Source organism: Triturus cristatus, chromosome 1_2 (assembly GCF_964204655.1).
Source record: "Triturus cristatus chromosome 1_2, aTriCri1.1, whole genome shotgun sequence".
Lineage (NCBI taxonomy): Eukaryota > Metazoa > Chordata > Amphibia > Caudata > Salamandridae > Triturus > Triturus cristatus.
In genome coordinates this window covers 246,587,001-246,657,423 of record NC_140580.1, presented here as the reverse complement: position 1 = coordinate 246,657,423, position 70,423 = coordinate 246,587,001, and positions in this window count along the sequence as shown.

Below are 70,423 nucleotides of genomic sequence, written 5' to 3'. Positions count from 1 at the left end.
GAGTTAAGACCGTAACCAGTAGGCCAGAGTAAGAGTTAAGACCTTAACCTGTAGGCCAGAGTACGAGTCTAAGACCTTAGCTATTAGGTCAGAGTAAGGGTTAAGACCTTAACCAGTAAGCCACTGTAAGAATTAAGACCATAAACATTAGGCCAGAGTACGAGTTAAGACCTTAGCTATTAGGCCAGAGCACGAGTCTAAGACCTTAGCTATTAGGCCAGAGTAGGAGTTAAGACCTTAACCAGTAGGCCAGAGTAAGAGTTAAGACCTTAGCTATTAGGCCAGAGTAAGAGTTAAGACCTTAACCAGAAGGCCAGAGTACAAATCTAAGACCTTAGCTATTAGGCCAGAGTACGAGTCTAAGACCTTAGCTATTAGGCCAGAATAAGAGTTAAGACCTTAACCAGTAGGCCAGAGTAAGAGTTAAGACCTTAACTATTTGGCCAGAGTACGAGTCTAAGACCTTAACTATTAGGCCAGAGTAAGAGTTAAGACCTCAACCTGTAGGCCAGAGAACGAGTCTAAGACCTTAGCTATTAGGCCAGAGTATGATTCTAAGACCTTAGCTATTAGGCCAGAGTAAGAGTTAAGACCTTAACCAGTAGGTCAGAGTAAGAGTTAAGACCTTAACCATTAGGCCAGAGTACGAGTCTAAGACCTTAGATATTAGGCCAGAGTGCGAGTCTAAGACCTTAGCTATGAGGCCAGAGTAAAAGTTAAGACCTTAACCATTAGGCCAGAGTACGAGTCTAAGACCTTAGCTATTAGGCCAGAGTAAGAGTTAAGACCTTAACTAGTAGGCCAGAGTAAGAGTTAAGACCTTAACCATTAGGCCATAGTACGAGTCTAAGACCTTAGCTATAAGGCCAGAATAAGAGTTAAGACCTTAACCATTAGGCCAGAGTACGAGTCTAAGACCTTAGCTATTAGGCCAGAGTAAGAGTTAAGACCTTAGCTATTAGGCCAGAGCACGAGTCTAAGACCTTAGCTATTAGGCCAGAGTAAGAGTTAATACCTAAACCAGTAGGCCAGAGTAAGAGTTAAGACCTTAGCTATTAGGCCAGAGTAAGAGTTAAGACCTTAACCAGTAGGCCAGAGTAAGAGTTAAGACCTTAACTATTTGGCCAGAGTACGAGTCTAAGACCTTAACTATTAGGCCAGAGTAAGAGTTAAGACCTTAGCTATTAGGCCAGAGTAAGAGTTAAGACCTTAACCAGTAGGCCAGAGTATATGTCTAAGACCTTAGCTATTAGGCCAGAGTAAGAGTTAAGACCTTAACCAGTAGGCCAGAGTAAGAGTTAAGACCTTAACCTGTAGGCCAGAGTACGAGTCTAAGACCTTAGCTATTAGGCCAGAGTAAGGGTTAAGACCTTAACCAGTAGGCCAGTGTAAGAGTTAAGACCATAAACATTAGGCCAGAGTGCGAGTCTAAGACCTTAGCTATTAGGCCAGAGTAAGAAATAAGACCTTAGCTGTTAGGTCAGAGTAAGAGTTAAGACCTTAACCAGTAGGCCAGAGTACGAGTCTAAGACCTTAGCTATTAGGCCAGAGTACGAGTCTAAGACCTTAGCTATTAGGCCAGAGTAAGAGTTAATACCTTAACCAGTAGACCAGAGAAAAAGTTAAGACCTTAACCATTAGGCCAGAGTACGAGTCTAAGACCTTAGCTATTAGGCCAGAGTGCGAGTCTAAGACCTTAGCTATTAGGCCAGAGTAAGAGTTAATACCTTAACCATTAGGCCAGAGTACGAGTCTAAGACTGTAGCTATTAGGCCAGAGTGCGAGTCTAAGACCTTAGCTATTAGGTCAGAGTAAGAGTTAAGACCTTAACCAGTAGGCCAGAGCAAGAGTTAAGACCTTAACCATTAGGCCATAGTACGAGTCTAAGACTTTAACTATTAGGCCAGAGTAAGAGTTAAGACCTTAACCATTAGGCCAGAGTACGAGTCTAAGACCGTAGCTATTAGGCCAGAGTAAGAGTTAAGACCTTAGCTATTAGGCCAGAGTAAGAGTTAAGACGTTATCCAGTAGGCCAGAGTAAGAGTTAAGACCTTAACCAGTAGGCTAGAGTACGAGTCTAAGACCTTAGCTATTAGGCCAGAGCAAGAGTTAAGACCTTAACCATTAGGCCAGAGTACAAGTCTAAGACCTTAGCTATTAGGCCAGAGTATGAGTCTAAAACCTTAGCTGTTAGGCCAGAGCAAGAGTTAAGACCTTAGCTATTAGGCCAGAGTAAGAGTTAAGACCTTAACCATTAGGCCAGAGTATGAGTCTAAGACCTTAGCTATTAGGCCAGAGTAAGAGTTAAGACCTTAGCTATTAGGCCAGAGTAAGAGTTAAGACCTTAACCAGTGGGCCAGAGTAAGAGTTAAGACCTTAACCAGTAGGCCAGTGTAAGCGTTAAGACCTTAACCATTAGGCCAGAGTACGAGTCTAAGACCTTAGCTATTAGGCCAGAGTAAGAGTTAAGACCTTAGCTATTAGGCCAGAGTAAAAGTTAAGACTTCAACCATTAGGCCAGAGTATGAGTCTAAGACCTTAGCTTTTAGGCCAGAGTAAGAGTTAAGACCTTAACCATTAGGCCATAGTACAAGTCTAAGACCTTAGCTATTAGGCCAGAGTAAGAGTTAAGACCTTAGCTATTAGGCCAGAGTAGGAGTCTTAGACCTTAGCTATTAGGCCAGAGTAAGAGTTAAGACCTTAAGCAGTAGGCCAGAGTACGAGTCTAAGACCTTAGCTATTAGGCCAGAGTAAGAGTTAAGACTTTAGCTATTAGGCCAGAGTAAGAGTTAAGACCTTAACCAGTAGGCCAGAGCACGAGTCGAAGACCTTAGCTATTAGGCCAGAGTACAAGTTTAAGACCTTAGCTATTAGGCCAGAGTAAGAGTTAAGACCTTAACCAGTAGGCCAGAGTACGAGTCTAAGACCTTAGCTATTAGGCCAGAGTAAGAGTTAAGACCTTAGGTATTAGGCCAGAGTAAGAGTTAAGACCTTAACCTGTAGGCCAGAGTACGAGTCTAAGACCTTAGCTATTAGGCCAGAGTAAGAGTTAAGACCTTAACCATTAGGCCAGAGTACTTGTCTAAGACCTTAGCTATTAGGCCAGATTACGAGTCTAAGACCTTTGCTTTTAGGCCAGAGTAGGAGTTAAGACCTTAACCATTAGGCCATAGTACAAGTCTAAGACCTTAGCTATTAGGCCAGAGTAAGAGTTAAGACCTTAGCTATTAGGCCAGAGTAAGAGTTAAGACCTTAACCAGTAGGCCAGAGTACGAATCTAAGACCTTAGATATTAGGCCAGAGTAAGAGTTAAGACCTTAACCTGTAGGCCATAGTACGAGTCTAAGACCTTAGCTATTAGGCCAGAGTAAGAGTTAAGACGTTAGCTATTAGGCCAGAGTAAGAGTTAAGACCTTAAACATTGGGCCAGAGTACAAGTCTAAGACCTTAGCTATTAGGCCAGAGTAAGTGTTAAGACCTTAACCAGTAGGACAGAGTAAGAGTTAAGACCTTAGCTATTAGGCCAGAGTAAGAGTTAAGACCTTAACCAGTAGGCCAGAGTACGAGTCTAAGACCTTAGCTATTAGGCCAGAGTAAGAGTTAAGACCTTAGCCAGTAGGCCAGAGTAAGTGTTAAGACCTTAACCATTAGGCCAGAGTACGTGTCTAAGACCTTAGCTATTAGGCCAGAGTAAGAAATAAGACCTTAGCTGTTAGGCCAGAGTCAGAGTTAAGACCTTAACCAGTAGGCCAGAGTACGAGTCTAAGACCTTAGCTATTAGGCCAGAGTAAGAGTTAAGACCTTAGCTATTAGGCCAGAGTAAAAGTTAAGACCTTAACCAGTAGGCTAGAGTATGAGTCTAAGACCTTAGCTATTAGGCCAGAGTAAGAGTTAAGACCTTAACCAGTAGGCCAGAGTAAGTGTTAAGACCTTAACCATTAGGCCAGAGTACGTGTCTAAGACCTTAGCTATTAGGCCAGAGTAAGAAATAAGACCTTAGCTGTTAGGCCAGAGTAAGAGTTAAGACCTTAACCAGTAGGCCAGAGTATGAGTCTAAGACCTTAGCTATTAGGCCAGAGTAAGTGTTAAGACCTTAGCTATTAGGCCAGAGTAAAAGTTAAGACCTTAACCAGTAGGCTAGAGTATGAGTCTAAGACCTTAGCTATTAGGCAGGAGTAAGAGTTAAGACCTTAGCTATTAGGCCAGAGTAAGAGTTAAGACCTTAACCAGTAGGCCATAGTACGAGTCTAAGACCTTAGCTATTAGGCCAGAGTAAGAGTTAAGACCTTAGCTATTAGGCCAAATTACGAGTCTAAGACCTTTGCTATTAGGCCAGAGTAAGAGTTAAGACCTTAGCTATTAGGCCAGAGTAAGAGTTAAGACCTTAACCAGTAGGCCAGTGTAAGCGTTAAGACCTTAACCATTAGGCCAGAGTACGAGTCTAAGACCTTAGCTATTAGGCCAGAGTAAGAGTTAAGACCTTAACCAGTAGCCCAGAGAAAAAGTTAAGACCTTAACCATTAGGCCAGAGTACGAGTCTAAGACCTTAGCTATTAGGCCAGAGTGCGAGTCTAAGACCTTAGCTATTAGGCCAGAGTAAGAGTTAAGACCTTAACCATTAGGCCAGAGTACGTGTCTAAGACCGTAGCTATTAGGCCAGAGTGCGAGTCTAAGACCTTAGCTATTAGGTCAGAGTAAGAGTTAAGACCTTAACCAGTAGGCCAGAGCAAGAGTTAAGACCTTAACCATTAGGCCATAGTACGAGTCTAAGACTTTAACTATTAGGCCAGAGTAAGAGTTAAGACCTTAACCATTAGGCCAGAGTACGAGTCTAAGACCGTAGCTATTAGGCCAGAGTAAGAGTTAAGACCTTAGCTATTAGGCCAGAGTAAGAGTTAAGACCTTAACCAGTAGGCCAGAGTAAGAGTTAAGACCTTAACCAGTAGGCTAGAGTACGAGTCTAAGACCTTAGCTATTAGGCCAGAGTAAGAGTTAAGACCTTAGCTATTAGGCCAGAGTACGAGTCTAAGACCTTAGCTATTAGGCCAGAGTAAGAGTTAAGACCTTAACCAGTAGGCCAGAGTAAGAGTTAAGACCTTAGCTATTAGGCTAGAGTAAGAGTTAAGACCTTAACTATTAGACCAGAGTACGAGTCTAAGACCTTAGCTATTAGGCCAGAGTATGAGTCTTAGACCTTAGCTATTAGGCCAGAGTAAGAGTTAAGACCTTAACCAGTAGGCCAGAGTAAGAGTTAAGACTTTAACCAATAATCCAGAGTAGGAGTCTAAGACCTTAGCTATTAGGCCAGAGTAAGAGTTAAGACCTTAGCTATTAGGCCAGAGTAAAAGTGAAGACCTTAACCATTAGGCCAGAGTACGAGTCTAAGACCTTAGCTATTAGGCCAGAGTAAGAGTTAAGACCTTAACCATTAGGCCAGAGTATGAGTCTAAGACCTTAGCTATTAGGCCAGAGTACGAGTCTAAGACCTTAGCTATTAGGCCAGAGTAAGAGTTAAGACCTTAACCATTAGGCCAGAGTACGAGACTAAGACCTTAGCTATTAGGCCAGAGTAAGAAATAAGACCTTAGCTGTTAGGCCAGAGTCAGAGTTAAGACCTTAACCAGTAGGCCAGAGTACGAGTCTAAGACCTTAGCTATTAGGCCAGAGTAAGAGTTAAAACCTTAGCTATTAGGCCAGAGTAAAAGTGAAGACCTTAACCATTAGGCCAGAGTACGAGTCTAAGACCTTAGCTATTAGGCCAGAGTAAGAGTTAAGACCTTAACCATTAGGCCAGAGTATGAGTCTAAGACCTTAGCTATTAGGCCAGAGTACGAGTCTAAGACCTTAGCTATTAGGCCAGAGTAAGAGTTAAGACCTTAACCATTAGGCCAGAGTACGTATCTAAGACCTTAGCTATTAGGCCAGAGTAAGAAATAAGACCTTAGCTGTTAGGCCAGAGTCAGAGTTAAGACCTTAACCAGTAGGCCAGAGTACGAGTCTAAGACCTTAGCTATTAGGCCAGAGTAAGAGTTAAGACCTTAGCTATTAGGCCAGAGTAAAAGTTAAGACCTTAACCAGTAGGCTAGAGTATGAGTCTAAGACCTTAGCTATTAGGCCAGAGTAAGAGTTAAGACCTTAACCAGTAGGCCAGAGTAAGTGTTAAGACCTTAACCATTAGGCCAGAGTACGTGTCTAAGACCTTAGCTATTAGGCCAGAGTAAGAAATAAGACCTTAGCTGTTAGGCCAGAGTAAGAGTTAAGACCTTAACCAGTAGGCCAGAGTATGAGTCTAAGACCTTAGCTATTAGGCCAGAGTAAGTGTTAAGACCTTAGCTATTAGGCCAGAGTAAAAGTTAAGACCTTAACCAGTAGGCTAGAGTATGAGTCTAAGACCTTAGCTATTAGGCAGGAGTAAGAGTTAAGACCTTAGCTATTAGGCCAGAGTAAGAGTTAAGACCTTAACCAGTAGGCCATAGTACGAGTCTAAGACCTTAGCTATTAGGCCAGAGTAAGAGTTAAGACCTTAGCTATTAGGCCAAATTACGAGTCTAAGACCTTTGCTATTAGGCCAGAGTAAGAGTTAAGACCTTAGCTATTAGGCCAGAGTAAGAGTTAAGACCTTAACCAGTAGGCCAGTGTAAGCGTTAAGACCTTAACCATTAGGCCAGAGTACGAGTCTAAGACCTTAGCTATTAGGCCAGAGTAAGAGTTAAGACCTTAACCAGTAGCCCAGAGAAAAAGTTAAGACCTTAACCATTAGGCCAGAGTACGAGTCTAAGACCTTAGCTATTAGTCCAGAGTGCGAGTCTAAGACCTTAGCTATTAGGCCAGAGTAAGAGTTAAGACCTTAACCATTAGGCCAGAGTACGTGTCTAAGACCGTAGCTATTAGGCCAGAGTGCGAGTCTAAGACCTTAGCTATTAGGTCAGAGTAAGAGTTAAGACCTTAACCAGTAGGCCAGAGCAAGAGTTAAGACCTTAACCATTAGGCCATAGTACGAGTCTAAGACTTTAACTATTAGGCCAGAGTAAGAGTTAAGACCTTAACCATTAGGCCAGAGTACGAGTCTAAGACCGTAGCTATTAGGCCAGAGTAAGAGTTAAGACCTTAGCTATTAGGCCAGAGTAAGAGTTAAGACCTTAACCAGTAGGCCAGAGTAAGAGTTAAGACCTTAACCAGTAGGCTAGAGTACGAGTCTAAGACCTTAGCTATTAGGCCAGAGTAAGAGTTAAGACCTTAGCTATTAGGCCAGAGTACGAGTCTAAGACCTTAGCTATTAGGCCAGAGTAAGAGTTAAGACCTTAACCAGTAGGCCAGAGTAAGAGTTAAGACCTTAGCTATTAGGCTAGAGTAAGAGTTAAGACCTTAACTATTAGACCAGAGTACGAGTCTAAGACCTTAGCTATTAGGCCAGAGTATGAGTCTAAGACCTTAGCTATTAGGCCAGAGTAAGAGTTAAGACCTTAACCAGTAGGCCAGAGTAAGAGTTAAGACTTTAACCAATAATCCAGAGTAGGAGTCTAAGACCTTAGCTATTAGGCCAGAGTAAGAGTTAAGACCTTAGCTATTAGGCCAGAGTAAAAGTGAAGACCTTAACCATTAGGCCAGAGTACGAGTCTAAGACCTTAGCTATTAGGCCAGAGTAAGAGTTAAGACCTTAACCATTAGGCCAGAGTATGAGTCTAAGACCTTAGCTATCAGGCCAGAGTACGAGTCTAAGACCTTAGCTATTAGGCCAGAGTAAGAGTTAAGACCTTAACCATTAGGCCAGAGTACGAGACTAAGACCTTAGCTATTAGGCAGGAGTAAGAGTTAAGACCTTAGCTATTAGGCCAGAGTAATAGTTACGACCTTAACCAGTAGGCCATAGTACGAGTCTAAGACCTTAGCTATTAGGCCAGAGTAATAGTTAAAACCTTAGCTATTAGGCCAGATTACGAGTCTAAGACCTTTGCTATTAGGCCAGAGTAAGAGTTAAGACCTTAACCATTAGGCCATAGTACAAGTCTAAGACCTTAGCTATTAGGCCAGAGTAAGAGTTAAGACCTTAGCTATTAGGCCAGAGTAAGAGTTAAGACCTTAAACATTGGGCCAGAGTACGAGTCTAAGACCTTAGCTATTAGGCCAGAGTAAGAGTTAAGACCTTAACCAGTAGGCCAGAGTAAGAGTTAAGACCTTAACCATTAGGCCAGAGTACGAGTCTAAGACCTTAGCTATTAGGCCAGAGTAAGAGTTCAGACTTTAACCAGTAGGCCAGAGTGAGAGTTAAGATCTTAACCACTAGGCCATAGTACGAGTCTAAGACCTTAGCTATTAGGCCAGAGTAAGAGTTAAGACCTTAACCATTAGGCCAGAGTATGAGTCTAAGACCTTAGCCATTAGGCCAGAGTAAGAGTTAAGACCTTAGCTATTAGGCCAGAGTAAGAGTTAAGACCCTAACCAGTGAGCCAGAGTATGAGTCTAAGACCTTAGCTATTAAGCCAGGGTAAGAGTTAGGACCTTAACCAGTAGGCCAGAGTAAGAGTTAAGACCTTAACCTGTAGGCCATAGTACGAGTCTAAGACCTTAGCTCTTAGGCCAGAGTAAGAGTTAAGACCTTAGCTATGAAGCCAGAGTAAGACTTAAGACCTTAACCATTAGGCCAGAGTACGAGTCTAAGACCTTTGCTATTAGGCCAGAGTAAGAGTTAAGACCTTAGCTATTAGGCCAGAGTAAGAGTTAAGACCTTAACCAGTAGGCCAGTGTAAGCGTTAAGACCTTAACCATTAGGCCAGAGTACGAGTCTAAGACCTTAGCTATTAGGCCAGAGTAAGAGTTAAGACCTTAGCTATTAGGCCAGAGTAAAAGTTAAGACTTCAACCATTAGGCCAGAGTATGAGTCTAAGACCTTAGCTATTAGGCCAGAGTAAGAGTTAAGACCTTAACCATTAGGCCAGAGCACTAGTCAAAGACCTTAGCTATTAGGCCAGTGTAAGAGTTAAGACCTTAACCAGTAGGCCAGAGTAAGAGTTAAGACCTTAACCAGTAGGCTAGAGTATGAGTCTAAGACCTTAGCTATTAGGCAGGAGTAAGAGTTAAGACCTTAGCTATTAGGCCAGAGTAAGAGTTAAGACCTTAACCAGTAGGCCATAGTACGAGTCTAAGACCTTTGCTATTAGGCCAGAGTAAGAGTTAAGACCTTAGCTATTAGGCCAGAGTAAGAGTTAAGACCTTAACCAGTAGGCCAGTGTAAGCGTTAAGACCTTAACCATTAGGCCAGAGTACGAGTCTAAGACCTTAGCTATTAGGCCAGAGTAAGAGTTAAGACCTTAGCTATTAGGCCAGAGTAAAAGTTAAGACTTCAACCATTAGGCCAGAGTATGAGTCTAAGACCTTAGCTATTAGGCCAGAGTAAGAGTTAAGACCTTAACCAGTAGGCCAGTGTAAGCGTTAAGACCTTAACCATTAGGCCAGAGTACGAGTCTAAGACCTTAGCTATTAGGTCAGAGTAAGAGTTAAGACCTTAACCAGTAGGCCAGAGCAAGAGTTAAGACCTTAACCATTAGGCCATAGTACGAGTCTAAGACTTTAACTATTAGGCCAGAGTAAGAGTTAAGACCTTAACCATTAGGCCAGAGTACGAGTCTAAGACCGTAGCTATTAGGCCAGAGTAAGAGTTAAGACCTTAGCTATTAGGCCAGAGTAAGAGTTAAGACCTTAACCAGTAGGCCAGAGTAAGAGTTAAGACCTTAACCAGTAGGCTAGAGTACGAGTCTAAGACCTTAGCTATTAGGCCAGAGTAAGAGTTTAGGACCTTCACCATTAGGCCAGAGTACGAGTCTAAGACCTTAGCTATTGGGCCAGAGTAAGAGTTAAGAACTTAGCTATTAGGCCAGAGCAAGAGTTAAGACCTTAGCTATTAGGCCAGAGTAAGAGTTAAGACCTTAACCAGTAGGCCAGAGTAAGAGTTAAGACCTTAACCAGTAGGCTAGAGTACGAGTCTAAGACCTTAGCTATTAGGCCAGAGTAAGAGTTAAGACCTTAGCTATTAGGCCAGAGTACGAGTCTAAGACCTTAGCTATTAGGCCAGAGTAAGAGTTAAGACCTTAACCAGTAGGCCAGAGTAAGAGTTAAGACCTTAGCTATTAGGCTAGAGTAAGAGTTAAGACCTTAACTATTAGACCAGAGTACGAGTCTAAGACCTTAGCTATTAGGCCAGAGTATGAGTCTAAGACCTTAGCTATTAGGCCAGAGTAAGAGTTAAGACCTTAACCAGTAGGCCAGAGTAAGAGTTAAGACTTTAACCAATAATCCAGAGTAGGAGTCTAAGACCTTAGCTATTAGGCCAGAGTAAGAGTTAAGACCTTAGCTATTAGGCCAGAGTAAAAGTGAAGACCTTAACCATTAGGCCAGAGTACGAGTCTAAGACCTTAGCTATTAGGCCAGAGTAAGAGTTAAGACCTTAACCATTAGGCCAGAGTATGAGTCTAAGACCTTAGATATTAGGCCAGAGTACAAGTCTAAGACCTTAGCTATTAGGCCAGAGTAAGAGTTAAGACCTTAACCATTAGGCCAGAGTACGAGACTAAGACCTTAGCTATTAGGCAGGAGTAAGAGTTAAGACCTTAGCTATTAGGCCAGAGTAATAGTTACGACCTTAACCAGTAGGCCATAGTACGAGTCTAAGACCTTAGCTATTAGGCCAGAGTAATAGTTAAAACCTTAGCTATTAGGCCAGATTACGAGTCTAAGACCTTTGCTATTAGGCCAGAGTAAGAGTTAAGACCTTAACCATTAGGCCATAGTACAAGTCTAAGACCTTAGCTATTAGGCCAGAGAAAGAGTTAAGACCTTAGCTATTAGGCCAGAGTAAGAGTTAAGACCTTAAACATTGGGCCAGAGTACGAGTCTAAGACCTTAGCTATTAGGCCAGAGTAAGAGTTAAGACCTTAACCAGTAGGCCAGAGTAAGAGTTAAGACCTTAACCATTAGGCCAGAGTACGAGTCTAAGACCTTAGCTATTAGGCCAGAGTAAGAGTTCAGACTTTAACCAGTAGGCCAGAGTAAGAGTTAAGATCTTAACCACTAGGCCATAGTACGAGTCTAAGACCTTAGCTATTAGGCCAGAGTAAGAGTTAAGACCTTAACCATTAGGCCAGAGTATGAGTCTAAGACCTTAGCCATTAGGCCAGAGTAAGAGTTAAGACCTTAGCTATTAGGCCAGAGTAAGAGTTAAGACCCTAACCAGTGAGCCAGAGTATGAGTCTAAGACCTTAGCTATTAAGCCAGGGTAAGAGTTAGGACCTTAACCAGTAGGCCAGAGTAAGAGTTAAGACCTTAACCTGTAGGCCATAGTACGAGTCTAAGACCTTAGCTCTTAGGCCAGAGTAAGAGTTAAGACCTTAGCTATGAAGCCAGAGTAAGACTTAAGACCTTAACCATTAGGCCAGAGTACGAGTCTAAGACCTTAGCTGTTAGGCCAGAGTAAGATTTAAGACCTTAGCTATTAGGCCAGAGTAAGAGTTAAGACCTTAACCAGTAGGCCAGAGTAAGAGTTAAGACCTTAACCAGTAGGCTAGAGTATGAGTCTAAGACCTTAGCTATTAGGCAGGAGTAAGAGTTAAGACCTTAGCTATTAGGCCAGAGTAAGAGTTAAGACCTTAACCAGTAGGCCATAGTACGAGTCTAAGACCTTTGCTATTAGGCCAGAGTAAGAGTTAAGACCTTAGCTATTAGGCCAGAGTAAGAGTTAAGACCTTAACCAGTAGGCCAGTGTAAGCGTTAAGACCTTAACCATTAGGCCAGAGTACGAGTCTAAGACCTTAGCTATTAGGCCAGAGTAAGAGTTAAGACCTTAGCTATTAGGCCAGAGTAAAAGTTAAGACTTCAACCATTAGGCCAGAGTATGAGTCTAAGACCTTAGCTATTAGGCCAGAGTAAGAGTTAAGACCTTAACCATTAGGCCAGAGCACTAGTCAAAGACCTTAGCTATTAGGCCAGTGTAAGAGTTAAGACCTTAACCAGTAGGCCAGAGTAAGAGTTAAGACCTTAACCAGTAGGCTAGAGTATGAGTCTAAGACCTTAGCTATTAGGCAGGAGTAAGAGTTAAGACCTTAGCTATTAGGCCAGAGTAAGAGTTAAGACCTTAACCAGTAGGCCATAGTACGAGTCTAAGACCTTTGCTATTAGGCCAGAGTAAGAGTTAAGACCTTAGCTATTAGGCCAGAGTAAGAGTTAAGACCTTAACCAGTAGGCCAGTGTAAGCGTTAAGACCTTAACCATTAGGCCAGAGTACGAGTCTAAGACCTTAGCTATTAGGCCAGAGTAAGAGTTAAGACCTTAGCTATTAGGCCAGAGTAAAAGTTAAGACTTCAACCATTAGGCCAGAGTATGAGTCTAAGACCTTAGCTATTAGGCCAGAGTAAGAGTTAAGACCTTAACCATTAGGCCAGAGCACTAGTCAAAGACCTTAGCTATTAGGCCAGTGTAAGAGTTAAGACCTTAACCAGTAGGCCAGAGTAAGAGTTAAGACCTTAACCAGTAGGCTAGAGTATGAGTCTAAGACCTTAGCTATTAGGCAGGAGTAAGAGTTAAGACCTTAGCTATTAGGCCAGAGTAAGAGTTAAGACCTTAACCAGTAGGCCATAGTACGAGTCTAAGACCTTTGCTATTAGGCCAGAGTAAGAGTTAAGACCTTAGCTATTAGGCCAGAGTAAGAGTTAAGACCTTAACCAGTAGGCCAGTGTAAGCGTTAAGACCTAAACCATTAGGCCAGAGTACGAGTCTAAGACCTTAGCTATTAGGCCAGAGTAAGAGTTAAGACCTTAGCTATTAGGCCAGAGTAAAAGTTAAGACTTCAACCATTAGGCCAGAGTATGAGTCTAAGACCTTAGCTATTAGGCCAGAGTAAGAGTTAAGACCTTAACCATTAGGCCAGAGCACTAGTCAAAGACCTTAGCTATTAGGCCAGTGTAAGAGTTAAGACCTTAACCAGTAGGCCAGAGTAAGAGTTAAGACCTTAACCAGTAGGCTAGAGTATGAGTCTAAGACCTTAGCTATTAGGCAGGAGTAAGAGTTAAGACCTTAGCTATTAGGCCAGAGTAAGAGTTAAGACCTTAACCAGTAGGCCATAGTACGAGTCTAAGACCTTTGCTATTAGGCCAGAGTAAGAGTTAAGACCTTAGCTATTAGGCCAGAGTAAGAGTTAAGACCTTAACCAGTAGGCCAGTGTAAGCGTTAAGACCTTAACCATTAGGCCAGAGTACGAGTCTAAGACCTTAGCTATTAGGCCAGAGTAAGAGTTAAGACCTTAGCTATTAGGCCAGAGTAAAAGTTAAGACTTCAACCATTAGGCCAGAGTATGAGTCTAAGACCTTAGCTATTAGGCCAGAGTAAGAGTTAAGACCTTAACCAGTAGGCCAGTGTAAGCGTTAAGACCTTAACCATTAGGCCAGAGTACGAGTCTAAGACCTTAGCTATTAGGCCAGAGTAAGAGTTAAGACCTTAGCTATTAGGCCAGAGTAAAAGTTAAGACTTCAACCATTAGGCCAGAGTATGAGTCTAAGACCTTAGCTTTTAGGCCAGAGTAAGAGTTAAGACCTTAACCATTAGGCCATAGTACGAGTCTAAGACCTTAGCTATTAGGCCAGAGTAAGTGTTAAGACCTTAGCTATTAGGCCAGAGTAGGAGTCTTAGACCTTAGCTATTAGGCCAGAGTAAGAGTTAAGACCTTAAGCAGTAGGCCAGAGTACGAGTCTAAGACCTTAGCTATTAGGCCAGAGTAAGAGTTAAGACTTTAGCTATTAGGCCAGAGTAAGAGTTAAGACCTTAACCAGTAGGCCAGAGCACGAGTCGAAGACCTTAGCTATTAGGCCAGAGTACAAGTTTAAGACCTTAGCTATTAGGCCAGAGTAAGAGTTAAGACCTTAACCAGTAGGCCAGAGTACGAGTCTAAGACCTTAGCTATTAGGCCAGAGTAAGAGTTAAGACCTTAGGTATTAGGCCAGAGTAAGAGTTAAGACCTTAACCTGTAGGCCAGAGTACGAGTCTAAGACCTTAGCTATTAGGCCAGAGTAAGAGTTAAGACCTTAACCATTAGGCCAGAGTACTTGTCTAAGACCTTAGCTATTAGGCCAGATTACGAGTCTAAGACCTTTGCTTTTAGGCCAGAGTAGGAGTTAAGACCTTAACCATTAGGCCATAGTACAAGTCTAAGACCTTAGCTATTAGGCCAGAGTAAGAGTTAAGACCTTAGCTATTAGGCCAGAGTAAGAGTTAAGACCTTAACCAGTAGGCCAGAGTACGAATCTAAGACCTTAGATATTAGGCCAGAGTAAGAGTTAAGACCTTAACCTGTAGGCCATAGTACGAGTCTAAGACCTTAGCTATTAGGCCAGAGTAAGAGTTAAGACGTTAGCTATTAGGCCAGAGTAAGAGTTAAGACCTTAAACATTGGGCCAGAGTACAAGTCTAAGACCTTAGCTATTAGGCCAGAGTAAGTGTTAAGACCTTAACCAGTAGGACAGAGTAAGAGTTAAGACCTTAGCTATTAGGCCAGAGTAAGAGTTAAGACCTTAACCAGTAGGCCAGAGTACGAGTCTAAGACCTTAGCTATTAGGCCAGAGTAAGAGTTAAGACCTTAACCAGTAGGCCAGAGTAAGTGTTAAGACCTTAACCATTAGGCCAGAGTACGTGTCTAAGACCTTAGCTATTAGGCCAGAGTAAGAAATAAGACCTTAGCTGTTAGGCCAGGGTCAGAGTTAAGACCTTAACCAGTAGGCCAGAGTACGAGTCTAAGACCTTAGCTATTAGGCCAGAGTAAGAGTTAAGACCTTAGCTATTAGGCCAGAGTAAAAGTTAAGACCTTAACCAGTAGGCTAGAGTATGAGTCTAAGACCTTAGCTATTAGGCCAGAGTAAGAGTTAAGACCTTAACCAGTAGGCCAGAGTAAGTGTTAAGACCTTAACCATTAGGCCAGAGTACGTGTCTAAGACCTTAGCTATTAGGCCAGAGTAAGAAATAAGACCTTAGCTGTTAGGCCAGAGTAAGAGTTAAGACCTTAACCAGTAGGCCAGAGTATGAGTCTAAGACCTTAGCTATTAGGCCAGAGTAAGTGTTAAGACCTTAGCTATTAGGCCAGAGTAAAAGTTAAGACCTTAACCAGTAGGCTAGAGTATGAGTCTAAGACCTTAGCTATTAGGCAGGAGTAAGAGTTAAGACCTTAGCTATTAGGCCAGAGTAAGAGTTAAGACCTTAACCAGTAGGCCATAGTACGAGTCTAAGACCTTAGCTATTAGGCCAGAGTAAGAGTTAAGACCTTAGCTATTAGGCCAAATTACGAGTCTAAGACCTTTGCTATTAGGCCAGAGTAAGAGTTAAGACCTTAGCTATTAGGCCAGAGTAAGAGTTAAGACCTTAACCAGTAGGCCAGTGTAAGCGTTAAGACCTTAACCATTAGGCCAGAGTACGAGTCTAAGACCTTAGCTATTAGGCCAGAGTAAGAGTTAAGACCTTAACCAGTAGCCCAGAGAAAAAGTTAAGACCTTAACCATTAGGCCAGAGTACGAGTCTAAGACCTTAGCTATTAGGCCAGAGTGCGAGTCTAAGACCTTAGCTATTAGGCCAGAGTAAGAGTTAAGACCTTAACCATTAGGCCAGAGTACGTGTCTAAGACCGTAGCTATTAGGCCAGAGTGCGAGTCTAAGACCTTAGCTATTAGGTCAGAGTAAGAGTTAAGACCTTAACCAGTAGGCCAGAGCAAGAGTTAAGACCTTAACCATTAGGCCATAGTACGAGTCTAAGACTTTAACTATTAGGCCAGAGTAAGAGTTAAGACCTTAACCATTAGGCCAGAGTACGAGTCTAAGACCGTAGCTATTAGGCCAGAGTAAGAGTTAAGACCTTAGCTATTAGGCCAGAGTAAGAGTTAAGACCTTAACCAGTAGGCCAGAGTAAGAGTTAAGACCTTAACCAGTAGGCTAGAGTACGAGTCTAAGACCTTAGCTATTAGGCCAGAGTAAGAGTTAAGACCTTAGCTATTAGGCCAGAGTACGAGTCTAAGACCTTAGCTATTAGGCCAGAGTAAGAGTTAAGACCTTAACCAGTAGGCCAGAGTAAGAGTTAAGACCTTAGCTATTAGGCTAGAGTAAGAGTTAAGACCTTAACTATTAGACCAGAGTACGAGTCTAAGACCTTAGCTATTAGGCCAGAGTATGAGTCTAAGACCTTAGCTATTAGGCCAGAGTAAGAGTTAAGACCTTAACCAGTAGGCCAGAGTAAGAGTTAAGACTTTAACCAATAATCCAGAGTAGGAGTCTAAGACCTTAGCTATTAGGCCAGAGTAAGAGTTAAGACCTTAGCTATTAGGCCAGAGTAAGAGTTAAGACCTTAGCTATTAGGCCAGAGTAAAAGTGAAGACCTTAACCATTAGGCCAGAGTACGAGTCTAAGACCTTAGCTATTAGGCCAGAGTAAGAGTTAAGACCTTAACCATTAGGCCAGAGTATGAGTCTAAGACCTTAGCTATTAGGCCAGAGTACGAGTCTAAGACCTTAGCTATTAGGCCAGAGTAAGAGTTAAGACCTTAACCATTAGCCCAGAGTACGAGACTAAGACCTTAGCTATTAGGCAGGAGTAAGAGTTAAGACCTTAGCTATTAGGCCAGAGTAATAGTTACGACCTTAACCAGTAGGCCATAGTACGAGTCTAAGACCTTAGCTATTAGGCCAGAGTAATAGTTAAAACCTTAGCTATTAGGCCAGATTACGAGTCTAAGACCTTTGCTATTAGGCCAGAGTAAGAGTTAAGACCTTAACCATTAGGCCATAGTACAAGTCTAAGACCTTAGCTATTAGGCCAGAGTAAGAGTTAAGACCTTAGCTATTAGGCCAGAGTAAGAGTTAAGACCTTAAACATTGGGCCAGAGTACGAGTCTAAGACCTTAGCTATTAGGCCAGAGTAAGAGTTAAGACCTTAACCAGTAGGCCAGAGTAAGAGTTAAGACCTTAACCATTAGGCCAGAGTACGAGTCTAAGACCTTAGCTATTAGGCCAGAGTAAGAGTTCAGACTTTAACCAGTAGGCCAGAGTAAGAGTTAAGATCTTAACCACTAGGCCATAGTACGAGTCTAAGACCTTAGCTATTAGGCCAGAGTAAGAGTTAAGACCTTAACCATTAGGCCAGAGTATGAGTCTAAGACCTTAGCCATTAGGCCAGAGTAAGAGTTAAGACCTTAGCTATTAGGCCAGAGTAAGAGTTAAGACCCTAACCAGTGAGCCAGAGTATGAGTCTAAGACCTTAGCTATTAAGCCAGGGTAAGAGTTAGGACCTTAACCAGTAGGCCAGAGTAAGAGTTAAGACCTTAACCTGTAGGCCATAGTACGAGTCTAAGACCTTAGCTCTTAGGCCAGAGTAAGAGTTAAGACCTTAGCTATGAAGCCAGAGTAAGACTTAAGACCTTAACCATTAGGCCAGAGTACGAGTCTAAGACCTTAGCTGTTAGGCCAGAGTAAGATTTAAGACCTTAGCTATTAGGCCAGAGTAAGAGTTAAGACCTTAACCAGTAGGCCAGAGTAAGAGTTAAGACCTTAACCAGTAGGCTAGAGTATGAGTCTAAGACCTTAGCTATTAGGCAGGAGTAAGAGTTAAGACCTTAGCTATTAGGCCAGAGTAAGAGTTAAGACCTTAACCAGTAGGCCATAGTACGAGTCTAAGACCTTTGCTATTAGGCCAGAGTAAGAGTTAAGACCTTAGCTATTAGGCCAGAGTAAGAGTTAAGACCTTAACCAGTAGGCCAGTGTAAGCGTTAAGACCTTAACCATTAGGCCAGAGTACGAGTCTAAGACCTTAGCTATTAGGCCAGAGTAAGAGTTAAGACCTTAGCTATTAGGCCAGAGTAAAAGTTAAGACTTCAACCATTAGGCCAGAGTATGAGTCTAAGACCTTAGCTATTAGGCCAGAGTAAGAGTTAAGACCTTAACCATTAGGCCAGAGCACTAGTCAAAGACCTTAGCTATTAGGCCAGTGTACGAGTCTAAGACCTTAGCTTTTAGGCCAGAGTAAGAGTTAAGACCTTAACCATTAGGCCATAGTACGAGTCTAAGACCTTAGCTATTAGGCCAGAGTAAGAATTAAGACCTTAGCTATTAGGCCAGAGTAGGAGTCTTAGACCTTAGCTATTAGGCCAGAGTAAGAGTTAAGACCTTAACCAGTAGGCCAGAGTACGAGTCTAAGACCTTAGCTATTAGGCCAGAGTAAGAGTTAAGACCTTAGCTATTAGGCCAGAGTAAGAGTTAAGACCTTAACCAGTAGGCCAGAGCACGAGTCGAAGACCTTAGCTATTATGCCAGAGTACAAGTTTAAGACCTTAGCTATTAGGCCAGAGTAAGAGTTAAGACCTTAACCAGTAGGCCAGAGTACGAGTCTAAGACCTTAGCTATTAGGCCAGAGTAAGAGTTAAGACCTTAACCATTAGGCCAGAGTACTTGTCTAAGACCTTAGCTATTAGGCCAGATTACGAGTCTAAGACCTTTGCTTTTAGGCCAGAGTAGGAGTTAAGACCTTAACCATTAGGCCATAGTACAAGTCTAAGACCTTAGCTATTAGGCCAGAGTAAGAGTTAAGACCTTAGCTATTAGGCCAGAGTAAGAGTTAAGACCTTAACCAGTAGGCCAGAGTACGAATCTAAGACCTTAGATATTAGGCCAGAGTAAGAGTTAAGACCTTAACCTGTAGGCCATAGTACGAGTCTAAGACCTTAGCTATTAGGCCAGAGTAAGAGTTAAGACCTTAGCTATTAGGCCAGAGTAAGAGTTAAGACCTTAAACATTGGGCCAGAGTACAAGTCTAAGACCTTAGCTATTAGGCCAGAGTAAGTGTTAAGACCTTAACCAGTAGGACAGAGTAAGAGTTAAGACCTTAGCTATTAGGCCAGAGTAAGAGTTAAGACCTTAACCAGTAGGCCAGAGTACGAGTCTAAGACCTTAGCTATTAGGCCAGAGTAAGAGTTAAGACCTTAACCAGTAGGCCAGAGTAAGTGTTAAGACCTTAACCATTAGGCCAGAGTACGTGTCTAAGACCTTAGCTATTAGGCCAGAGTAAGAAATAAGACCTTAGCTGTTAGGCCAGAGTCAGAGTTAAGACCTTAACCAGTAGGCCAGAGTACGAGTCTAAGACCTTAGCTATTAGGCCAGAGTAAGAGTTAAGACCTTAGCTATTAGGCCAGAGTAAAAGTTAGGACCTTAACCAGTAGGCTAGAGTATGAGTCTAAGACCTTAGCTATTAGGCAGGAGTAAGAGTTAAGACCTTAGCTATTAGGCCAGAGTAAAAGTTAAGACCTTAACCATTAGGCCAGAGTACGAGTCTAAGACCTTAGCTATTAGGCCAGAGTAAGAGTTAAGACCTTAACCATTAGGCCAGAGTATGAGTCTAAGACCTTAGCTATTAGGCCAGAGTACGAGTCTAAGACCTTAGCTATTAGGCCAGAGTACGAGACTAAGACCTTAGCTATTAGGCAGGAGTAAGAGTTAAGACCTTAGCTATTAGGCCAGAGTAATAGTTAAGACCTTAACCAGTAGGCCATAGTACGAGTCTAAGACCTTAGCTATTAGGCCAGAGTAATAGTTAAAACCTTAGCTATTAGGCCAGATTACGAGTCTAAGACCTTTGCTATTAGGCCAGAGTAAGAGTTAAGACCTTAACCATTAGGCCATAGTACAAGTCTAAGACCTTAGCTATTAGGCCAGAGTAAGAGTTAAGACCTTAGCTATTAGGCCAGAGTAAGAGTTAAGACCTTAAACATTGGGCCAGAGTACGAGTCTAAGACCTTAGCTATTAGGCCAGAGTAAGAGTTAAGACCTTAACCAGTAGGCCAGAGTAAGAGTTAAGACCTTAACCATTAGGCCAGAGTACGAGTCTAAGACCTTAGCTATTAGGCCAGAGTAAGAGTTCAGACTTTAACCAATAGGCCAGAGTAAGAGTTAAGATCTTAACCACTAGGCCATAGTACGAGTCTAAGACCTTAGCTATTAGGCCAGAGTAAGAGTTAAGACCTTAACCATTAGGCCGGAGTATGAGTCTAAGACCTTAGCCATTAGGCCAGAGTAAGAGTTAAGACCTTAGCTATTAGGCCAGAGTAAGAGTTAAGACCCTAACCAGTGAGCCAGAGTATAAGTCTAAGACCTTAGCTATTAAGCCAGAGTAAGAGTTAGGACCTTAACCAGTAGGCCAGAGTAAGAGTTAAGACCTTAACCTGTAGGCCATAGTACGAGTCTAAGACCTTAGCTCTTAGGCCAGAGTAAGAGTTAAGACCTTAGCTATGAAGCCAGAGTAAGACTTAAGACCTTAACCATTAGGCCAGAGTACGAGTCTAAGACCTTAGCTATTAGGCCAGAGTAAGATTTAAGACCTTAGCTATTAGGCCAGAGTAAGAGTTAAGACATTAACCAGTAGGCCAGAGTAAGAGTTAAGACCTTAACCAGTAGGCTAGAGTATGAGTCTAAGACCTTAGCTATTAGGCAGGAGTAAGAGTTAAGACCTTAGCTATTAGGCCAGAGTAAGAGTTAAGACCTTAACCAGTAGGCCATAGTACGAGTCTAAGACCTTAGCTATTAGGCCGGAGTAAGAGTTAAGACCTTAGCTATTAGGCCAGATTACGAGTCTAAGACCTTTGCTATTAGGCCAGAGTAAGAGTTAAGACCTTAGCTATTAGGCCAGAGTAAGAGTTAAGACCTTAACCAGTAGGCCAGTGTAAGCGTTAAGACCTTAACCATTAGGCCAGAGTACGAGTCTAAGACCTTAGCTATTAGGCCAGAGTAAGAGTTAAGACCTTAGCTATTAGGCCAGAGTAAAAGTTAAGACTTCAACCATTAGGCCAGAGTACGAGTCTAAGACCTTAGCTATTAGGCCAGAGTAAGAGTTAAGACCGTAACCATTAGGCCAGAGCACTAGTCAAAGACCTTAGCTATTAGGCCAGTGTACGAGTCTAAGACCTTAGCTTTTAGGCCAGAGTAAGAGTTAAGACCTTAACCATTAGGCCGGAGTACGAGTCTAAGACCTTAGCTATTAGGCCAGAGTAAGAGTTAAGACCTTATTTATAGGCCAGAGTAAGAGTTAAGACCTTAACCATTAGGCCAGAGTACGAGTCTAAGACCTTATCTATTAGGACAGAGTAAGAGTTAAGACCTTAACCATTAGGCCAGAGTACGAGTCTAAGACCTTAGCTATTAGGCAGGAGTAAGAGATAAGACCTTAGCTATTAGGCCAGAGTAAGAGTTAAGACCTTAACCAGTAGGCCATAGTACGAGTCTAAGACCTTAGCTATTAGGCCAGAGTAAGAGTTAAGACCTTAGCTATTAGGCCAGATTACGAGTCTAAGACCTTAACCAGTAGGCCAGTGTAAGCATTAAGACCTTAACCATTAGGCCAGAGTACGAGTCTAAGACCTTAGCTATTAGGCCAGAGTAAGAGTTAAGACCTTAACCAGTAGGCCAGAGTAAGAGTTAAGACCTTAACCATTAGGCCATAGTACGAGTCTAAGACCTTAGCTATTAGGCCAGAGTAAGAGTTAAGACCTTAGCTTTTAGGCCAGAGTAGGAGTCTTAGACCTTAGCTATTAGGCCAGAGTAAGAGTTAAGACCTTAACCAGTAGGCCAGAGCACGAGTCTAAGACCTTAGCTATTAGGCCAGAGTAAGAGTTAAGACCTTAGCTAATAGGCCAGAGTAAGAGTTAAGACCTTAACCAGTAGGCCAGAGCACGAGTCGAAGACCTTAGCTATTAGGCCAGAGTACAAGTTTAAGACCTTAGCTATTAGGCCAGAGTAAGAGTTAAGACCTTAACCAGTAGGCCAGAGTAAAAGTTAAGACCTTAACCAGTAGGCCAGAGTACAAGTCTAAGACCTTAGGTATTAGGCCAGAGTAAGAGTTAAGACCTTAGGTATTAGGCCAGAGTAAGAGTTAAGACCTTAACCTGTAGGCCAGAGTACGAGTCTAAGACCTCAGCTATTAGGCCAGAGTAAGAGTTAAGACCTTAACCATTAGGCCAGAGTACTTGTCTAAGACCTTAGCTATTAGGCCAGATTATGAGTCTAAGACCTTTGCTTTTAGGCCAGAGTAGGAGTTAAGACCTTAACCATTAGGCCATAGTACAAGTCTAAGACCTTAGCTATTAGGCCAGAGTAAGAGTTAAGACCTTAGCTATTAGGCCAGAGTAAGAGTTAAGACCTTAACCAGTAGGCCAGAGTACGAATCTAAGACCTTAGATATTAGGCCAGAGTAAGAGTTAAGACCTTAACCTGTAGGCCATAGTACGAGTCTAAGACCTTAGCTATTAGGCCATTGTAAGAGTTAAGACCTTAGCTATTAGGCCAGAGTAAGAGTTAAGACCTTAAACATTGGGCCAGAGTACGAGTCTAAGACCTTAGCTATTAGGCCAGAGTAAGAGTTAAGACCTTAACCAGTAGGACAGAGTAAGAGTTAAGACCTTAGCTATTAGGCCAGAGTAAGAGTTAAGACCTTAACCAGTAGGCCAGAGTACGAGTCTAAGACCTTAGCTATTAGGCCAGAGTAAGAGTTAAGACCTTAACCAGTAGGCCAGAGTAAGTGTTAAGACCTTAACCATTAGGCCAGAGTACGTGTCTAAGACCTTAGCTATTAGGCCAGAGTAAGAAATAAGACCTTAGCTGTTAGGCCAGAGTAAGAGTTAAGACCTTAGCTATTAGGCCAGAGTAAGAGTTAAGACCTTAGCTATTAGGCCAGAGTAAAAGTTAAGACCTTAACCAGTAGGCTAGAGTATGAGTCTAAGACCTTAGCTATTAGTCAGGAGTAAGAGTTAAGACCTTAGCTATTAGGCCAGAGTAAGAGTTAAGATCTTAACCAGTAGGCCATAGTACGAGTCTAAGACCTTAGCTATTAGGCCAGAGTAAGAGTTAAGACCTTAGCTATTAGGCCAAATTACGAGTCTAAGACCTTTGCTATTAGGCCAGAGTAAGAGTTAAGACCTTAGCTATTAGACCAGAGTAAGAGTTAAGACCTTAACCAGTAGGCCAGTGTAAGCGTTAAGACCTTAACCATTAGGCCAGAGTACGAGTCTAAGACCTTAGCTATTAGGCCAGAGTAAGAGTTAAGACCTTAGCTATTAGGCCAGAGTAAAAGTTAAGACTTCAACCATTAGGCCAGAGTACGAGTCTAAGACCTTAGGTTTTAGGCCAGAGTACGAGTCTAAGACCTTAGCTATTAGGCCAGAGTAAGAGTTAATACCTTAACCAGTAGCCCAGAGAAAAAGTTAAGACCTTAACCATTAGGCCAGAGTACGAGTCTAAGACCTTAGCTATTAGGCCAGAGTGCGAGTCTAAGACCTTAGCTATTAGGCCAGAGTAAGAGTTAAGACCTTAACCATTAGGCCAGAGTACGAGTCTAAGACCGTAGCTATTAGGCCAGAGTGCGAGTCTAAGACCTTAGCTATTAGGTCAGAGTAAGAGTTAAGACCTTAACCAGTAGGCCAGAGCAAGAGTTAAGACCTTAACCATTAGGCCATAGTACGAGTCTAAGACTTTAACTATTAGGCCAGAGTAAGAGTTAAGACCTTAACCATTAGGCCAGAGTACGAGTCTAAGACCGTAGCTATTAGGCCAGAGTAAGAGTTAAGACCTTAGCTATTAGGCCAGAGTAAGAGTTAAGACCTTAACCAGTAGGCCAGATTAAGAGTTAAGACATTAACCAGTAGGCTAGAGTTCGAGTCTAAGACCTTAGCTATTAGGCCAGAGTAAGAGTTTAAGACCTTCACCATTAGGCCAGAGTACGAGTCTAAGACCTTAGCTATTGGGCCAGAGTAAGAGTTAAGACCTTAGCTATTAGGCCAGAGCAAGAGTTAAGACCTTATCTATTAGGCCAGAGTAAGAGTTAAGACCTTAACCAGTAGGCCAGAGTAAGAGTTAAGACCTTAACCAGTAGGCTAGAGTACGAGTCTAAGACCTTAGCTATTAGGCCAGAGTAAGAGTTAAGACCTTAGCTATTAGGCCAGAGTACGAGTCTAAGACCTTAGCTATTAGGCCAGAGTAAGAGTTAAGACCTTAACCAGTAGGCCAGAGTAAGAGTTAAGACCTTAGCTATTAGGCTAGAGTAAGAGTTAAGACCTTAACTATTAGACCAGAGTACGAGTCTAAGACCTTAGCTATTAGGCCAGAGTATGAGTCTAAGACCTTAGCTATTAGGCCAGAGTAAGAGTTAAGACCTTAACCAGTAGGCCAGAGTAAGAGTTAAGACTTTAACCAATAATCCAGAGTAGGAGTCTAAGACCTTAGCTATTAGGCCAGAGTAAGAGTTAAGACCTTAGCTATTAGGCCAGAGTAAAAGTTAAGACCTTAACCATTAGGCCAGAGTACGAGTCTAAGACCTTAGCTATTAGGCCAGAGTAAGAGTTAACACCTTAACCATTAGGTCAGAGTATGAGTCTAAGACCTTAGCTATTAGGCCAGAGTACGAGTCTAAGACCTTAGCTATTAGGCCAGAGTAAGAGTTAAGACCTTAACCATTAGGCCAGAGTACGAGACTAAGACCTTAGCTATTAGGCAGGAGTAAGAGTTAAGACCTTAGCTATTAGGCCAGAGTAATAGTTAAGACCTTAACCAGTAGGCCATAGTACGAGTCTCAGACCTTAGCTATTAGGCCAGAGTAATAGTTAAAACCTTAGCTATTAGGCCAGATTACGAGTCTAAGACCTTTGCTATTAGGCCAGAGTAAGAGTTAAGACCTTAACCATTAGGCCATAGTACAAGTCTAAGACCTTAGCTATTAGGCCAGAGTAAGAGTTAAGACCTTAGCTATTAGGCCAGAGTAAGAGTTAAGACCTTAAACATTGGGCCAGAGTACGAGTCTAAGACCTTAGCTATTAGGCCAGAGTAAGAGTTAAGACCTTAACCAGTAGGCCAGAGTAAGAGTTAAGACCTTAACCATTAGGCCAGAGTACGAGTCTAAGACCTTAGCTATTAGGCCAGAGTAAGAGTTCAGACTTTAACCAGTAGGCCAGAGTAAGAGTTAAGATCTTAACCACTAGGCCATAGTACGAGTCTAAGACCTTAGCTATTAGGCCAGAGTAAGAGTTAAGACCTTAACCATTAGGCCAGAGTATGAGTCTAAGACCTTAGCCATTAGGCCAGAGTAAGAGTTAAGACCTTAGCTATTAGGCCAGAGTAAGAGTTAAGACCCTAACCAGTGAGCCAGAGTATGAGTCTAAGACCTTAGCTATTAAGCCAGAGTAAGAGTTAGGACCTTAACCAGTAGGCCAGAGTAAGAGTTAAGACCTTAACCTGTAGGCCATAGTACGAGTCTAAGACCTTAGCTCTTAGGCCAGAGTAAGAGTTAAGACCTTAGCTATGAAGCCAGAGTAAGACTTAAGACCTTAACCATTAGGCCAGAGTACGAGTCTAAGACCTTAGCTATTAGGCCATAGTAAGATTTAAGACCTTAGCTATTAGGCCAGAGTAAGAGTTAAGACCTTAACCAGTAGGCCAGAGTAAGAGTTAAGACCTTAACCAGTAGGCTAGAGTATGAGTCTAAGACCTTAGCTATTAGGCAGGAGTAAGAGTTAAGACCTTAGCTATTAGGCCAGAGTAAGAGTTAAGACCTTAACCAGTAGGCCATAGTACGAGTCTAAGACCTTAGCTATTAGGCCAGAGTAAGAGTTAAGACCTTAGCTATTAGGCCAGATTATGAGTCTAAGACCTTTGCTATTAGGCCAGAGTAAGAGTTAAGACCTTAGCTATTAGGCCAGAGTAAGAGTTAAGACCTTAACCAGTAGGCCAGTGTAAGCGTTAAGACCTTAACCATTAGGCCAGAGTACGAGTCTAAGACCTTAGCTATTAGGCCAGAGTAAGAGTTAAGACCTTAGCTATTAGGCCAGAGTAAAAGTTAAGACATCAACCATTAGGCCAGAGTACGAGTCTAAGACCTTAGCTATTAGGCCAGAGTAAGAGTTAAGACCTGAACCATTAGGCCAGAGCACTAGTCAAAGACCTTAGCTATTAGGCCAGTGTACGAGTCTAAGACCTTAGCTTTTAGGCCAGAGTAAGAGTTAAGACCTTAACCATTAGGCCGGAGTACGAGTCTAAGACCTTAGCTATTAGGCCAGAGTAAGAGTTAAGACCTTAGCTATCAGGCCAGAGTAAGAGTTAAGACCTTAACCATTAGGCCAGAGTACGAGTCTAAGACCTTATCTATTAGGACAGAGTAAGAGTTAAGACCTTAACCATTAGGCCAGAGTACGAGTCTAAGACCTTAGCTATTAGGCAGGAGTAAGAGTTAAGACCTTAGCTATTAGGCCAGAGTAAGAGTTAAGACCTTAACCAGTAGGCCATAGTACGAGTCTAAGACCTTAGCTATTAGGCCAGAGTAAGAGTTAAGACCTTAGCTATTAGGTCAGATTACGAGTCTAAGACCTTTGCTATTAGGCCAGAGTAAGAGTTAAGACCTTAACCAGTAGGCCAGTGTAAGCATTAAGACCTTAACCATTAGGCCAGAGTACGAGTCTAAGACCTTAGCTATTAGGCCAGAGTAAGAGTTAAGACCTTAACCAGTAGGCCAGAGTAAGAGTTAAGACCTTTACCATTAGGCCATAGTACGAGTCTAAGACCTTAGCTATTAGGCCAGAGTAAGAGTTAAGACCTTAGCTATTAGGCCAGAGTAGGAGTCTTAGACCTTAGCTATTAGGCCAGAGTAAGAGTTAAGACCTTATCCAGTAGGCCAGAGTACGAGTCTAAGACCTTAGCTATTAGGCCATAGTAAGAGTTAAGACCTTAGCTAATAGGCCAGAGTAAGAGTTAAGACCTTAACCAGTAGGCCAGAGTAAGAGTTAAGACCTTAACCAGTAGGCCAGAGTACGAGTCTAAGACCTTAGCTATTAGGCCAGAGTAAGAGTTAAGACCTTAGGTATTAGGCCAGAGTAAGAGTTAAGACCTTAACCTGTAGGCCATAGTACGAGTCTAAGACCTTAGCTATTAGGCCAGAGTAAGAGTTAAGACCTTAGCTATTAGGCCAGAGTAAGAGTTAAGACCTTAAACATTGGGCCAGAATACGAGTCTAAGACCTTAGCTATTAGGCCAGAGTAAGAGTTAAGACCTTAACCAGTAGGACAGAGTAAGAGTTAAGACCTTAGCTATTAGTCCAGAGTAAGAGTTAAGACCTTAACCAGTAGGCCAGAGTACGAGTCTAAGACCTTAGCTATTAGGCCAGAGTAAGAGTTAAGACCTTAACCAGTAGGCCAGAGTAAGTGTTAAGACCTTAACCATTAGGCCAGAGTACGTGTCTAAGACCTTAGCTATTAGGCCAGAGTAAGAAATAAGACCTTAGCTGTTAGGCCAGAGTAAGAGTTAAGACCTTAACCAGTAGGCCAGAGTATGAGTCTAAGACCTTAGCTATTAGGCCAGAGTAAGAGTTAAGACCTTAGCTATTAGGCCAGAGTAAAAGTTAAGACCTTAACCAGTAGGCTAGAGTATGAGTCTAAGACCTTAGCTATTAGGCAGGAGTAAGAGTTAAGACCTTAGCTATTAGGCCAGAGTAAGAGTTAAGACCTTAACCAGTAGGCCATAGTACGAGTCTAAGACCTTAGCTATTAGGCCAGAGTAAGAGTTAAGACCTTAGCTATTAGGCCAAATTACGAGTCAAAGACCTTTGCTATTAGGCCAGAGTAAGAGTTAAGACCTTAGCTATTAGGCCAGAGTAAGAGTTAAGACCTTAACCAGTAGCCCAGAGAAAAAGTTAAGACCTTAACCATTAGGCCAGAGTACGAGTCTAAGACCTTAGCTATTAGGCCAGAGTGCGAGTCTAAGACCTTAGCTATTAGGCCAGAGTAAGAGTTAAGACCTTAACCATTAGGCCAGAGTACGTGTCTAAGACCGTAGCTATTAGGCCAGAGTGCGGGTCTAAGACCTTAGCTATTAGGTCAGAGTAAGAGTTAAGACCTTAACCAGTAGGCCAGAGCAAGAGTTAAGACCTTAACCATTAGGCCATAGTACGAGTCTAAGACTTTAACTATTAGGCCAGAGTAAGAGTTAAGACCTTAACCATTAGGCCAGAGTACGAGTCTAAGACCGTAGCTATTAGGCCAGAGTAAGAGTTAAGACCTTAGCTATTAGGCCAGAGTAAGAGTTAAGACCTTAACCAGTAGGCCAGAGTAAGAGTTAAGACCTTAACCAGTAGGCTAGAGTACGAGTCTAAGACCTTAGCTATTAGGCCAGAGTAAGAGTTTAGGACCTTCACCATTAGGCCAGAGTACGAGTCTAAGACCTTAGCTATTGGGCCAGAGTAAGAGTTAAGACCTTAGCTATTAGGCCAGAGCAAGAGTTAAGACCTTAGCTATTAGGCCAGAGTAAGAGTTAAGACCTTAACCAGTAGGCCAGAGTAAGAGTTAAGACCTTAACCAGTAGGCTAGAGTACGAGTCTAAGACCTTAGGTATTAGGCCAGAGTAAGAGTTAAGACCTTAACCTGTAGGCCAGAGTACGAGTCTAAGACCTTAGCTATTAGGCCAGAGTAAGAGTTAAGACCTTAACCATTAGGCCAGAGTACTTGTCTAAGACCTTAGCTATTAGGCCAGATTACGAGTCTAAGACCTTTGCTTTTAGGCCAGAGTAGGAGTTAAGACCTTAACCATTAGGCCATAGTACAAGTCTAAGACCTTAGCTATTAGGCCAGAGTAAGAGTTAAGACCTTAGCTATTAGGCCAGAGTAAGAGTTAAGACCTTAACCAGTAGGCCAGAGTACGAATCTAAGACCTTAGATATTAGGCCAGAGTAAGAGTTAAGACCTTAACCTGTAGGCCATAGTACGAGTCTAAGACCTTAGCTATTAGGCCAGAGTAAGAGTTAAGACCTTAGCTATTAGGCCAGAGTAAGAGTTAAGACCTTAAACATTGGGCCAGAGTACAAGTCTAAGACCTTAGCTATTAGGCCAGAGTAAGTGTTAAGACCTTAACCAGTAGGACAGAGTAAGAGTTAAGACCTTAGCTATTAGGCCAGAGTAAGAGTTAAGACCTTAACCAGTAGGCCAGAGTACGAGTCTAAGACCTTAGCTATTAGGCCAGAGTAAGAGTTAAGACCTTAACCAGTAGGCCAGAGTAAGTGTTAAGACCTTAACCATTAGGCCAGAGTACGTGTCTAAGACCTTAGCTATTAGGCCAGAGTAAGAAATAAGACCTTAGCTGTTAGGCCAGAGTCAGAGTTAAGACCTTAACCAGTAGGCCAGAGTACGAGTCTAAGACCTTAGCTATTAGGCCAGAGTAAGAGTTAAGACCTTAGCTATTAGGCCAGATTAAAAGTTAAGACCTTAACCAGTAGGCTAGAGTAAGAGTCTAAGACCTTAGCTATTAGGCAGGAGTAAGAGTTAAGACCTTAGCTATTAGGCCAGAGTAAAAGTTAAGACCTTAACCATTAGGCCAGAGTACGAGTCTAAGACCTTAGCTATTAGGCCAGAGTAAGAGTTAAGACCTTAACCATTAGGCCAGAGTATGAGTCTAAGACCTTAGCTATTAGGCCAGAGTACGAGTCTAAGACCTTAGCTATTAGGCCAGAGTAAGAGTTAAGACCTTAACCATTATGCCAGAGTATGAGACTAAGACCTTAGCTATTAGGCAGGAGTAAGAGTTAAGACCTTAGCTATTAGGCCAGAGTAGTTAAGACCTTAACCAGTAGGCCATAGTACGAGTCTAAGACCTTAGCTATTAGGCCAGAGTAATAGTTAAAACCTTAGCTATTAGGCCAGATTACGAGTCTAAGACCTTTGCTATTAAGCCAGAGTAAGAGTTAAGACCTTAACCATTAGGCCATAGTACAAGTCTAAGACCTTAGCTATTAGGCCAGAGTAAGAGTTAAGACCTTAGCTATTAGGCCAGAGTAAGAGTTAAGACCTTAAACATTGGGCCAGAGTACGAGTCTAAGACCTTAGCTATTAGGCCAGAGTAAGAGTTAAGACCTTAACCAGTAGGCCAGAGTAAGAGTTAAGACCTTAACCATTAGGCCAGAGTACGAGTCTAAGACCTTAGCTATTAGGCCAGAGTAAGAGTTCAGACTTTAACCAGTAGGCCAGAGTAAGAGTTAAGATCTTAACCACTAGGCCATAGTACGAGTCTAAGACCTTAGCTATTAGGCCAGAGTAAGAGTTAAGACCTTAACCATTAGGCCGGAGTATGAGTCTAAGACCTTAGCCATTAGGCCAGAGTAAGAGTTAAGACCTTAGCTATTAGGCCAGAGTAAGAGTTAAGACCCTAACCAGTGAGCCAGAGTATGAGTCTAAGACCTTAGCTATTAAGCCAGAGTAAGAGTTAGGACCTTAACCAGTAGGCCAGAGTAAGAGTTAAGACCTTAACCTGTAGGCCATAGTACGAGTCTAAGACCTTAGCTCTTAGGCCAGAGTAAGAGTTAAGACCTTAGCTATGAAGCCAGAGTAAGACTTAAGACCTTAACCATTAGGCCAGAGTACGAGTCTAAGACCTTAGCTATTAGGCCAGAGTAAGATTTAAGACCTTAGCTATTAGGCCAGAGTAAGAGTTAAGACCTTAACCAGTAGGCCAGAGTAAGAGTTAAGACCTTAACCAGTAGGCTAGAGTATGAGTCTAAGACCTTAGCTATTAGGCAGGAGTAAGAGTTAAGACCTTAGCTATTAGGCCAGAGTAAGAGTTAAGACCTTAACCAGTAGGCCATAGTACGAGTCTAAGACCTTAGCTATTAGGCCAGAGTAAGAGTTAAGACCTTAGCTATTAGTCCAGATTACGAGTCTAAGACCTTTGCTATTAGGCCAGAGTAAGAGTTAAGACCTTAGCTATTAGGCCAGAGTGAGAGTTAAGACCTTAACCAGTAGGCCAGTGTAAGCGTTAAGACCTTAACCATTAGGCCAGAGTACGAGTCTAAGACCTTAGCTATTAGGCCAGAGTAAGAGTTAAGACCTTAGCTATTAGGCCAGAGTAAAAGTTAAGACTTCAACCATTAGGCCAGAGTACGAGTCTAAGACCTTAGTTATTAGGCCAGAGTAAGAGTTAAGACCTTAACCATTAGGCCAGAGCACTAGTCAAAGACCTTAGCTATTAGGCCAGTGTACGAGTCTAAGACCTTAGCTTTTAGGCCAGAGTAAGAGTTAAGACCTTAACCATTAGGCCGGAGTACGAGTCTAAGACCTTAGCTATTAGGCCAGAGTAAGAGTTAAGACCTTAGCTATTAGGCCAGAGTAAGAGTTAAGACCTTAACCATTAGGCCAGAGTACGAGTCTAAGACCTTATCTATAAGGACAGAGTAAGAGTTAAGACCTTAACCATTAGGCCAGAGTACGAGTCTAAGACCTTAGCTATTAGGCAGGAGTAAGAGTTAAGACCTTAGCTATTAGGCCAGAGTAAGAGTTAAGACCTTAACCAGTAGGCCATAGTACGAGTCTAAGACCTTAGCTATTAGGCCAGAGTAAGAGTTAAGACCTTAGCTATTAGGCCAGATTACGAGTCTAAGACCTTTGCTATTAGGCCAGAGTAAGAGTTAAGACCTTAGCTATTAGGCCAGAGTAAGAGTTAAGACCTTAACCAGTAGGCCAGTGTAAGCGTTAAGATCTTAACCATTAGGCCAGAGTACGAGTCTAAGACCTTAGCTATTAGGCCAGAGTAAGAGTTAAGACCTTAACCAGTAGGCCAGAGTAAGAGTTAAGACCTTAACCATTAGGCCATAGTACGAGTCTAAGACCTTAGCTATTAGGCCAGAGTAAGAGTTAAGACCTTAGCTATTAGGCCAGAGTAGGAGTCTTAGACCTTAGCTATTAGGCCAGAGTAAGAGTTAAGACCTTAACCAGTAGGCCAGAGTACGAGTCTAAGACCTTAGCTATTAGGCCAGAGTAAGAGTTAAGACCTTAGCTAATAGGCCAGAGTAAGAGTTAAGACCTTAACCAGTAGGCCAGAGCACGAGTCGAAGACCTTAGCTATTAGGCCAGAGTACAAGTTTAAGACCTTAGCTATTAGGCCAGAGTAAGAGTTAAGACCTTAACCAGTAGGCCAGAGTACGAGTCTAAGACCTTAGCTATTAGGCCAGAGTAAGAGTTAAGACCTTAGGTATTAGGCCAGAGAAAGAGTTAAGACCTTAACCTGTAGGCCAGAGTACGAGTCTAAGACCTTAGCTATTAGGCCAGAGTAAGAGTTAAGACCTTAACCATTAGGCCAGAGTACTTGTCTAAGACCTTAGCTATTAGGCCAGATTACGAGTCTAAGACCTTTGCTTTTAGGCCAGAGTAGGAGTTAAGACCTTAACCATTAGGCCATAGTACAAGTCTAAGACCTTAGCTATTAGGCCAGAGTAAGAGTTAAGACCTTAGCTATTAGGCCAGAGTAAGAGTTAAGACCTTAACCAGTAGGCCAGAGTACGAATCTAAGACCTTAGATATTAGGCCAGAGTAAGAGTTAAGACCTTAACCTGTAGGCCATAGTACGAGTCTAAGACCTTAGCTATTAGGCCAGATTAAGAGTTAAGACCTTAGCTATTAGGCCAGAGTAAGAGTTAAGACCTTAAACATTGGGCCAGAGTACGAGTCTAAGACCTTAGCTATTAGGCCAGAGTAAGTGTTAAGACCTTAACCAGTAGGACAGAGTAAGAGTTAAGACCTTAGTTATTAGGCCAGAGTAAGAGTTAAGACCTTAACCAGTAGGCCAGAGTACGAGTCTAAGACCTTAGCTATTAGGCCAGAGTAAGAATTAAGACCTTAACCAGTAGGCCAGAGTAAGTGTTAAGACCTTAACCATTAGGCCAGAGTACGTGTCTAAGACCTTAGCTATTAGGCCAGAGTAAGAAATAAGACCTTAGCTGTTAGGCCAGAGTAAGAGTTAAGACCTTAACCAGTAGGCCAGAGTACGAGTTAAGACCTTAACCAGTAGGCTAGAGTATGAGTCTAAGACCTTAGCTATTAGGCAGGAGTAAGAGTTAAGACCTTAGATATTAGGCCAGAGTAAGAGTTAAGACCTTAACCAGTAGGCCATAGTACGAGTCTAAGACCTTAGCTATTAGGCCAGAGTAAGAGTTAGGACCTTAGCTATTAGGCCAAATTACGAGTCTAAGACCTTTGCTATTAGGCCAGAGTAAGAGTTAAGACCTTAGCTATTAGGCCAGAGTAAGAGTTAAGACCTTAACCAGTAGGCCAGTGTAAGCGTTAAGACCTTAACCATTAGGCCAGAGTACGAGTCTTAGACCTTAGCTATTAGGCCAGAGTAAGAGTTAAGACCTTAGCTATTAGGCCAGAGTAAAAGTTAAGACTTCAACCATTAGGCCAGAGTACTAGTCTAAGACCTTAGCTATTAGGCCAGAGTAAGAGTTAATACCTTAACCAGTAGCCCAGAGAAAAAGTTAAGACCTTAACCATTAGGCCAGAGTACGAGTCTAAGACCTTAGCTATTAGGCCAGAGTGCGAGTCTAAGACCTTAACTATTAGGCCAGAGTAAGAGTTAAGACCTTAACCATTAGGCCAGAGTACGAGTCTAAGACCGTAGCTATTAGGCCAGAGTGCGAGTCTAAGACCTTAGCTATTAGGCCAGAGTAAGAGTTAAGACCTTAACCAGTAGGCCAGAGTAAGAGTTAAGACCTTAACCAGTAGGCTAGAGTACGAGTCTAAGACCTTAGCTATTAGGCCAGAGTAAGAGTTTAAGACCTTCACCATTAGGCCAGAGTACGAGTCTAAGACCTTAGCTATTGGGCCAGAGTAAGAGTTAAGACCTTAGCTATTAGGCCAGAGCAAGAGTTAAGACCTTAACCATTAGGCCAGAGTACAAGTCTAAGACCTTAGCTATTAGGCCAGAGTATGAGTCTAAGACCTTAGCTGTTAGGCCAGATTACAAGTCTAAGACCTTTGCTATTAGGCCAGAGTAAGAGTTAAGACCTTAACCATTAGGCCATAGTACAAGTCTAAGACCTTAGCTATTAGGCCAGAGTAAGAGTTAAGACCTTAGCTATTAGGCCAGAGTAAGAGTTAAGACCTTAAACATTGGGCCAGAGTACAAGTCTAAGACCTTAGCTATTAGGCCAGAGTAAGAGTTAAGACCTTAACCAGTAGGCCAGAGTAAGAGTTAAGACCTTAACCATTAGGCCAGAGTACGAGTCTAAGACCTTAGCTATTAGGCCAGAGTAAGAGTTCAGACTTTAACCAGTAGGCCAGAGTAAGAGTTAAGATCTTAACCACTAGGCCATAGTACGAGTCTAAGACCTTAGCTATTAGGCCAGAGTAAGAGTTAAGACCTTAACCATTAGGCCAGAGTATGAGTCTAAGACCTTAGCCATTAGGCCAGAGTAAGAGTTAAGACCTTAGCTATTAGGCCAGAGTAAGAGTTAAGACCCTAACCAGTGAGCCAGAGTATGAGTCTAAGACCTTAGCTATTAAGCCAGAGTAAGAGTTAGGACCTTAACCAGTAGGCCATAGTAAGAGTTAAGACCTTAACCTGTAGGCCATAGTACGAGTCTAAGACCTTAGCTCTTAGGCCAGAGTAAGAGTTAAGACCTTAGCTATTAAGCCAGAGTAAGACTAAAGACATTAACCATTAGGCCAGAGTACGAGTCTAAGACCTTAGCCATTAGTCCAGAGTAAGATTTAAGACCTTAGCTATTAGGCCAGAGTAAGAGTTAAGACCTTAACCAGTAGGCCAGAGTAAGAGTTAAGACCTTAACCAGTAGGCTAGAGTATGAGTCTAAGACCTTAGCTATTAGGCAGGAGTAAGAGTTAAGACCTTAGCTATTAGGCCAGAGTAAGAGTTAAGACCTTAACCAGTAGGCCATAGTACGAGTCTAAGACCTTAGCTATTAGGCCAGAGTAAGAGTTAAGACCTTAGCTATTAGGCCAGATTACGAGTCTAAGACCTTTGCTAGTAGGCCAGAGTAAGAGTTAAGACCTTAGCTATTAGGCCAGAGTAAGAGTTAAGACCTTAACCAGTAGGCCAGTGTAAGCGTTAAGACCTTAACCATTAGGCCAGAGTACGAGTCTAAGACCTTAGCTATTAGGCCAGAGTAAGAGTTAAGACCTTAGCTATTAGGCCAGAGTAAAAGTTAAGACCTTAACCAGTAGGCTAGAGCATGAGTCTAAGACATTAGCTATTAGGCCAGAGTACGAGTCTAAGACGTTAGCTATTAGGCCAGAGTAAGAGTTAATAACTTAACCAGTAGACCAGAGAAAAAGTTAAGACCTTAACCATTAGGCCAGAGTACGAGTCTAAGACCTTAGCTATTAGGTCAGAGTGCGAGTCTAAGACCTTAGCTATTAGGCCAGAGTAAGAGTTAAGACCTTAACCATTAGGCCAGAGTACGAGTCTAAGACCGTAGCTATTAGGCCAGAGTGCGAGTCTAAGACCTTAGCTATTAGGTCAGAGTAAGAGTTAAGACCTTAACCAGTAGGCCAGAGCAAGAGTTAAGACCTTAACCATTAGGCCATAGTACGAGTCTAAGACTTTAACTATTAGGCCAGAGTAAGAGTTAAGACCTTAACCATTAGGCGAGAGTACGAGTCTAAGACCGTAGGTATTAGGCCAGAGTAAGAGTTAAGACCTTAGCTATTAGGGCAGAGTAAGAGTTAAGACCTTAACCAGTAGGCCAGAGTAAGAGTTAAGACCTTAACCAGTAGGCTAGAGTACGAGTCTAAGACCTTAGCTATTAGGCCAGAGTAAGAGTTAAGACCTTCACCATTAGGCCAGTTTACGAGTCTAAGACCTTAGCTATTGGGCCAGAGTAAGAGTTAAGACCTTAGCTATTAGGCCAGAGCAAGAGTTAAGACCTTAACCATTAGGCCAGAGTACAAGTCTAAGACCTTAGCTATTAGGCCAGAGTATGAGTCTAAGACCTTAGCTGTTAGGCCAGAGTAAGAGTTAAGACCTTAGCTATTAGGCCAGAGTAAGAGTTAAGAACTTAACTATTAGGCCAGAGTATGAGTCTAAGACCTTAGCTATTAGGCCAGAGTAAGAGTTAAGACCTTAGCTATTAGGCCAGAGTAAGAGTTAAGACCTTAACCAGTAGGCCAGAGTAAGAGTTAAGACCTTAACCAGTAGGCTAGAGTACGAGTCTAAGACCTTAGCTATTAGGCCAGAGTAAAAGTTAAGACCTTAGCTATTAGGCCAGAGTACGAGTCTAAGACCTTAGCTATTAGGCCAGAGTAAGAGTTAAGACCTTAACCAGTAGGCCAGAGTAAGAGTTAAGACCTTAGCTATTAGGCTAGAGTAAGAGTTAACACCTTAACTATTAGACCAGAGTACGAGTCTAAGACCTTAGCTATTAGGCCAGAGTATGAGTCTAAGACCTTAGCTATTAGGCCAGAGTAAGAGTTAAGACCTTAACCAGTAGGCCAGAGTAAGAGTTAAGACTTTAACCAATAATCCAGAGTAGGAGTCTAAGACCTTAGCTATTAGGCCAGAGTAAGAGTTAAGACCTTAGCTATTAGACCAGAGTAAAAGTTAAGACCTTAACCATTAGGCCAGAGTACGAGTCTCAGACCTTAGCTATTAGGCAAGAGTAAGAGTTAAGACCTTAACCATTAGGCCAGAGTATGAGTCTAAGACCTTAGCTATTAGGCCAGAGCACGAGTCTAAGACCTTAGCTATTAGGCCAGAGTAAGAGTTAAGACCTTAACCATTAGGCCAGAGTACGAGTCTAAGACCTTAGCTATTAGGCAGGAGTAAGAGTTAAGACCTTAGCTATTAGGCCAGAGTAATAGTTAAGACCTTAACCAGTAGGCCATAGTACGAGTCTAAGACCTTAGCTATTAGGCCAGAGTAATAGTTAAGACCTTAGCTATTAGGCCAGATTACGAGTCTAAGACCTTTGCTATTAGGCCAGAGTAAGAGTTAAGACCTTAACCATTAGGCCATAGTACAAGTCTAAGACCTTAGCTATTAGGCCAGAGTAAGAGTTAAGACCTTAAACATTGGGCCAGAGTACGAGTCTAAGACCTTAGCTATTAGGCCAGAGTAAGAGTTAAGACCTTAACCAGTAGGCCAGAGTAAGAGTTAAGACCTTAACCATTAGGCCAGAGTACGAGTATAAGACCTTAGCTATTAGGCCAGAGTAAGAATTCAGACTTTAACCAGTAGGCCAGAGTAAGAGTTAAGATCTTAACCACTAGGCCAAAGTACGAGTCTAAGACCTTAGCTATTAGGCCAGAGTAAGAGTTAAGACCTTAACCATTAGGCCAGAGTATGAGTGTAAGACCTTAGCCATTAGGCCAGAGTAAGAGTTAAGACCTTAGCTATTAGGCCAGAGTAAGAGTTAAGACCCTAACCAGTGAGCCAGAGTATGAGTCTAAGACCTTAGCTATTAAGCCAGAGTAAGAGTTAGGACCTTAACCAGTAGGCCAGAGTAAGAGTTAAGACCTTAACCTGTAGGTTATAGTACGAGTCTAAGACCTTAGCTCTTAGGCCAGAGTAAGAGTTAGGACCTTAGCTATTAAGCCAGAGTAAGACTTAAGACCTTAACCATTAGGCCAGAGTACGAGTCTAAGACCATAGCTATTAGGCCAGAGTAGGATTTAAGACCTTAGCTATTAGGCCAGAGTAAGAGTTAAGACCTTAACCAGTAGGCTAGAGTAAGAGTTAAGACCTTAACCAGTAGGCTAGAGTATGAGTCTAAGACCTTAGCTATTGGACAGGAGTAAGAGTTAAGACCTTAGCTATTAGGCCAGAGTAAGAGTTAAGACCTTAACCAGTAGGCCATAGTACGAGTCTAAGACCTTAGCTATTAGGCCAGAGTAAGAGTTAAGACCTTAGCTATTAGGCCAGATTACGAGTCTAAGACCTTAGCTATTAGGCCAGAGTAAAAGTTAAGACCTTAACCAGTAGGCCAGAGTAAGAGTTAAGACCTTAGCTATTAGGCCAGAGTAAGAGTTAAGACCTTAACCAGTAGGCCAGAGTACGAGTCTAAGACCTTAGCTATTAGGCCAGAGTACGAGTCTTAGACCTTAGCTATTAGGCCAGAGTAAGAGTTAAGACCTTAACCAGTAGGCCAGAGTAAGAGTTAAGACCTTAACTGTTAGGCCAGAGTACGAGTCTAAGACCTTAGCTATTCGGCCAGAGTAAGAGTTAAGACCTTAGCTATTAGGCCAGAGTAAGAGTTAAGACCTTAACCAGTAGGCCAGAGTATGAGTCTAAGACCTTAGCTATTAGGACAGAGTAAGAGTTAAGACCGTAACCAGTAGGCCAGAGTAAGAGTTAAGACCTTAACCTGTAGGCCAGAGTATGAGTCTAAGACCTTAGCTATTAGGCCAGAGTAAGGGTTAAGACCCTAACCAGTAGGCCAGTGTAAGAATTAAGACCATAAACATTAGGCCAGAGTACGAGTCTAAGACCTTAGCTATTAGGCCAGAGTAAGAGTTAAGACCTTGACCAGTAGGCCAGAGTAAGAGTTAAGACCTTAACTATTTGGCCAGAGTACGAGTCTAAGACCTTAGCTATTAGGCCAGAGTAAGAGTTAAGACCTTAGCTATTAGGAGAAGAGTAAGAGTTAAGACTTTAACCAGTAGGCCAGAGTATAAGTCTAAGACCTTAGCTATTAGGCCAGAGTAAGTGTTAAGACCTTAACCAGTAGGCCAGAGTAAGAGTTAAGACCTTAACCTGTAGGCCAGAGTACGAGTCTAAGACCTTAGCTATTATGCCAGAGTAAGGGTTAAGACCTTAACCAGTAGGCCAGTGTAAGAGTTAAGACCATAAACATTAGGCCAGAGTGCGAGTCTAAGACCTTAGGCCAGAGTAAGAAATAAGACCTTAGCTGTTAGGCCAGAGTAAGAGTTAAGACCTTAACCAGTAGGCCAGAGTAAGAGTTAAGACCTCAACCTGTAGGCCAGAGTACGAGTCTAAGACCTTAGCTATTAGGCCAGAGTACAAGTCTAAGACCTTAGCTCTTAGGCCAGAGCAAGAGTTAATACCTTAACCAGTAGACCAGAGTAAAAGTTAAGACCTTAACCATTAGTCCAGAGTACGAGTCTAAGACCTTAGCTATTAGGCCAGAGTGCGAGTCTAAGACCTTAGCTATTAGGCCAGAGTAAGAGTTAAGACCTTAACCATTAGGCCAGAGTATGAGTCTAAGACGTTAGCTATTAGGTCAGAGTAAGTGTTAAGACCTTAATCAGTAGGCCAGAGCAAGAGTTAAGACCTTAACCATTAGGCCATAGTACGAGTCTAAGACTTTAACTATTAGGCCAGAGTAAGAGTTAAGACCTTAACCATTAGGCCAGAGTACGAGTCTAAGACCGTAGCTACTAGGCCAGAGTAAGAGTTAAGACCTTAGCTATTAGGCCAGAGTAAGAGTTAAGACCTTAACCAGTAGGCCAGAGTAAGAGTTAAGACCTTAACCAGTAGGCTAGAGTACGAGTCTAAGATCTTAGCTATTAGGCCAGAGTAAGAGTTAAGACCTTAGCTATTAGGCCAGAGTAAGAGTTAAGACCTTAACCAGTAGGCCAGAGTAAGAGTTAAGACCTTAACCATTAGGCCAGAGAACGAGTCTAAGACCTTAGCTATTAGGCCAGAGTAAGAGTTAAGACCTTAGCTATTAGGCCAGAGTAAGAGTTAAGACCCTAACCATTAGGCCAGAGTACAAGTCTAAGACCTTAGCTATTAGGCCAGAGTAGGATTTAAGACCTTAGCTATTAGGCCAGAGTAAGAGTTAATACCTTAACCAGTAGGCTAGAGTAAGAGTTAAGACCTTAACCAGTAGGCTAGAGTATGAGTCTAAGACCTTAGCTATTGGACAGGAGTAAGAGTTAAGACCTTAGCTATTAGGCCAGAGTAAGAGTTAAGACCTTAACCAGTAGGCCATAGTACGAGTCTAAGACCTTAGCTATTAGGCCAGAGTAAGAGTTAAGACCTTAGCTATTAGGCCAGATTACGAGTCTAAGACCTTAGCTATTAGGCCAGAGTAAAAGTTAAGACCTTAACCAGTAGGCCAGAGTAAGAGTTAAGACCTTAGCTATTAGGCCAGAGTAAGAGTTAAGACCTTAACCAGTAGGCCAGAGTACGAGTCTAAGACCTTAGCTATTAGGCCAGAGTACGAGTCTTAGACCTTAGCTATTAGGCCAGAGTAAGAGTTAAGACCTTAACCAGTAGGCCAGAGTAAGAGTTAAGACCTTAACTGTTAGGCCAGAGTACGAGTCTAAGACCTTAGCTATTCGGCCAGAGTAAGAGTTAAGACCTTAGCTATTAGGCCAGAGTATGAGTCTAAGACCTTAGCTATTAGGACAGAGTAAGAGTTAAGACCGTAACCAGTAGGCCAGAGTAAGAGTTAAGACCTTAACCTGTAGGCCAGAGTATGAGTCTAAGACCTTAGCTATTAGGCCAGAGTAAGGGTTAAGACCCTAACCAGTAGGCCAGTGTAAGAATTAAGACCATAAACATTAGGCCAGAGTACGAGTCTAAGACCTTAGCTATTAGGCCAGAGTAAGAGTTAAGACCTTGACCAGTAGGCCAGAGTAAGAGTTAAGACCTTAACTATTTGGCCAGAGTACGAGTCTAAGACCTTAGCTATTAGGCCAGAGTAAGAGTTAAGACCTTAGCTATTAGGAGAAGAGTAAGAGTTAAGACTTTAACCAGTAGGCCAGAGTATAAGTCTAAGACCTTAGCTATTAGGCCAGAGTAAGTGTTAAGACCTTAACCAGTAGGCCAGAGTAAGAGTTAAGACCTTAACCTGTAGGCCAGAGTACGAGTCTAAGACCTTAGCTATTATGCCAGAGTAAGGGTTAAGACCTTAACCAGTAGGCCAGTGTAAGAGTTAAGACCATAAACATTAGGCCAGAGTGCGAGTCTAAGACCTTAGGCCAGAGTAAGAAATAAGACCTTAGCTGTTAGGCCAGAGTAAGAGTTAAGACCTTAACCAGTAGGCCAGAGTAAGAGTTAAGACCTCAACCTGTAGGCCAGAGTACGAGTCTAAGACCTTAGCTATTAGGCCAGAGTACAAGTCTAAGACCTTAGCTCTTAGGCCAGAGCAAGAGTTAATACCTTAACCAGTAGACCAGAGTAAAAGTTAAGACCTTAACCATTAGTCCAGAGTACGAGTCTAAGACCTTAGCTATTAGGCCAGAGTGCGAGTCTAAGACCTTAGCTATTAGGCCAGAGTAAGAGTTAAGACCTTAACCATTAGGCCAGAGTATGAGTCTAAGACGTTAGCTATTAGGTCAGAGTAAGTGTTAAGACCTTAATCAGTAGGCCAGAGCAAGAGTTAAGACCTTAACCATTAGGCCATAGTACGAGTCTAAGACTTTAACTATTAGGCCAGAGTAAGAGTTAAGACCTTAACCATTAGGCCAGAGTACGAGTCTAAGACCGTAGCTACTAGGCCAGAGTAAGAGTTAAGACCTTAGCTATTAGGCCAGAGTAAGAGTTAAGACCTTAACCAGTAGGCCAGAGTAAGAGTTAAGACCTTAACCAGTAGGCTAGAGTACGAGTCTAAGACCTTAGCTATTAGGCCAGAGTAAGAGTTAAGACCTTAGCTATTAGGCCAGAGTAAGAGTTAAGACCTTAACCAGTAGGCCAGAGTAAGAGTTAAGACCTTAACCATTAGGCCAGAGAACGAGTCTAAGACCTTAGCTATTAGGCCAGAGTAAGAGTTAAGACCTTAGCTATTAGGCCAGAGTAAGAGTTAAGACCCTAACCATTAGGCCAGAGTACAAGTCTAAGACCTTAGCTATTAGGCCAGAGTACGAGTCTAAGACCTTATCTATTAGGCCAGAGTAAGAGTTAAGACCTTAACCATTAGGCCAGAGTACGAGTCTAAGACCTTAGCTGTTATGCCAGAGTAAGAGTTAAGACCTTAGCTATTAGGCCAGAGTAAGAGTTAAGACCTTAACCAGTAGGCTAGAGTATGAGTCTAAGACCTTAGCTATTAGGCCAGAGTAAGAGTTAAGACCTTAGCTATTAGGCCAGAGTAAGAGTTAAGACCTTAACCAGTAGGCCAGAGTAAGAGTTAAGACCTTAACCATTAGGCCAAAGTACGAGTCTAAGACCTTAGCTATTAGGCCAGAGTAAGAGTTAAGACCTTAGCTATTAGGCCAGAGTAAGAGTTAAGACCATAACCATTAGGCCAGAGTACAAATCTAAGACCTTAGCTATTAGGCCAGAGTACGAGTCTAAGACGTTAGCTATTAGGCCAGAGTACGAGTCTAAGATCTTAGCTATTAGGCCAGAGTAAGAGTTAAGACCTTAACCATTAGGCCAGAGTACGAGTCAAAGACCTTAGCTGTTATGCCAGAGTAAGAGTTAAGACCTTAGCTATTAGGCCAGAGTAAGAGTTAAGACCTTAACCATTAGGCCAGAGTATGAGTCTAAGACCTTAGCTATTAGGCCAGAGTAAGAGTTAAGACCTTAGCTATTAGGCCAGAGTAAGAGTTACGACCTTAACCAGTAGGCCAGAGTAAGAGTTAGGACCTTAACCATTACACCAGAGTACGAGTCTAAGACCTTAGCTATTAGGCCAGAGTAAGAGTTAAGACCTTAACCAGTAGACCAGAGTAAGAGTTAAGACCTTAACCATTAGGCCAGAGTACGAGTCTATGACCTTAGCTATTAGGCCAGAGTACGAGTCTAAGACCTTAGCTATTAGGCCAGAGTTAGAGTTAAGACCTTAACCAGTAGGCCAGAGTATGAGTCTAAGACCTTAACTATTAGGCCAGAGTACGAGTCTAAGACCTTAGCCATTAGGCCAGAGTACGAGTCTAAGACCTTAGCTATTAGGCCAGAGTAAGAGTTAAGACCTTAGCTATTAGGCCAGAGTACGAGTCTAAGACCTTAGCTATTAGGCCAGAGTAAAAGTTAAGACCTTAACCAGTAGGCCAGAGTAAGAGTTAAGACCTTAGCTATTAGGCCAGAGTAAGAGTTAAGACCTTAACCAGTAGGCCAGAGTACGAGTCTAAGACCTTAGCTATTAAGCCAGAGTACGAGTCTAAGATCTTAGCTATTAGGCCAGAGTAAGAGTTAAGACCTTAACCATTAGGCCAGAGTACGAGTCTAAGACCTTAGCTATTAGGCCAGAGTAAGAGTTAAGACATTAGCTATTAGGCCAGAGTAAGAGTTAAGACCTTAACCAGTAGGCAAGAGTATAAGTCTAAGACCTTAGCTATTAGGCCAGAGTAAGAGTTAAGACCTTAACCAGTAGGCCAGAGAAAAAGTTAAGAACTTAACCTGTAGGCCAGAGTACGAGTCTAAGACCTTAGCTATTAGGGCAGAGTAAGGGTTAACAACTTAGCTATTAGGCCAGAGTAAGAGTTAAGACATTAACCAGTAGGCCAGAGTAAGAGTTAAGACCTTAGCTATTAGGCCAGAGTAAGAGTTAAGACCTTAACCAGTTGGCCAGAGTACGAATCTAAGACCTTAGCTATTAAGCCAGAGTACGAGTCTAAGACCTTAGCTATTAGGCTAGAGTAAGAGTTAAGACCTTAACCAGTAGGCCAGAGTAAGAGTTAAGACCTTAACTGTTAGGCCAGAGTACGAGTCTAAGACCTTAGCTATTAGGCCAGAGTAAGAGTTAAGACCTTAGCTATTAGGCCAGAGTAAGAGTTAAGACCTTAACCAGTAGGCCAGAGTATGAGTCTAAGACCTTAGCTATTAGGACAGAGTAAGAGTTAAGACCGTAACCAGTAGGCCAGAGTAAGAGTTAAGACCTTAACCTGTAGGCCAGAGTATGAGTCTAAGACCTTAGCTATTAGGCCAGAGTAAGGGTTAAGACCTTAACCAGTAGGCCAGTGTAAGAATTAAGACCATAAACATTAGGCCAGAGTACGAGTCTAAGACCTTAGCTATTAGGCCAGAGTAAGACTTAAGACCTTAGCTATTAGGCCAGAGTAAGAGTTAAGACCTTGACCAGTAGGCCAGAGTAAGAGTTAAGACCTTAACTATTTGGCCAGAGTACGAGTCTAAGACCTTAGCTATTAGGCCAGAGTAAGAGTTAAGACCTTAGCTATTAGGAGAAGAGTAAGAGTTAAGACTTTAACCAGTAGGCCAGAGTATAAGTCTAAGACCTTAGCTATTAGGCCAGAGTAAGTGTTAAGACCTTAACCAGTAGGCCAGAGTAAGAGTTAAGACCTTAACCTGTAGGCCAGAGTACGAGTCTAAGACCTTAGCTATTAGGCCAGAGTAAGGGTTAAGACCTTAACCAGTAGGCCAGTGTAAGAGTTAAGACCATAAACATTAGGCCAGAGTGCGAGTCTAAGACCTTAGGCCAGAGTAAGAAATAAGACCTTAGCTGTTAGGCCAGAGTAAGAGTTAAGACCTTAACCAGTAGGCCAGAGTAAGAGTTAAGACCTCAACCTGTAGGCCAGAGTACGAGTCTAAGACCTTAGCTATTAGGCCAGAGTACAAGTCTAAGACCTTAGCTCTTAGGCCAGAGCAAGAGTTAATACCTTAACCAGTAGACCAGAGTAAAAGTTAAGACCTTAACCATTAGTCCAGAGTACGAGTCTAAGACCTTAGCTATTAGGCCAGAGTGCGAGTCTAAGACCTTAGCTATTAGGCCAGAGTAAGAGTTAAGACCTTAACCATTAGGCCAGAGTATGAGTCTAAGACGTTAGCTATTAGGTCAGAGTAAGTGTTAAGACCTTAATCAGTAGGCCAGAGCAAGAGTTAAGACCTTAACCATTAGGCCATAGTACGAGTCTAAGACTTTAACTATTAGGCCAGAGTAAGAGTTAAGACCTTAACCATTAGGCCAGAGTACGAGTCTAAGACCGTAGCTACTAGGCCAGAGTAAGAGTTAAGACCTTAGCTATTAGGCCAGAGTAAGAGTTAAGACCTTAACCAGTAGGCCAGAGTAAGAGTTAAGACCTTAACCAGTAGGCTAGAGTACGAGTCTAAGACCTTAGCTATTAGGCCAGAGTAAGAGTTAAGACCTTAGCTATTAGGCCAGAGTAAGAGTTAAGACCTTAACCAGTAGGCCAGAGTAAGAGTTAAGACCTTAACCATTAGGCCAGAGAACGAGTCTAAGACCTTAGCTATTAGGCCAGAGTAAGAGTTAAGACCTTAGCTATTAGGCCAGAGTAAGAGTTAAGACCCTAACCATTCGGCCAGAGTACAAGTCTAAGACCTTAGCTATTAGGCCAGAGTACGAGTCTAAGACCTTAGCTATTAGGCCAGAGTAAGAGTTAAGACCTTAACCATTAGGCCAGAGTACGAGTCTAAGACCTTAGCTGTTATGCCAGAGTAAGAGTTAAGACCTTAGCTATTAGGCCAGAGTAAGAGTTAAGACCTTAACCAGTAGGCTAGAGTATGAGTCTAAGACCTTAGCTATTAGGCCAGAGTAAGAGTTAAGACCTTAGCTATTAGGCCAGAGTAAGAGTTAAGACCTTAACCAGTAGGCCAGAGTAAGAGTTAAGACCTTAACCATTAGGCCAAAGTACGAGTCTAAGACCTTAGCTATTAGGCCAGAGTAAGAGTTAAGACCTTAGCTATTAAGCCAGAGTAAGAGTTAAGACCATAACCATTAGGCCAGAGTACAAGTCTAAGACCTTAGCTATTAGGCCAGAGTACGAGTCTAAGACCTCAGCTATTAGGCCAGTGTACGAGTCTAAGATCTTAGCTATTAGGCCAGAGTAAGAATTAAGACCTTAACCATTAGGCCAGAGTACGAGTCAAAGACCTTAGCTGTTATGCCAGAGTAAGAGTTAAGACCTTAGCTATTAGGCCAGAGTAAGAGTTAAGACCTTAACCATTAGGCCAGAGTATGAGTCTAAGACCTTAGCTATTAGGCCAGAGTAAGAGGTAAGACCTTAGCTATTAGGCCAGAGTAAGAGTTAAGACCTTAACCAGTAGGCCAGAGTAAGAGTTAGGACCTTAACCAGTAGGCCAGTGAAAGAGTTAAGACCTTAACCATTACACCAGAGTACGAGTCTAAGACCTTAGCTATTAGGCCAGAGTAAGAGTTAAGACCTTAGCTATTAGGCCAGAGTAAGAGTTACGACCTTAACCAGTAGGCCATAGTACGAGTCTAAGACCTTAGCTATTAGGCCAGAGTAAGAGTTAAGACCTTAGCTATTAGGCCAGAGTAAGAGTTAAGACCTTAACCAGTAGGCCAGAGTAAGAGTTAAGACCTTAACCAGTAGGCTAGAGTACGAGTCTAAGACCTTAGCTATTAGGCCAGAATAAGAGTTAAGACCTTAGCTATTAGGCCAGAGTACGAGTCTAAGACCTTAGCTATTAGGCCAGAGTAAGAGTTAAGACCTTAACCAGTAGGCCAGAGTAAGAGTTAAGACCTTAGCTATTAGGCTAGAGTAAGAGTTAAGACCTTAACTATTAGACCAGAGTACGAGTCTAAGACCTTAGCTATTAGGCCAGAGTATGAGTCTAAGACCTTAGCTATTAGGCCAGAGTAAGAGTTAAGACCTTAACCAGTAGGCCAGAGTAAGAGTTACGACTTTAACCATTAGGCCAGAGTACGAGTCTAAGACCTTAGCTATTAGGCCAGAGTAAGAGTTAAGACCGTAGCTATTAGGCCAGAGTAAAAGTTAAGACCTTAACCATTAGGCCAGAGTACGAGTCTAAGACCTTAGCTATTAGGCCAGAGTACGAGTCTAAGACCTTAGCTATTAGGCCAGAGTAAGAGTTAAGACCTTACCCATTAGGCCAGAGTACGAGTCTAAGACCTTAGCTATTAGGCAGGAGTAAGAGTTAAGACCTTAGCTATTAGGCCAGAGTAAGAGTTAAGACCTTAACCATTAGGCCAGAGTATGAGTCTAAGACCTTAGCTATTAGGCCAGAGTACGAGTCTAAGACCTTAGCTATTAGGCCAGAGTAAGAGTTAAGACCTTACCCATTAGGCCAGAGTACGAGTCTAAGACCTTAGCTATTAGGCAGGAGTGAGAGTTAAGACCTTAGCTATTAGGCCAGAGTAAGAGTTAAGACCTTAACCAGTAGGCCAAAGTACGAGTCTAAGACCTTAGCTATTAGGCCAGAGTAATAGTTAAGACCTTAGCTATTAGGCCAGATTATGAGTCTAAGACCTTTGCTATTAGGCCAGAGTAAGAGTTAAGACCTTAACCATTAGGCCATAGTACAAGTCTAAGACCTTATCTATTAGGCCAGAGTAAGAGTTAAGACCTTAGCTATTAGGCCAGAGTAAGAGTTAAGACCTTAACCAGTAGGCCAGAGTGCGAGTCTAAGACCTTAGCTATTAGGCCAGAGTAAGAGTTAAGACCTTAACCTGTATGCCATAGTACGAGTCTAAGACCTTAGCTATTAGGCCAGAGTAAGAGTTAAGACCTTAGCTATTAGGCCAGAGTAAGAGTTAAGACCTTAAACATTGGGCCAGAGTACGAGTCTAAGACCTTAGCTATTAGGCCAGAGTAAGAGTTAAGACCTTAACCAGTAGGCCAGAGTAAGAGTTAAGATCTTAACTACTAGGCCATAGTACGAGTCTAAGACCTTAGCTATTAGGCCAGAGTAAGAGTTAAGACCTTAACCATTAGGCCAGAGTATGAGTCTAAGACCTTAGCTATTAGGCCAGAGTAAGAGTTAAGACCTTAGCTATTAGGCCAGAGTAAGAGTCAAGACCCTAACCAGTAGGCCAGAGTACGAGTCTAAGACCTTAGCTATTAAGCCAGAGTAAGAGTTAGGACCTTAACCAGTAGGCCAGAGTAAGAGTTAAGACCTTAACCTGTAGGCCATAGTACGAGTCTAAGACCTTAGCTTTTAGGCCAGAGTAAGAGTTAAGACCTTAGCTATTAAGCCAGAGCAAGAGATAAGACCTTAACCATTAGGCCAGAGTACGAGTCTAAGACCTTAGCTATTAGGCCAGAGTAAGATTTAAGACCTTAACCAGTAGGCAAGAGTAAGAGTTAAGACCTTAACCAGTAGGCTAGAGTATGAGTCTAAGACCTTAGCTATTAGGCCAGAGTAAGAGTTATGACCTTAGCTATTAGGCCAGAGTACGAGTCTAAGACCTTAGCTATTAGGCCAGAGTAAGAGTTAAGACCTTAACCAGTAGGCCAGAGTAAGAGTTAAGACCTTAGTTATTAGGCCAGAGTAAGAGTTAAGACCTTAACCATTAGACCAGAGTACGAGTCTAAGACCTTAGCTATTAGGCCAAAGTAAGAGTTAAGACCTTAACCAGCAGGTCAGAGTAAGAGTTAAGACCTTAACCAGTAGGCTAGAGTACGAGTCTAAGACCTTAGCTATTAGGCCAGAGTAAGAGTTAAGACCTTAACCAGTAGGCTAGAGTATGAGTCTAAGACCTCAGCTATTAGGCCAGAGTAAGAGTTAAGACCTTAGCTATGAGGCCAGAGTAAAAGTTAAGACTTCAACCATTAGGCCAGAGTACGAGTCTAAGACCTTAGCTATTAGGCCAGAGTAAGAGTTAAGACCTTAACCATTAGGCCAGAGTACTAGTCAAAGACCTTAGCTATTAGGCCAGTGTACGAGTCTAAGACCTTAGCTATTAGGCCAGAGTAAGATTTAAGACCTTAACCATTAGGCTGGAGTACAAGTCTAAGACCTTAGCTATTAGGCCAGAGTAAGAGTTGAGACCTTAGCTATTAGGCCAGAGTAAGAGTTAAGACCTTAACCATTAGGCCAGAGTTCGAGTCTAAGACCTTATCTATTAGGACAGAGTAAGAGTTAAGACCTTAACCATTAGGCCAGAGTACGAGTCTAAGACCTTAGCTATTAGGCAGGAGTAAGAGTTAAGACCTTAGCTATTAGGCCAGATTACGAGTCTAAGACCTTTGCTGTTAGGCCAGAGTAAGAGTTAAGACCTTAACCAGTAGGCCAGAGTAAGAGTTAAGACCTCAACCTGTAGGCCAGAGTACGAGTCTAAGACCTTAGCTATTAGGCCAGAGTACAAGTCTAAGACCTTAGCTCTTAGGCCAGAGCAAGAGTTAATACCTTAACCAGTAGACCTAAGTAAAAGTTAAGACCTTAACCATTAGGCCAGAGTACGAGTCTAAGACCTTAGCTATTAGGCCAGAGTGCGAGTCTAAGACCTTAGCTATTAGGCCAGAGTAAGAGTTAAGACCTTAACCATTAGGCCAGAGTATGAGTCTAAGACGTTAGCTATTAGGTCAGAGTAAGTGTTAAGACCTTAATCAGTAGGCCAGAGCAAGAGTTAAGACCTTAACCATTAGGCCATAGTACGAGTCTAAGACTTTAACTATTAGGCCAGAGTAAGAGTTAAGACCTTAACCATTAGGCCAGAGTACGAGTCTAAGACCGTAGCTACTAGGCCAGAGTAAGAGTTAAGACCTTAGCTTTTAGGCCAGAGTAAGAGTTAAGACCTTAACCAGTAGGCCAGAGTAAGAGTTAAGACCTTAACCAGTAGGCCAGAGTATGAGTCTAAGACCTTAGCTATTAGGCCAGAGTAAGAGTTAAGACCTTAGCTATTAGGCCAGAGTAAGAGTTAAGACCCTAACCATTAGGCCAGAGTACAAGTCTAAGACCTTAGCTATTAGGCCAGAGTACGAGTCTAAGACCTTAGCTATTAGGCCAGAGTAAGAGTTAAGACCTTAACCATTAGGCCAGAGTACGAGTCTAAGACCTTAGCTGTTATGCCAGAGTAAGAGTTAAGACCTTAGCTATTAGGCCAGAGTAAGAGTTAAGACCTTAACCAGTAGGCTAGAGTATGAGTCTAAGACCTTAGCTATTAGGCCAGAGTAAGAGTTAAGACCTTAGCTATTAGGCCAGAGTAAGGGTTAAGACCTTAACCAGTAGGCCAGTGTAAGAATTAAGACCATAAACATTAGGCCAGAGTACGAGTCTAAGACCTTAGCTATTAGGCCAGAGTAAGACTTAAGACCTTAGCTATTAGGCCAGAGTAAGAGTTAAGACCTTGACCAGTAGGCCAGAGTAAGAGTTAAGACCTTAACTATTTGGCCAGAGTACGAGTCTAAGACCTTAGCTATTAGGCCAGAGTAAGAGTTAAGACCTTAGCTATTAGGAGAAGAGTAAGAGTTAAGACTTTAACCAGTAGGCCAGAGTATAAGTCTAAGACCTTAGCTATTAGGCCAGAGTAAGTGTTAAGACCTTAACCAGTAGGCCAGAGTAAGAGTTAAGACCTTAACCTGTAGGCCAGAGTACGAGTCTAAGACCTTAGCTATTAGGCCAGAGTAAGGGTTAAGACCTTAACCAGTAGGCCAGTGTAAGAGTTAAGACCATAAACATTAGGCCAGAGTGCGAGTCTAAGACCTTAGGCCAGAGTAAGAAATAAGACCTTAGCTGTTAGGCCAGAGTAAGAGTTAAGACCTTAACCAGTGGGCCAGAGTAAGAGTTAAGACCTCAACCTGTAGGCCAGAGTACGAGTCTAAGACCTTAGCTATTAGGCCAGAGTACAAGTCTAAGACCTTAGCTCTTAGGCCAGAGCAAGAGTTAATACCTAAACCAGTAGACCAGAGTAAAAGTTAAGACCTTAACCATTAGTCTAGAGTACGAGTCTAAGACCTTAGCTATTAGGCCAGAGTGCGAGTCTAAGACCTTAGCTATTAGGCCAGAGTAAGAGTTAAGACCTTAACCATTAGGCCAGAGTATGAGTCTAAGACGTTAGCTATTAGGTCAGAGTAAGTGTTAAGACCTTAATCAGTAGGCCAGAGCAAGAGTTAAGACCTTAACCATTAGGCCATAGTACGAGTCTAAGACTTTAACTATTAGGCCAGAGTAAGAGTTAAGACCTTAACCATTAGGCCAGAGTACGAGTCTAAGACCGTAGCTACTATGCCAGAGTAAGAGTTAAGACCTTAGCTATTAGGCCAGAGTAAGAGTTAAGACCTTAACCAGTAGGCCAGAGTAAGAGTTAAGACCTTAACCAGTAGGCTAGAGTACGAGTCTAAGACCTTAGCTATTAGGCCAGAGTAAGAGTTAAGACCTTAGCTATTAGGCCAGAGTAAGAGTTAAGACCTTAACCAGTAGGCCAGAGTAAGAGTTAAGACCTTAACCATTAGGCCAGAGAACGAGTCTAAGACCTTAGCTATTAGGCCAGAGTAAGAGTTAAGACCTTAGCTATTAGGCCAGAGTAAGAGTTAAGACCCTAACCATTAGGCCAGAGTACAAGTCTAAGACCTTAGCTATTAGGCCAGAGTAAGAGTTAAGACCTTAACCATTAGGCCAGAGTACGAGTCTAAGACCTTAGCTGTTATGCCAGAGTAAGAGTTAAGACCTTAGCTATTAGGCCAGAGTAAGAGTTAAGACCTTAACCAGTAGGCTAGAGTATGAGTCTAAGACCTTAGCTATTAGGCCAGAGTAAGAGTTAAGACCTTAGCTATTAGGCCAGAGTAAGAGTTAAGACCTTAACCAGTAGGCCAGAGTAAGAGTTAAGACCTTAACCATTAGGCCAAAGTACGAGTCTAAGACCTTAGCTATTAGGCCAGAGTAAGAGTTAAGACCTTAGCTATTAGGCCAGAGTAAGAGTTAAGACCATAACCATTAGGCCAGAGTACAAGTCTAAGACCTTAGCTATTAGGCCAGAGTACGAGTCTAAGACCTCAGCTATTAGGCCAGAGTACGAGTCTAAGATCTTAGCTATTAGGCCAGAGTAAGAATTAAGACCTTAACCATTAGGCCAGAGTACGAGTCAAAGACCTTAGCTGTTATGCCAGAGTAAGAGTTAAGACCTTAGCTATTAGGCCAGAGTAAGAGTTAAGACCTTAACCATTAGGCCAGAGTATGAGTCTAAGACCTTAGCTATTAGGCCAGAGTAAGAGGTAAGACCTTAGCTATTAGGCCAGAGTAAGAGTTAAGACCTTAACCAGTAGGCCAGAGTAAGAGTTAGGACCTTAACCAGTAGGCCAGAGAAAGAGTTAAGACCTTAACCATTACACCAGAGTACGAGTCTAAGACCTTAGCTATTAGGCCAGAGTAAGAGTTAAGACCTTAGCTATTAGGCCAGAGTAAGAGTTACGACCTTAACCAGTAGGCCATAGTACGAGTCTAAGACCTTAGCTATTAGGCCAGAGTAAGAGTTAAGACCTTAGCTATTAGGCCAGAGTAAGAGTTAAGACCTTAACCAGTAGGCCAGAGTAAGAGTTAAGACCTTAACCAGTAGGCTAGAGTACGAGTCTAAGACCTTAGCTATTAGGCCAGAATAAGAGTTAAGACCTTAGCTATTAGGCCAGAGTACGAGTCTAAGACCTTAGCTATTAGGCCAGAGTAAGAGTTAAGACCTTAACCAGTAGGCCAGAGTAAGAGTTAAGACCTTAGCTATTAGGCTAGAGTAAGAGTTAAGACCTTAACTATTAGACCAGAGTACGAGTCTAAGACCTTAGCTATTAGGCCAGAGTATGAGTCTAAGACCTTAGCTATTAGGCCAGAGTAAGAGTTAAGACCTTAACCAGTAGGCCAGAGTAAGAGTTACGACTTTAACCATTAGGCCAGAGTACGAGTCTAAGACCTTAGCTATTAGGCCAGAGTAAGAGTTAAGACCGTAGCTATTAGGCCAGAGTAAAAGTTAAGACCTTAACCATTAGGCCAGAGTACGAGTCTAAGACCTTAGCTATTAGGCCAGAGTACGAGTCTAAGACCTTAGCTATTAGGCCAGAGTAAGAGTTAAGACCTTACCCATTAGGCCAGAGTACGAGTCTAAGACCTTAGCTATTAGGCAGGAGTAAGAGTTAAGACCTTAGCTATTAGGCCAGAGTAAGAGTTAAGACCTTAACCATTAGGCCAGAGTATGAGTCTAAGACCTTAGCTATTAGGCCAGAGTACGAGTCTAAGACCTTAGCTATTAGGCCAGAGTAAGAGTTAAGACCTTACCCATTAGGCCAGAGTACGAGTCTAAGACCTTAGCTATTAGGCAGGAGTAAGAGTTAAGACCTTAGCTATTAGGCCAGAGTAAGAGTTAAGACCTTAACCAGTAGGCCAAAGTACGAGTCTAAGACCTTAGCTATTAGGCCAGAGTAATAGTTAAGACCTTAGCTATTAGGCCAGATTATGAGTCTAAGACCTTTGCTATTAGGCCAGAGTAAGAGTTAAGACGTTAACCATTAGGCCATAGTACAAGTCTAATACCTTATCTATTAGGCCAGAGTAAGAGTTAAGACCTTAGCTATTAGGCCAGAGTAAGAGTTAAGACCTTAACCAGTAGGCCAGAGTGCGAGTCTAAGACCTTAGCTATTAGGCCAGAGTAAGAGTTAAGACCTTAACCTGTATGCCATAGTACGAGTCTAAGACCTTAGCTATTAGGCCAGAGTGAGAGTTAAGACCTTAGCTATTAGGCCAGAGTAAGAGTTAAGACCTTAAACATTGGGCCAGAGTACGAGTCTAAGACCTTAGCTATTAGGCCAGAGTAAGAGTTAAGACCTTAACCAGTAGGCCAGAGTAAGAGTTAAGACCTTAACCATTAGGCCAGAGTACAAGTCTAAGAACTCAGCTATTAGGCCAGAGTAAGAGTTCAGACCTTAACCAGTAGGCCAGAGTAAGAGTTAAGATCTTAACTACTAGGCCATAGTACGAGTCTAAGACCTTAGCTATTAGGCCAGAGTAAGAGTTAAGACCTTAACCATTAGGCCAGAGTATGAGTCTAAGACCTTAGCTATTAGGCCAGAGTAAGAGTTAAGACCTTAGCTATTAGGCCAGAGTAAGAGTTAAGACCCTAACCAGTAGGCCAGAGTACGAGTCTAAGACCTTAGCTATTAAGCCAGAGTAAGAGTTAGGACCTTAACCAGTAGGCCAGAGTAAGAGTTAAGACCTTAACCTGTAGGCCATAGTACGAGTCTAAGACCTTAGCTTTTAGGCCAGAGTAAGAGTTAAGACCTTAGCTATTAAGCCAGAGCAAGAGATAAGACCTTAACCATTAGGCCAGAGTACGAGTCTAAGACCTTAGCTATTAGGCCAGAGTAAGATTTAAGACCTTAACCAGTAGGCAAGAGTAAGAGTTAAGACCTTAACCAGTAGGCTAGAGTATGAGTCTAAGACCTTAGCTATTAGGCCAGAGTAAGAGTTATGACCTTAGCTATTAGGCCAGAGTACGAGTCTAAGACCTTAGCTATTAGGCCAGAGTAAGAGTTAAGACCTTAACCAGTAGGCCATAGTAATAGTTAAGACCTTAGTTATTAGGCCAGAGTAAGAGTTAAGACCTTAACCATTAGACCAGAGTACGAGTCTAAGACCTTAGCTATTAGGCCAAAGTAAGAGTTAAGACCTTAACCAGCAGGTCAGAGTAAGAGTTAAGACCTTAACCAGTAGGCTAGAGTACGAGTCTAAGACCTTAGCTATTAGGCCAGAGTAAGAGTTAAGACCTTAACCAGTAGGCTAGAGTACGAGTCTAAGACCTCAGCTATTAGGCCAGAGTAAGAGTTAAGACCTTAGCTATGAGGCCAGAGTAAAAGTTAAGACTTCAACCATTAGGCCAGAGTACGAGTCTAAGACCTTAGCTATTAGGCCAGAGTAAGAGTTAAGACCTTAACCATTAGGCCAGAGTACTAGTCAAAGACCTTAGCTATTAGGCCAGTGTACGAGTCTAAGACCTTAGCTATTAGGCCAGAGTAAGATTTAAGACCTTAACCATTAGGCTGGAGTACAAGTCTAAGACCTTAGCTATTAGGCCAGAGTAAGAGTTGAGACCTTAGCTATTAGGCCAGAGTAAGAGTTAAGACCTTAACCATTAGGCCAGAGTTCGAGTCTAAGACCTTATCTATTAGGACAGAGTAAGAGTTAAGACCTTAACCATTAGGCCAGAGTACGAGTCTAAGACCTTAGCTATTAGGCAGGAGTAAGAGTTAAGACCTTAGCTATTAGGCCAGATTACGAGTCTAAGACCTTTGCTGTTAGGCCAGAGTAAGAGTTAAGACCTTAACCAGTAGGCCAGAGTAAGAGTTAAGACCTCAACCTGTAGGCCAGAGTACGAGTCTAAGACCTTAGCTATTAGGCCAGAGTACAAGTCTAAGACCTTAGCTCTTAGGCCAGAGCAAGAGTTAATACCTTAACCAGTAGACCTAAGTAAAAGTTAAGACCTTAACCATTAGGCCAGAGTACGAGTCTAAGACCTTATCTATTAGGCCAGAGTGCGAGTCTAAGACCTTAGCTATTAGGCCAGAGTAAGAGTTAAGACCTTAACCATTAGGCCAGAGTATGAGTCTAAGACGTTAGCTATTAGGTCAGAGTAAGTGTTAAGACCTTAATCAGTAGGCCAGAGCAAGAGTTAAGACCTTAACCATTAGGCCATAGTACGAGTCTAAGACTTTAACTATTAGGCCAGAGTAAGAGTTAAGACCTTAACCAGTAGGCCAGAGTAAGAGTTAAGACCTTAACCAGTAGGCTAGAGTACGAGTCTAAGACCTTAGCTATTAGGCCAGAGTAAGAGTTAAGACCTTAGCTATTAGGCCAGAGTAAGAGTTAAGACCTTAACCAGTAGGCCAGAGTAAGAGTTAAGACCTTAACCATTAGGCCAGAGTACGAGTCTAAGACCTTAGCTATTAGGCCAGAGTAAGAGTTAAGACCTTAGCTATTAGGCCAGAGTAAGAGTTAAGACCCTAACCATTAGGCCAGAGTACAAGTCTAAGACCTTAGCTATTAGGCCAGAGTACGAGTCTAAGACCTTAGCTATTAGGCCAGAGTAAGAGTTAAGACCTTAACCATTAGGCCAGAGTACGAGTCTAAGACCTTAGCTGTTATGCCAGAGTAAGAGTTAAGACCTTAGCTATTAGGCCAGAGTAAGAGTTAAGACCTTAACCAGTAGGCTAGAGTATGAGTCTAAGACCTTAGCTATTAGGCCAGAGTAAGAGTTAAGACCTTAGCTATTAGGCCAGAGTAAGAGTTAAGACCTTAACCAGTAGGCCAGAGTAAGAGTTAAGACCTTAACCATTAGGCCAAAGTACGAGTCTAAGACCTTAGCTATTAGGCCAGAGTAAGAGTTAAGACCTTAGCTATTAGGCCAGATTAAGAGTTAAGACCATAACCATTAGGCCAGAGTACAAGTCTAAGACCTTAGCTATTAGGCCAGAGTACGAGTCTAAGACCTTAGCTATTAGGCCAGAGTACGAGTCTAAGATCTTAGCTATTAGGCCAGAGTAAGAGTTAAGACCTTAACCATTAGGCCAGAGTACGAGTCAAAGACCTTAGCTGTTATGCCAGAGTAAGTGTTAAGACCTTAGCTATTAGGCCAGAGTAAGAGTTAAGACCTTAACCATTAGGCCAGAGTATGAGTCTAAGACCTTAGCTATTAGGCCAGAGTAAGAGTTAAGACCTTAGCTATTAGGCCAGAGTAAGAGTTAAGACCTTAACCAGTAGGCCAGAGTAAGAGTTAGGACCTTAACCAGTAGGCCAGAGAAAGAGTTAAGACCTTAACCATTACACCAGAGTACGAGTCTAAGACCTTAGCTATTAGGCCAGAGTAAGAGTTAAGACCTTAGCTATTAGGCCAGAGTAAGAGGTACGACCTTAACAAGTAGGCCAGAGTACGAGTCTAAGACCTTAGCTATTAGGCCAGAGTAAGAGTTAAGACCTTAGCTATTAGGCCAGAGTAAGAGTTAAGACCTTAACCAGTAGGCCAGAGTAAGAGTTAAGACCTTAACCAGTAGGCTAGAGTACGAGTCTAAGACCTTAGCTATTAGGTCAGAGTAAGAGTTAAGACCTTAGCTATTAGGCCAGAGTACGAGTCTAAGACCTTAGCTATTAGGCCAGAGTAAGAGTTAAGACCTTAACCAGTAGGCCAGAGTATGAGTCTAAGACCTTAGCTATTAGGCCAGAGTAAGAGTTAAGACCTTAACCAGTAGGCCAGAGTAAGAGTTACGACTTTAACCATTAGGCCAGAGTACGAGTCTAAGACCTTAGCTATTAGGCCAGAGTAAGAGTTAAGACCGTAGCTATTAGGCCAGAGTAAAAGTTAAGACCTTAACCATTAGGCCAGAGTACGAGTCTAAGACCTTAGCTATTAGGCCAGAGTAAGAGTTAAGACCTTAACCATTAGGCCAGAGTATGAGTCTAAGACCTTAGCTATTAGGCCAGAGTACGAGTCTAAGACCTTAGCTATTAGGCCAGAGTAAGAGTTAAGACCTTACCCATTAGGCCAGAGTAAGAGTCTAAGACCTTAGCTATTAGGCAGGAGTAAGAGTTAAGACCTTAGCTATTAGGCCAGAGTAAGAGTTAAGACCTTAACCAGTAGGCCAAAGTACGAGTCTAAGACCTTAGCTATAAGGCCAGAGTAATAGTTAAGACCTTAGCTATTAGGCCAGATTACGAGTCTAAGACCTTTGCTATTAGGCCAGAGTAAGAGTTAAGACCTTAACCATTAGGCCATAGTACAAGTCTAAGACCTTATCTATTAGGCCAGAGTAAGAGTTAAGACCTTAGCTATTAGGCCAGAGTAAGAGTTAAGACCTTAACCAGTAGGCCAGAGTGCGAGTCTAAGACCTTAGCTATTAGGCCAGAGTAAGAGTTAAGACCTTAACCTGTATGCCATAGTACGAGTCTAAGACCTTAGCTATTAGGCCAGAGTAAGAGTTAAGACCTTAGCTATTAGGCCAGAGTAAGAGTTAAGACCTTAAATATTGGGCCAGAGTACGAGTCTAAGACCTTAGCTATTAGGCCAGAGTAAGAGTTAAGACCTTAACCAGTAGGCCAGAGTAAGAGTTAAGACCTTAACCATTAGGCCAGAGTACAAGTCTAAGAACTTAGCTATTAGGCCAGAGTAAGAGTTCAGACCTTAACCAGTAGGCCAGAGTAAGAGTTAAGATCTTAACTACTAGGCCATAGTACGAGTCTAAGACCTTAGCTATTAGGCCAGAGTAAGAGTTAAGACCTTAACCATTAGGCCAGAGTATGAGTCTAAGACCTTAGCTATTAGGCCAGAGTAAGAGTTAAGACCTTAGCTATTAGGCCAGAGTAAGAGTTAAGACCCTAACCAGTAGGCCAGTGTACGAGTCTAAGACCTTAGCTATTAAGCCAGAGTAAGAGTTAGGACCTTAACCAGTAGGCCAGAGTAAGAGTTAAGACCTTAACCTGTAGGCCATAGTACGAGTCTAAGACCTTAGCTTTTAGGCCAGAGTAAGAGTTAAGACCTTAGCTATTAAGCCTGAGCAAGAGATAAGACCTTAACCATTAGGCCAGAGTACGAGTCTAAGACCTTAGCTATTAGGCCAGAGTAAGATTTAAGACCTTAACCAGTAGGCAAGAGTAAGAGTTAAGACCTTAACCAGTAGGCTAGAGTATGAGTCTAAGACCTTAGCTATTAGGCCAGAGTAAGAGTTATGACCTTAGCTATTAGGCCAGAGTACGAGTCTAAGACCTTAGCTATTAGGCCAGAGTAAGAGTTAAGACCTTAACCAGTAGGCCAGAGTAAGAGTTAAGACCTTAACCTGTAGGCCATAGTACGAGTCTAAGACCTTAGCTATTAGGCAGGAGTAAGAGTTAAGACCTTAGCTATTAGGCCAGATTACGAGTCTAAGACCTTTGCTATTAGGCCACAGTAAGAGTTAAGACCTTAGCTATTAGGCCAGAGTAAGAGTTAAGACCTTAACCAGTAAGCCAGTGTAAGCGTTAAGACCTTAACCATTAGGCCAGAGTACGAGTCTAAGACCTTAGCTATTAGGCCAGAGTAAGAGTTAAGACCTTAACCAGTAGGCCAGAGTAAGAGTTAAGACCTTAACCATTAGTCCATAGTACGAGTCTAAGACCTTAGCTATTAGGCTAGAGTAAGAGTTAAGACCTTAGCTATTAGGCCAGAGTACGAGTCTAAGACCTTAGCTATTAGGCCAGAGTAAGAGTTAAGACCTTAGCTATTAGGCCAGAGTAGGAGTCTTAGACCTTAGCTATTAGGCCAGAGTAAGAGTTAAGACCTTAGCTATTAGGCCAGAGTAAGAGTTTAGACCTTAACCAGTAGGCCAGAGTACGAGTTTAGACCTTAGCTATTAGGCCAGAGTAAGGGTTGAGACCTTAACCAGTAGGCCAGTGTAATAATTAAGACCATAAACATTAGGCCAGAGTACGAGTCTAAGATCTTAGCTATTAGGCCAGAGTAAGAGTTAAGACCTTAACCAGTAGGCCAGAGTACGAGTCTAAGACCTTAGCTATTAGGCCAGAGTAAGAGTTAAGACCTTAACCAGTAGGCCAGAGTAAGAGTTAAGACCTCAACCTGTAGGCCAGAGTACGAGTCTAAGACCTTAGCTATTAGGCCAGAGTAAGAGTTAAGACCTTAACCAGTAGGTCAGAGTAAGAGTTAAGACCTTAACCATTAGGCCACAGTACGAGTCTAAGACCTTAGCTATTAGGCCAGAGTGCGAGTCTAAGACCTTAGCTATGAGGCCAGAGTAAAAGTTAAGACCTTAACCATTAGGCCAGAGTACGAGTCTAAGACCTTAGCTATTAGGCCAGAGTAAGAGTTAAGACCTTAACTAGTAGGCCAGAGTAAGAGTTAAGACCTTAACCATTAGGCCATAGTACGAGTCTAAGACCTTGGCTATTAGGCCAGAGTAAAAGTTAAGACCTTAACCATTAGGCCAGAGTACAAGTCTAAGACCTTAGCTATTAGGCCAGAGTACGAGTCTAGGACCTTAGCTATTAGGCCAGAGTACGAGTCTAAGATCTTAGCTATTAGGCCAGAGTAAGAGTTAAGACCTTAACCATTAGGCCAGAGTACGAGTCTAAGACCTTAGCTATTAGGCCAGAGTAAGAGTTAAGACCTTAGCTATTAGGCCAGAGTAAGAGTTAAGACCTTAACCAGTAGGCAAGAGTATAAGTCTAAGACCTTAGCTATTAGGCCAGAGTAAGAGTTAAGACCTTAACCAGTAGGCCAGAGAAAAAGTTAAGAACTTAACCTGTAGGCCAGAGTACGAGTCTAAGACCTTAGCTATTAGGCCAGAGTAAGGGTTAACAACTTAGCTATTAGGCCAGAGTAAGCATTAAGACCTTAACCAGTAGGCCAGAGTAAGAGTTAAGACCTTAGCTATTAGGCCAGAGTAAGAGTTAAGACCTTAACCAGTTGGCCAGAGTACGAATCTAAGACCTTAGCTATTAAGCCAGAGTACGAGTCTAAGACCTTAGCTATTAGGCTAGAGTAAGAGTTAAGACCTTAACCAGTAGGCCGGAGTAAGAGTTAAGACCTTAACTATTTGGCCGGAGTACGAGTCTAAGACCTTAGCTATTAGGCCAGAGTAAGAGTTAAGACCTTAGCTATCAGGCCAGAGTAAGAGGTAAGACCTTAACCAGTAGGCCAGAGTATAAGTCTAAGACCTTAGCTATTAGGCCAGAGTAAGAGTTAAGACCTTAACCAGTAGGCCAGAGTAAGAGTTAAGACCTTAACCTGTAGGCCAGAGTACGAGTCTAAGACCTTAGCTATTAGGCCAGAGTAAGGGTTAAGACCTTAACCAGTAGGCCAGTGTAAAAGTTAAGACCATAAACATTAGGCCAGAGTGTGAGTCTAAGACCTTAGCGATTAGGCCAGAGTAAGAAATAGGACCTTAGCTGTTAGGCCAGAGTAAGAGTTAAGACCTTAACCAGTAGGCCAGAGTACGAGTCTAAGACCTTAGCTATTAGGCCAGAGTAAGAGTTAAGACCTTAACTAGTAGGCCAGAGTAAGAGTTAAGACCTCAACCTGTAGGCCAGAGTACGAGTCTAAGACCTTAGCTTTTAGGCCAGAGTACGAGTCTAAGACCTTAGCTATTAGGCCAGAGTAAGAGTTAAGACCTTAACCAGTAGACCAGAGTAAGAGTTAAGACCTTAACCATTAGGCCAGCGTACGAGTCTAAGACCTTAGCTATTAGGCCAGAGTACGAGTCTAAGACTTTAGCTATTAGGCCAGAGTTAGAGTTAAGACCTTAACCAGTAGGCCAGAGTATGAGTCTAAGACCTTAGCTATTAGGCCAGAGTACGAGTCTAAGACCTTAGCTATTAGGCCAGAGTAAGAGTTAAGACCTTAACCAGTAGACCAGAGTAAGAGTTAAGACCTTAACCATTAGGCCAGAGTACGAGTCTAAGACCTTATCTATTAGGCCAGAGTACGAGTCTAAGACCTTAGCTATTAGGCCAGAGTAAGAGTTACGACCTTAACCAGTAGGCCAGAGTAAGAGTTAAGACCTTAACCATTAGGCCAGAGTACGAGTCTAAGACCTTAGCTATTAGGCCAGAGTAAGAGTTAAGACCTTAGCTATTAGGCCAGAGTACGAGTCTAAGACCTTAGCTATTAGGCCAGAGTAAGAGTAAAGACCTTAACCAGTAGGCCAGAGTACGAGTCTAAGACCTTAGCTATTAGGCCAGAGTACGAGTCTTAGACCTTAGCTATTAGGCCAGAGTAAGAGTTAAGACCTTAACCAGTAGGCCAGAGTAAGAGTTAAGACCTTAACTATTAGGCCAGAGTACGAGTCTAAGACCTTAGCTATTAGGCCAGAGTAAGAGTTAAGACCTTAGCTATTAGGCCAGAGTAAGAGTTAAGACCTTAACCGGTAGGCCAGAGTATGAGTCTAAGACCTTAGCTATTAGGCCAGAGTAAGAGTTAAGACCGTATCCAGTAGGCCAGAGTAAGAGTTAAGACCTTAACCTGTAGGCCAGAGTACGAGTCTAAGACCTTAGCTATTAGGCCAGAGTAAGGGTTAAGACCTTAACCAGTAGGCCAGTGTAAGAATTAAGACCATAAACATTAGGCCAGAGTACGAGTCTAAGACCTTAGCTATTAGGCCAGAGTAAGAGTTAAGACCTTAGCTATTAGGCCAGAGTAAGAGTTAAGACCTTAACCAGTAGGCCAGAGTATGAATCTAAGACCTTAGCTATTAGGCCAGAGTACGAGTCTAAGACCTTAGCTATTAGGCCAGAGTAAGAGTTAAGACCTTAACCAGTAGGCCAGAGTAAGAGTTAAGACCTTAACTATTTGGCCAGAGTACGAGTCTAAGACCTTAGCTATTAGGCCAGAGTAAGAGTTAAGACCTTAGCTATTAGGAGAAGAGTAAGAGTTAAGACCTTAACCAGTAGGCCAGAGTATAAGTCTAAGACCTTAGCTATTAGGCCAGAGTAAGGGTTAAGACCTTAACCAGTAGGCCAGTGTAAGAATTAAGACCATAAACATTAGGCCAGAGTACGAGTCTAAGACCTTAGCTATTAGGCCAGAGTAAGAGTTAAGACCTTAGCTATTAGGCCAGAGTAAGAGTTAAGACCTTAACCAGTAGGCCAGAGTAAGAGTTAAGACCTTAACTATTTGGCCAGAGTACGAGTCTAAGACCTTAGCTATTAGGCCAGAGTAAGAGTTAAGACCTTAGCTATTAGGAGAAGAGTAAGAGTTAAGACCTTAACCAGTAGGCCAGAGTATAAGTCTAAGACCTTAGCTATTAGGCCAGAGTAAGAGTTAAGACCTTAACCAGTAGGCCAGAGTACGAGTCTAAGACCTTAGCTATTAGGCCAGAGTACGAGTCTAAGACCTTAGCTATTAGGCCAGAGTAAGAGTTAAGACCTTAACCAGTAGACTAGAGTAAGAGTTAAGACCTTAACCATTAGGCCAGAGTACGAGTCTAAGATCTTAGCTATTAGGCCAGAGTACGAGTCTAAGACCTTAGCTATTAGGCCAGAGTTAGAGTTAAGGACCTTAACCAGTAGGCCAGAGTATGAGTCTAAGACCTTAGCTATTAGGCCAGAGTACGAGTCTAAGACCTTAGCTACTAGGCCAGAGCAAGAGTTAAGACCTTAACCAGTAGACCAGAGTAAGAGTTAAGACCTTAACCATTAGGCCAGAGTAAGAGTTAAGACCTTAACCAGTAGGCAAGAGTATAAGTCTAAGACCTTAGCTATTAGGCCAGAGTAAGAGTTAAGACCTTAACCAGTAGGCCAGAGAAAAAGTTAAGAACTTAACCTGTAGGCCAGAGTACGAGTCTAAGAACTTAGCTATTAGGCCAGAGTAAGGGTTAACAACTTAGCTATTAGGCCAGAGTAAGAGTTAAGACCTTAACCAGTAGGCCAGAGTAAGAGTTAAGACCTTAGCTATTAGGCCAGAGTAAGAGTTAAGACCTTAACCAGTTGGCCAGAGTACGAATCTAAGACCTTAGCTATTAAGCCAGAGTACGAGTCTAAGACCTTAGCTATTAGGCTAGAGTAAGAGTTAAGACCTTAACCAGTAGGCCAGAGTAAGAGTTAAGACCCTAACTATTTGGCCGGAGTACGAGTCTAAGACCTTAGCTATTAGGCCAGAGTAAGAGTTAAGACCTTAGCTATTAGGCCAGAGTAAGAGTTAAGACCTTAACCAGTAGGCCAGAGTATAAGTCTAAGACCTTAGCTGTTAGGCCAGAGTAAGAGTTAAGACCTTAACCAGTAGGCCAGAGTAAGAGTTAAGAGCTTAACCTGTAGGCCAGAGTACGAGTCTAAGACCTTAGCTATTAGGCCAGAGTAAGGGTTAAGACCTTAACCAGTAGGCCAGTGTAAAAGTTAAGACCATAAACATTAGGCCAGAGTGCGAGTCTAAGACCTTAGCGATTAGGCCAGAGTAAGAAATAGGACCTTAGCTGTTAGGCCAGAGTAAGAGTTAAGACCTTAACCAGTAGGCCAGAGTACGAGTCTAAGACCTTAGCTATTAGGCCAGAGTAAGAGTTAAGACCTTAACTAGTAGGCCAGAGTAAGAGTTAAGACCTCAACCTGTAGGCCAGAGTACGAGTCTAAGACCTTAGCTATTAGGCCAGAGTAAGAGTTAAGACCTTAACCAGTAGGCCAGAGTAAGAGTTAAGAACTTAACCATTAGGCCATAGTACGAGTCTAAGACCTTAGCTATAAGGCCAGAGTAAGAGTTAAGACCTTAACTATTAGGCCAGAGTACGAGTCTAACACCTTAGCTATTAGGCCAGAGTAAGAGTTAAGACCTTAGCTATTAGGCCAGAGTAAGAGTTAAGACCTTAACCATTAGGCCAGAGTACAAGTCTAAGACCTTAGCTATTAGGCCAGAGTACGAGTCTAAGACCTTAGCTATTAGGCCAGAGTAAGAGTTAAGACCTTAACCATTAGGCCAGAGTACGAGTCTAAGACCTTAGCTGTTAGGCCAGAGTAAGAGTTAAGACCTTAGCTATTAGGCCAGAGTAAGAGTTAAGACCTTAACCATTAGGCCAGAGTATGAGTCTAAGACCTTAGCTATTAGGCCAGAGTAAGAGTTAAGACCTTAGCTATTAGGCCAGAGTAAGAGTTAAGACCTTAACCAGTAGGCCAGAGTAAGAGTTAAGACCTTAAGCAGTAGGCCAGAGAAAGAGTTAAGACCTTAACCATTAGGCCAGAGTACGAGTCTAAGACCTTAGCTATTAGGCCAGAGTAAGAGTTAAGACCTTAGCTATTAGGCCAGAGTAAGAGTTAAGACCTTAACCATTAGGCCAGAGTACGAGTCTAAGACCTTAGCTATTAGGCCAGAGTAAGAGTTAAGACCTTAACCAGTAGGCCAGAGTAAGAGTTAAGACCTTAACCATTAGTCCATAGTACGAGTCTAAGACCTTAGCTATTAGGCTAGAGTAAGAGTTAAGACCTTAGCTATTAGGCCAGAGTACGAGTCTAAGACCTTAGCTCTTAGGCCAGAGTAAGAGTTAAGACCTTAGCTATTAGGCCAGAGTAGGAGTCTTAGACCTTAGCTATTAGGCCAGAGTAAGAGTTAAGACCTTAGCTATTAGGCCAGAGTAAGAGTTTAGACCTTAACCAGTAGGCCAGAGTACGAGTTTAGACCTTAGCTATTAGGCCAGAGTAAGGGTTAAGACCTTAACCAGTAGGCCAGTGTAATAATTAAGACCATAAACATTAGGCCAGAGTACGAGTCTAAGATCTTAGCTATTAGGCCAGAGTAAGAGTTAAGACCTTAGCTGTTAGGCCAGAGTAAGAGTTAAGACCTTAACCAGTAGGCCAGAGTACGAGTCTAAGACCTTAGCTATTAGGCCAGAGTAAGAGTTAAGACCTTAACCAGTAGGCCAGAGTAAGAGTTAAGACCTCAACCTGTAGGCCAGAGTACGAGTCTAAGACCTTAGCTATTAGGCCAGAGTACGAGTCTAAGACCTTAGCTATTAGGCCAGAGTAAGAGTTAAGACCTTAACCAGTAGGTCAGAGTAAGAGTTAAGACCTTAACCATTAGGCCACAGTACGAGTCTAAGACCTTAGCTATTAGGCCAGAGTGCGAGTCTAAGACCTTAGCTATGAGGCCAGAGTAAAAGTTAAGACCTTAACCATTAGGCCAGAGTACGAGTCTAAGACCTTAGCTATTAGGCCAGAGTAAGAGTTAAGACCTTAACTAGTAGGCCAGAGTAAGAGTTAAGACCTTAACCATTAGGCCATAGTACGAGTCTAAGACCTTGGCTATTAGGCCAGAGTAAGAGTTAAGACCTTAACCAGTAGGCCAGAGTATGAATCTAAGACCTTAGCTATTAGGCCAGAGTACGAGTCTAAGACCTTAGCTATTAGGCCAGAGTAAGAGTTAAGACCTTAACCAGTAGGCCAGAGTAAGAGTTAAGACCTTAACTATTTGGCCAGAGTACGAGTCTAAGACCTTAGCTATTAGGCCAGAGTAAGAGTTAAGACCTTAGCTATTAGGAGAAGAGTAAGAGTTAAGACCTTAACCAGTAGGCCAGAGTATAAGTCTAAGACCTTAGCTATTAGGCCAGAGTAAGGGTTAAGACCTTAACCAGTAGGCCAGTGTAAGAATTAAGACCATAAACATTAGGCCAGAGTACGAGTCTAAGACCTTAGCTATTAGGCCAGAGTAAGAGTTAAGACCTTAGCTATTAGGCCAGAGTAAGAGTTAAGACCTTAACCAGTAGGCCAGAGTATGAATCTAAGACCTTAGCTATTAGGCCAGAGTACGAGTTCAAGACCTTAGCTATTAGGCCAGAGTAAGAGTTAAGACCTTAACCAGTAGGCCAGAGTAAGAGTTAAGACCTTAACTATTTGGCCAGAGTACGAGTCTAAGACCTTAGCTATTAGGCCAGAGTAAGAGTTAAGACCTTAGCTATTAGGAGAAGAGTAAGAGTTAAGACCTTAACCAGTAGGCCAGAGTATAAGTCTAAGACCTTAGCTATTAGGCCAGAGTAAGAGTTAAGACCTTAACCAGTAGGCCAGAGTACGAGTCTAAGACCTTAGCTATTAGGCCAGAGTACGAGTCTAAGACCTTAGCTATTAGGCCAGAGTAAGAGTTAAGACCTTAACCAGTAGACTAGAGTAAGAGTCTAAGACCTTAGCTATTAGGCCAGAGTACGAGTCTAAGACCTTAGCTACTAGGCCAGAGCAAGAGTTAAGACCTTAACCAGTAGACCAGAGTAAGAGTTAAGACCTTAACCATTAGGCCAGAGTAAGAGTTAAGACCTTAACCAGTAGGCAAGAGTATAAGTCTAAGACCTTAGCTATTAGGCCAGAGTAAGAGTTAAGACCTTAACCAGTAGGCCAGAGAAAAAGTTAAGAACTTAACCTGTAGGCCAGAGTACGAGTCTAAGACCTTAGCTATTAGGCCAGAGTAAGGGTTAACAACTTAGCTATTAGGCCAGAGTAAGAGTTAAGACCTTAACCAGTAGGCCAGAGTACGAGTCTAAGACCTTAGCTATTAGGCCAGAGTAAAAGTTAAGACCTTAACCAGTAAGCCAGAGTAAGAGTTAAGACCTTAACCATTAGTCCATAGTACGAGTCTAAGACCTTAGCTATTAGGCTAGAGTAAGAGTTAAGACCTTAGCTATTAGGCCAGAGTACGAGTCTAAGACCTTAGCTCTTAGGCCAGAGTAAGAGTTAAGACCTTAGCTATTAGGCCAGAGTAGGAGTCTTAGACCTTAGCTATTAGGCCAGAGTAAGAGTTAAGACCTTAGCTATTAGGCCAGAGTAAGAGTTTAGACCTTAACCAGTAGGCCAGAGTACGAGTTTAGACCTTAGCTATTAGGCCAGAGTAAGGGTTAAGACCTTAACCAGTAGGCCAGTGTAATAATTAAGACCATAAACATTAGGCCAGAGTACGAGTCTAAGATCTTAGCTATTAGGCCAGAGTAAGAGTTAAGACCTTAGCTGTTAGGCCAGAGTAAGAGTTAAGACCTTAACCAGTAGGCCAGAGTACGAGTCTAAGACCTTAGCTATTAGGCCAGAGTAAGAGTTAAGACCTTAACCAGTAGGCCAGAGTAAGAGTTAAGACCTCAACCTGTAGGCCAGAGTACGAGTCTAAGACCTTAGCTATTAGGCCAGAGTACGAGTCTAAGACCTTAGCTATTAGGCCAGAGTAAGAGTTAAGACCTTAACCAGTAGGTCAGAGTAAGAGTTAAGACCTTAACCATTAGGCCACAGTACGAGTCTAAGACCTTAGCTATTAGGCCAGAGTGCGAGTCTAAGACCTTAGCTATGAGGCCAGAGTAAAAGTTAAGACCTTAACCATTAGGCCAGAGTACGAGTCTAAGACCTTAGCTATTAGGCCAGAGTAAGCGTTAAGACCATAACTAGTAGGCCAGAGTAAGAGTTAAGACCTTAACCATTAGGCCATAGTACGAGTCTAAGACCTTGGCTATTAGGCCAGAGTAAGAGTTAAGACCTTAACCAGTAGGCCAGAGTATGAATCTAAGACCTTAGCTATTAGGCCAGAGTACGAGTCTAAGACCTTAGCTATTAGGCCAGAGTAAGAGTTAAGACCTTAACCAGTAGGCCAGAGTAAGAGTTAAGACCTTAACTATTTGGCCAGAGTACGAGTCTAAGACCTTAGCTATTAGGCCAGAGTAAGAGTTAAGACCTTAGCTATTAGGAGAAGAGTAAGAGTTAAGACCTTAACCAGTAGGCCAGAGTATAAGTCTAAGACCTTAGCTATTAGGCCAGAGTAAGGGTTAAGACCTTAACCAGTAGGCCAGTGTAAGAATTAAGACCATAAACATTAGGCCAGAGTACGAGTCTAAGACCTTAGCTATTAGGCCAGAGTAAGAGTTAAGACCTTAGCTATTAGGCCAGAGTAAGAGTTAAGACCTTAACCAGTAGGCCAGAGTATGAATCTAAGACCTTAGCTATTAGGCCAGAGTACGAGTTCAAGACCTTAGCTATTAGGCCAGAGTAAGAGTTAAGACCTTAACCAGTAGGCCAGAGTAAGAGTTAAGACCTTAACTATTTGGCCAGAGTACGAGTCTAAGACCTTAGCTATTAGGCCAGAGTAAGAGTTAAGACCTTAGCTATTAGGAGAAGAGTAAGAGTTAAGACCTTAACCAGTAGGCCAGAGTATAAGTCTAAGACCTTAGCTATTAGGCCAGAGTAAGAGTTAAGACCTTAACCAGTAGGCCAGAGTACGAGTCTAAGACCTTAGCTATTAGGCCAGAGTACGAGTCTAAGACCTTAGCTATTAGGCCAGAGTAAGAGTTAAGACCTTAACCATTAGACTAGAGTAAGAGTCTAAGACCTTAGCTATTAGGCCAGAGTACGAGTCTAAGACCTTAGCTACTAGGCCAGAGCAAGAGTTAAGACCTTAACCAGTAGACCAGAGTAAGAGTTAAGACCTTAACCATTAGGCCAGAGTAAGAGTTAAGACCTTAACCAGTAGGCAAGAGTATAAGTCTAAGACCTTAGCTATTAGGCCAGAGTAAGAGTTAAGACCTTAACCAGTAGGCCAGAGAAAAAGTTAAGAACTTAACCTGTAGGCCAGAGTACGAGTCTAAGAACTTAGCTATTAGGCCAGAGTAAGGGTTAACAACTTAGCTATTAGGCCAGAGTAAGAGTTAAGACCTTAACCAGTAGGCCAGAGTAAGAGTTAAGACCTTAGCTATTAGGCCAGAGTAAGAGTTAAGACCTTAACCAGTTGGCCAGAGTACGAATCTAAGACCTTAGCTATTAAGCCAGAGTACGAGTCTAAGACCTTAGCTATTAGGCTAGAGTAAGAGTTAAGACCTTAACCAGTAGGCCAGAGTAAGAGTTAAGACCCTAACTATTTGGCCGGAGTACGAGTCTAAGACCTTAGCTATTAGGCCAGAGTAAGAGTTAAGACCTTAGCTATTAGGCCAGAGTAAGAGTTAAGACCTTAACCAGTAGGCCAGAGTATAAGTCTAAGACCTTAGCTGTTAGGCCAGAGTAAGAGTTAAGACCTTAACCAGTAGGCCAGAGTAAGAGTTAAGAGCTTAACCTGTAGGCCAGAGTACGAGTCTAAGACCTTAGCTATTAGGCCAGAGTAAGGGTTAAGACCTTAACCAGTAGGCCAGTGTAAAAGTTAAGACCATAAACATTAGGCCAGAGTGCGAGTCTAAGACCTTAGCGATTAGGCCAGAGTAAGAAATAGGACCTTAGCTGTTAGGCCAGAGTAAGAGTTAAGACCTTAACCAGTAGGCCAGAGTACGAGTCTAAGACCTTAGCTATTAGGCCAGAGTAAGAGTTAAGACCTTAACTAGTAGGCCAGAGTAAGAGTTAAGACCTCAACCTGTAGGCCAGAGTACGAGTCTAAGACCTTAGCTATTAGGCCAGAGTAAGAGTTAAGACCTTAACCAGTAGGCCAGAGTAAGAGTTAAGAACTTAACCATTAGGCCATAGTACGAGTCTAAGACCTTAGCTATAAGGCCAGAGTAAGAGTTAAGACCTTAACTATTAGGCCAGAGTACGAGTCTAACACCTTAGCTATTAGGCCAGAGTAAGAGTTAAGACCTTAGCTATTAGGCCAGAGTAAGAGTTAAGACCTTAACCATTAGGCCAGAGTACAAGTCTAAGACCTTAGCTATTAGGCCAGAGTACGAGTCTAAGACCTTAGCTATTAGGCCAGAGTAAGAGTTAAGACCTTAACCATTAGGCCAGAGTACGAGTCTAAGACCTTAGCTGTTAGGCCAGAGTAAGAGTTAAGACCTTAGCTATTAGGCCAGAGTAAGAGTTAAGACCTTAACCATTAGGCCAGAGTATGAGTCTAAGACCTTAGCTATTAGGCCAGAGTAAGAGTTAAGACCTTAGCTATTAGGCCAGAGTAAGAGTTAAGACCTTAACCAGTAGGCCAGAGTAAGAGTTAAGACCTTAAGCAGTAGGCCAGAGAAAGAGTTAAGACCTTAACCATTAGGCCAGAGTACGAGTCTAAGACCTTAGCTATTAGGCCAGAGTAAGAGTTAAGACCTTAGCTATTAGGCCAGAGTAAGAGTTAAGACCTTAACCATTAGGCCAGAGTACGAGTCTAAGACCTTAGCTATTAGGCCAGAGTAAGAGTTAAGACCTTAACCAGTAGGCCAGAGTAAGAGTTAAGACCTTAACCATTAGTCCATAGTACGAGTCTAAGACCTTAGCTATTAGGCTAGAGTAAGAGTTAAGACCTTAGCTATTAGGCCAGAGTACGAGTCTAAGACCTTAGCTCTTAGGCCAGAGTAAGAGTTAAGACCTTAGCTATTAGGCCAGAGTAGGAGTCTTAGACCTTAGCTATTAGGCCAGAGTAAGAGTTAAGACCTTAGCTATTAGGCCAGAGTAAGAGTTTAGACCTTAACCAGTAGGCCAGAGTACGAGTTTAGACCTTAGCTATTAGGCCAGAGTAAGGGTTAAGACCTTAACCAGTAGGCCAGTGTAATAATTAAGACCATAAACATTAGGCCAGAGTACGAGTCTAAGATCTTAGCTATTAGGCCAGAGTAAGAGTTAAGACCTTAGCTGTTAGGCCAGAGTAAGAGTTAAGACCTTAACCAGTAGGCCAGAGTA